We start from the raw sequence: 57,020 nt of genomic DNA, 5'->3' as shown, positions 1-57,020 counted from the left end.
ATTAAATGAAGATACAGTTTAATAAATTAATTACCAACTAATCAAGTGTCTGTACAATACATAAATGATTTTGTTTATTTTTTTAAAATAAAATTATAAATTAATATAATATTATATATAGAACTATTATAATTGATAATAATTTTTTTAATTAGGAATAGGAATCCTAATAAATTTCAAAATTACCTAGAAGTATATTTAATATAAATAAAAAATTAATTTAATTAATTAAAGAAATTAATTAGATTTGTAATAGACCACCAAGAAATTGAAGAGCTTAAATGATCTTGTGTCTTTTATTTCTTTTGATTGATTTAACGTGTATTATTGAGTTATCAGAAAAATGGATCTTATGGCAATCAACTTCATAAATTCATGTTTTATAAAAAAAATAAAAAAAAACATGAATTCATGATAAAATAAGAGTTTGTGTTGTACAAGGAAGAACTTCACTGTTCCAGTTCACAAGCCTCTCGATCATTTAACTATTGACTCTGATGTGACACTTATGATCATACACAATTATCTAGTTTTGGTGTTGTTGGTTGATCACAAACAGAGGTCTTGAGTGAGAAGTGAAACTAGAACCTGAAACCACATCCCCACATTTGCTGCATGGAAGGATCTTGGCATGTTGATATTTTCTTTGTCAATTCAAGGTCTCTATCCACAATAATCCCCACAGAGCATCAGTAAGTGACAAATTTGATTTGAAAGCAATAATTTTGAACTTTTTACGAGGATTTCCCGCACAAGTTATGAAAAATGAAGAAATATGAACATGTTGCTTGTTAAATTTCTGTAATGGTTGCATTCCCACTCAAACTCCAGCCAAATGTTGGAGATTGCAAAAGGGTTTTGTATGTTTATGAATTTCTCTTCCTCTTTCTATCTGTTTGAGAAATTTCACCAACTAGGAAAGAGAGAGAGAGAGAGAGAGAGAGAGAGAAGTACGAGAGTGGGATTAAACGAAGCAAAAATGGAGCAATTAAAATAAAAGAACATAGATTTTACATTTGGCAATGTATTTACGTCCATGGAGCCGCTGCAGTATTCTTACTATGAGAAAAAAAAAAATCTGCAATTCATCATTTTAGCATTTCCTGTATATAGCAGAATACAATAATGAGTGTTGCCCCCGCACCTTAACTATCCCAACTGTCTATTGATGGTACAACGATGTGGTTCTGCTCCACACCGCTTCACCCGCCTCTCTGCGCATAATATCCTTCCATTTGTTTTTAAATATCCAATAATAATCTTAATATGAGACACTCTAATTCAACATGTTCAAACATTAATCTATGGCATTCTTTAATTCTTTCTTTCAAATTATAATCCTTTTCCAGTCTCTTGGATTCCTTAATATCCGCAAATAAAAGTGGCTAATTCCTCTTAAATTGTTACAGAATTAAAGTGGTCCCCCATTTTCTAGATTTTATAAGTAGCCTACCACCCACCCCTCCATATGCACACACAAGACACAGACAGGATGAGCGGAGAAGGCAAGGTGGTATGTGTAACAGGGGGGTCAGGTTACATAGCTTCATGGCTAGTTAATTTCTTGCTGCAAAAGGGTTATACAGTCAGAGCCACCGTTCGCGACCCAAGTCAGTATCTCTCTTTCTTTGTCTGTTTTTCCTCTCTTTTTAACCTTAATTTGATTATTCAGTTGTTATCAGGAAGTTGTTTTGGATATTTTTCTTCTTCTTATAATTCTTGATTCTGTTGCATTTCTGTAACATTATGTGTAGTGTGAATACCAACCATGTAGGAACTACTTTTTTTTTTTTAATCAGGAAACTTTTCAAACATTTATTGTTTGTTGTATGCACAAGAATCATGAAATTCAATTAATGTTGTTTGATTAACCTAATTCTTGCTAATTCTTTGCCAAATTAGATAAAGTTCAATGAAAAATCTCATTCATGTCAATTGTTCTATTCATATATGAAACAGGTGATCCAAAGAAAACAGATCACTTGCTTGCTCTTGATGGAGCTAAGGAAAGACTTCATTTATTCAAAGCTGATTTACTGGAAGAAGGGTCTTTTGATTCTGCAATTGATGGGTGTGAAGGTGTTTTCCATGCAGCATCCCCTGTATTAATTTCAGCAACTGATCCACAGGTTTCTTTCCCATACCTTTTGATTATATTCCTATATCTTCATGATGGATTAGGATTGGTCCAATTAGCCATTTTTTTTCCAAAAATCTAGACTCGATGACAATGGGGTTGCAAACCTTACCCCTATAAAAGAAATTTTGTCAGTTCTACTCAAATCAGTAACAACATATAGATGCATCAGTTTTGAATTATAAACATTAGCCATTTTAGTTGGTTGCAGGAGGTTATCAGCTCTAGCTTTGTTATTGTATGGCCATTTTAATTCTTTTTCTGCTTAAATTTCTATCCCGGTGTCATTTATGCTTATAATTTTGAGGTATTATCTGGTTTGTCCACTGTTCATAAACCGTGTATTCACAAAAACTTCCATTTTGTTTTGCTGTATTTCAGGCAGAACTAATTGATCCTGCAGTGAAAGGAACACTTAACGTACTTAAATCATGTACAAAAGTTCAGTCTATCAAGAGAGTGGTTATAACATCTTCTATTGCAACAGTTATGTTTGACAGAAAACCTCAGACCCCTGATGTGGTGGTAGATGAGACTTGGCATTCGGATCCAGCAGTTTGTAAGGAAATGAAGGTGTTCTTTTGTGCTAATTTCTTAGTACTTTATAAACTTATTTATTTTGGTTTATAAAATCTTATCTTCAATCTTTTTAAAGTATTACTTATTTCCAGAGATATAAAAGCAACATAAAAGAACCATCTTTGTTCTTTTCTCTGTTGTTCTCTACATCTAATTATATGCTGATGCCACTTAATTTAGTTTCTTTTCAGCTTTCGTATATGCTTGCAAAAACCTTGGCGGAAAAGGCTGCTTGGAATTTTGCAAAAGAGAATGCAATTGACTTGGTTACAATACATCCAGCATATGTGATTGGCCCTCTCTTACAGCCAACTCTTAATGCCAGTGTGGCGATGATTTTTAATCTTGTAAATGGTAGCATTCAGCAACCGTTTAATTATATAAGAATTATAAATGGTAATCTTCCAAACAAAAAGGATTGCTAGAAGATGATATATATGTAAATACGTGGTTATTTTATATAACTCAACTAAACTTAGCCCACTTTCAATCCAGTTATAGATTTTTTTTTTCCTTCATTCTGTTTGTTTTGGAACTAACCAAGAAATTTCAAATTTGTCCCCACTGATCGAACCAGTCTGCCTTGCAACAAGATTATTCTTTATTTTCTTTGATAGAACGTCTTAGTTTTCTTGGTGCAGGAGCTCAGACATATCCCAACGAATATTACGGGTCAACTGATGTTAGGGACGTTGCAGAAGCTCATATTCAAGCTTTTGAGATTCCTTCAGCTTATGGCAGATATTGTTTAGTTGCAAATGTGTCGCACTATTCTGAACTTGTGAAGATTGTCCATGAACATTTTCCCTCCTTGCAACTTCCTGCAAAGTAAGTGATTGTTTTCTGCAATTCGAATGACACTCATTTTATGTTGGCATCTTCTTTTGGATAACATTTCTGGGGTTACATGGGCAATTCAAGTAAGCTGTTAGGATCAGTTGTGAGAGAGTTTGTTGAGAAACATTCTGAAGATTAATTCTATGGTTTTAAAAAGTAAAATTGTGCACAAAAACTTTATCACCAATATCCTAAATAACTTGTTACTTTTTTTTTTTGTCTTTTTGAGCTTTCTTGTTCTCTAACTGCAATTTCTCCCACATTGAAATCCATGTGTTGTTTAAATATTGCAGATGTGATGATAAACCTCAATTCATGCCACATGTCAAGGTATCCAAAGAGAAAGCAAAAACTTTGGGTATCAACTTCATTCCTCTGGAAGCTACTCTCAAGGACACTATTGAGAGCCTGAAGGAGAAGGGCTTCCTCAGCATCTAATTAGATCGTATGTGATAGTGAGGTGATGCAAAAACGAGCCAGAAAATTTAGAACGAACATTGTGCTTTTCCCTAAAAACCTTCAGGGTTCAAATACTTGTATATATCGTTTTGAATTTCTCCAATTGTTATTGAAGATTGTATGTGAAAGACATGCTCACTTGCTCACCATCTTCCTGAATAGTAAATTAATGTCGTCACAGAAGATTGTGGTCAATCCTTGTACGCATGGGTTGTGCTTAGCTGCATGTATCTGGGATTTATTACATTACCATGTGGATGATCACAATTGTAGGAAATGTTTTGTATGATTTTCTTGCATAGCAGATGTCAAGATGACAAGCTTTATGCAGATAAAATCAAATAAATTCCCTCTGCAATTTCTGCCTCGATCGTTCTCTTTATTTTCACTTTGAAACAAGTCCAAATAGTTGAAATACATGGATTAGAGGTATTTTGTATGGATAGTGGCTTGTAAAATTTTGTATGTTTTACTACAGTATTCATCCAAATCCAGTGACGGAGTTGCATAATACAACTAGGAATTTCTCCATCCTAGACACATTTGAAAAATATTTTCCAATAATAGATTTTTTTTTTTTACTCTTATTTCATGCTTGATGACAAATTAACAGTGGAAATGAAAGGAACAGAAAATTTAATTTGCAAGTTGAAATTTTGACATTAAAAATAGCTAGTTGAGGTGGGTATCAATCGATCCAATCATCAAAAAAAGAATAAAATAAAGAAAAAAAAAAAAAGAAAAATACAACTATCAAATAGTATTCTAATATATGCACTTCATCTCTTCATCAATTCCATTATAAAGAAACATACAGAGAAGCAATATACGGTGAAAACAGCAACCATTCATTTTTATTGCTTTTCTTTACTAGAGAGAACTACAGGGAGGATGTGTGGAGAAGGGAAGGTGGTGTGTGTAACAGGAGGGTCAGGCTACATAGCTTCATGGCTGATTAAGAGATTACTCCAAAGGGGTTATATCGTTAAAGCCACTGTTCGTGACACAGGTCTCAACTTCTCCTTCAAAGTACTGTTTTTTGGCTTTTTTTTTTTTAACCAAATTTAGCCATATATTGGCTGAGTGGTTTTGCACAGGAATCTTCTTCTTTTGGAAAGTTCTAGGAAATTAAACCTACAATCTTGCTGATAATTATCTTGTATGTGCATTAATTAAGCCAACCGTGCTTTGTTTTTCTTTCATTCTGGTTTTTTCCCCCTTTCTCGTTACATTTGTTTTGAACTGTGAATTACAATTATATTGGAAACTTTCAGTCAGAAAAATTTCAAGAATTTGTGGTTAGAGCATTTATATAAAGGTGACTAGTGCATGAAGCATCCCATACTTTTCGGCTTTAGGTAAGGTTGATGTACATCCATAACTTCCAAGTCATAAATGGTGTAACTTTATCATCACAACAAAGCCACCCTCTAAATATACAGGAAAAAATCATTCAGACTGAGAATTGAATCCACGGACTGAGAAATATAACTAATGCTGAACTTTGCGCACTAATTTAGCTAATTCTATTTAAATGTGACACAGGTGATCCAAAGAAAACAGATCACTTACTTGCACTTGATGGAGCTAAGGAAAGGCTTCATTTGTTCAAAGCAAATTTACTGGAAGAAGGGTCTTTTGATGCTGCAGTTGATGGATGCGAAGGAGTTTTCCATACTGCATCCCCTGTACTATTTGCAGTCACTGATCCACAGGTTCCTCTCTCATACCTTTCAAATACCTTCCATCTTCTTGATAGGTTAACAAATTCATTAAACTTTGTGTAAAGGGTTATATATAGCAGATAATTAGCTGATCAGCGCCCTTATGCTTATAATTTTGAGGCCTAATACATTTTCTTCATTGCCTCACACGACCTGCAAGAAATATTCCCATTTTATTTTCTGGGTTTCAGGCAGAACTAATTGATCCAGCAGTGAAAGGAACACTTAATGTTCTTAAATCATGCACAAAAGTTCAATCTATCAAGAGAGTGATTATAACATCTTCTATGGCGACAGTTATGTTTGACAGAAAACCTCAGACCCCTGATGTGGTGGTAGATGAGACTTGGCATTCGGATCCAGCAGTTTGTAAGGAAATGAAGGTGTTCTTTTGTGCTAATTTCTTAGTACTTTATAAACTTATTTATTTTGGTTTACAAAATCTTATCTTCAATCTTTTTAAAGTATTAGTTATTTCCAGAGATATAAAAGCAACATAAAAGAACCATCTCTGTTCTTTTCTCTGTTGTTCTCTACATCTTATTATATGCTGATGCCACTTAATTTAGTTTCTTTTCAGCTTTCGTATATGCTTGCAAAAACCTTGGCGGAAAAGGCTGCTTGGAATTTTGCAAAAGAGAATGCAATTGACTTGGTTACAATACATCCAGCATATGTGATTGGCCCTCTCTTACAGCCAACTCTTAATGCCAGTGTGGCGATGATTTTTAATCTTGTAAATGGTAGTATACAGCAATCGTTTAATTATATAAGAATTATAAATGGTAATCTTCCAAACAAAAAGGATTGCTAGAAGATGATATATATGTAAATACGTGGTTATTTTATATAACTCAACTAAACTTAGCCCACTTTCAATCCAGTTATAGATTTTTTTTTCCCTTCATTCTGGTTGTTTTGGAACTAACCAAGAAATTTCAAATTTATCCCCACTGATTGAACCAGTCTGCCTTGCAACAAGATTATTCTTTATTTTCTTTGATAGAACGTCTTAGTTTTCTTGGTGCAGGAGCTCAGACATACCCCAACGAATATTACGGATCAACTGATGTTAGGGACGTTGCAGAAGCTCATATTCAAGCTTTTGAGATTCCTTCAGCTTATGGCAGATATTGTTTAGTTGCAAATGTGTCGCACTATTCTGAACTTGTGAAGATTGTCCATGAGCATTTTCCCTCCTTGCAACTTCCTGCAAAGTAAGTGATTGTTTTCTGCAATTCGAATGACACTCATTTTATGTTGGCCATCTTCTTTTGGATAACATTTCTGGGGTTACATGAGCAATTCAAGTAAGCTGTTAGGATCAGTTGTGAGAGAGTTTGTTGAGAAACATTCTGAAGATTAATTCTATGGTTTTAAAAAGTAAAATTGTGCACAAAAACTTTCATTTATCACCAATGTCCTAAATAACTTGTTACTTTTTTTTTTTTGTCTTTTTGAGCTTTCTTGTTCTCTAACTGCAATTTCTCCCACATTGAAATCCATGTGTTGTTTAAACATTGCAGATGTGATGATAAACCTCAATTCATGCCACATGTCAAGGTATCCAAAGAGAAAGCAAAAACTTTGGGTATCAACTTCATTCCTCTGGAAGCTACTCTCAAGGACACTATTGAGAACCTGAAGGAAAAGGGCTTCCTCAGCATCTAATTAGATCGTATGTGATAGTGAGGTGATGCAAAAACGAGCCAGAAAATTTAGAACGAACAATGTGCTTTTCCCTAAAAACCTTCAGGGTTCAAATACTTGTACGCATGGGTTGTGCTTAGCTGCATGTATCTGGGATTTATTACATTACCATGTGGATGATCACAATTGTAGGAAATGTTTTGTATGATTTTCTTGCATAGCAGATGTCAAGATGACAAGCCTTATGCAGATAAAATCAAATAAATTCCCTCTGCAATTTCTGCCTCGATCGTTCTCTTTATTTTCACTTTGCACAAGTCCAAAGAGTTGAAATACATGGATTAGAGGTATTTTGTATGGATAGTGGCTTGTAAAATTTTGTATGTTTTACTAGAGTATACATCCAAATCCGGTGACAGAGTTGCTGATGCGTCCCAACCGCAAGTGCACGGGTCGTACAAGTAATATAGAAAAGATATCGTTCCCACGAGGAGTTGTGTTAATGATTGAATTTTTGATATAAAAAATGCTAACTAATTTGGACTATTTTTGAAATTAAAGTAATAAATTGATGGGTATTGGAGTATGAAATCTATATATGCAAAATTAATAATCTATTCAACTATGTAATGATTTAACTAAATTTGCATCAAATTAAAATAAAGCAAATTCAAATATGGCAATATTCAAAATGGCAAGTAATTAAATTCGATTAGAAATTAACAATGATAAAAGGCGATTCGAGTTCGATTTCATATTCAAGCTATTTTGGGATTTTCCTAGCTAGCCCAATCCATGAAATTTATGGGTTTAAAGGAGATTAATTCTAAAATCCTTTGAAAACTCTTTCGAGTGAGACAAAGAGTGCCTTAATTAACTTAATCCTACTTTCGTGGAGTTAAAATTAACCAAGACCCATTAGGTTCTTTAATCAATCTATTAAAACCCTCTTAACCCTTAGTCTATTTCTAGATCTAAGTTAATTAAGTCCAATTTCTTGATTAACTATCACTTGGTTTTCTCCTTTCGGTGCTTCAACCAAGGATTAAGAACATAACTTAATGGGGCCCTTCATTAAGCATGTGAATAAGCACACAAGAAATGGATTAAACCTCATAAATTCATTAAATTGGGACTAACCCAGTTCAAATCCACAAAAATAACTAAAATATTACATCCCTTACTCCAGAATCAAAATGAAACTACTCACTACCCATAATGTCTACAAGATATTCTGAATTTAAATGGAAATAAAGCTCTAATCTAAGCTAAGAAGTAAGAAATTAAACACTAGAAATGTAGAAAAATGTAAAGGAAGGAAGAAATCTGCAAATCTTGGTTAAAAATGGTGTGGAAGGTGAAAATGACTCCTCAAATTCTGCCTCTCTTCTCCTCTTCTTCTTTTCTCCTTGCCTCCTCTCTAAAATGAGAAAATGGGACTATTTATAGCATTTTTCTGACATGGAGCCCTAAAATAGTATGTTCTAGGAGGAATTGATTGAGGGAATCTTCACACTCATTAATGAACTCTTTATGGATCGCATAAGTGGATCGCATAAGTTATGCAGTCCCTTATGCGCTACTGCTGATGAGTCACTTATGCGAATCGCATGACTTGGTGCATAGGTTATGCACAATTCGTGAAGGTGCATAAGGGAGGCGAGAATGTGCATAAGCTATCTTTGTCTCCTTATGCACATTTCACCGGTTCTGGAATGATGATCTTTCTCCTTATGCAGATCTGCATAGCTTATGCGGCAAGTTATGCACAATTTGGTCAATGCATATTTCAGCTTGAAAACTTGTTTTTGACATCTTTGGCTGTAGAAGACACTCCTCAATGGCAAAATTCTCTTCAGTCCTTCAAAAACACCATTTTTCCTACAAAACAAAGTAAAAATTACAAATTAATGCAAAATTGACAACTATGAAAAACTAACTAATTAACTAATGAAATTAGCTAAAAATGGCTAATAATCAAATAAAAATGGTTATAAAATTAGACCTAAATGACTATGCAAAATGCATGCATCAAATACCCCCAAACTCAAGCTTTTGCTTGTCCTCAAGCAAACTTAAAAATGTAATGCAAAATTTTTAGGGGTGCCTTATCCAAAGAGCTATGAAAATTACCTATTAAAGTAACTAAACACACCTTTAGCCATACCAACAATCCATATACCCATCCTTCAAAATGCAAAGAATCTAATGCTTATCCAAGCTTTCACCGCTTAGCCATCTAGTCAATTATCATTCAAAATCCCCAAACCAACCAATCAAAAGAGAGAGTTATGCTCAAAAGGAATTCTAGAACAATCAATAGTCAAAGTGTCTCTATATAGAATGATGGAATTAAATGAATGAATGGATGATTTTCCAATCCCATAGGCAAATTCCCTACTCCTATCTCCACTAATGTAGCAAGTACTATCAAGAGATCAAAGGTCTTTTTAGGGATGTAATGGGGCCATGGGGTTCAAAATGAGGCTAAAAAGAAAGATGGGTAAAAAGTATTCAAAGCATGAGAATATTTTCAATTTTTAAACATAAGGTACACTTCTTATTTTATTATAATTTTTTTTTCTTTTTCTTCTTTTTTTTTTTTTTTATATATATGGAGGAGAGAAGTACACAATGAGAATTGTCAAGTGCTAGCATAGTTTACAAAACACATAAAAATGGAGGGACATTTTGATACTTTAGACTTGTATTTTGCATTTTCTTTTGATGATTGTCCCTAAAAATGCCACCCCCAAACTCATTTCTTTTAATACTTTGGGTGGATTTCTTTCATTTTGAATGGCAATAGTGAAAAGCACATATACTAGCACTTTTACAAGATGACAAGCACTTCTTCTCCCTTTTTTTGTATATTTTTTTCTTTTTATTTATTTATTTTTTTTTTTTGAAAGTGTACCTAATATTCAATATTATTCTCATGAAAAGGGTTGGAGTGTTTGGTTCATTGGCTAGGTAGCAATAAGGATTTCAAGAAAAATTAGGGATAAAAAGGCTCAAAGGGGTTTTCAAAGGTCAATTTTAATTAGGAAAAAGGGTCAAAGGTTTAAAATGAGAAGGTTTAAATCAAAGAATGCCTAATCATCTCTCTTTTCAAGTATAAGCTGATATTTCGCCTTGAAAGGTTTAGAAAATTTGTTCTAGGATTGGTGAGACATCATTTGACTACCTTATATCCAATAACTCCCTCTAAACACTCCAATCTCTAAAGGACTAGTTGGGTGACTTTTTGGCTAAGAAGATATAGGCAAGGGATAGACACTTCAAAACTTTGCACCTCTTAGGAAACTTTCAATCCACAAACCCAACTAAAGGTAAGTCAAATCACTCTCATAGGCAACTTTTCAATACTCAAGGGATTTGGCAAAAGATTTTAATGCATGATGCATGATTCCTAAAAATGAGCAATGCATTAACTAAATGGAAGAAGTCTATTTGTGTGCAAAGTGTATAATTTCTAAGTGATGTATAATGTGTGTGTAAATGTGTTATGTATATGTATGTATGGATGTATATGTAAAATATTTACAATATATGTAAATGAAATGGGATGAGATGTTCCTATACTCAAAATGTGAAAAAAATGAAGCAAAAATCAAAATGAATGTGCATCCCCAAACTCAAAATTAGACATTGTCCTCAATGTCTCAAGTAGTGCATTATCAAAATTCAAAGTAAAGAGAAAGTACCAGGAATTGTGAAATTTAAGAGCAAAAGGAAAGAGTTACAGTATAGAGCAGATGAGAATTCAAGGAATAATGGTGATGCATAAGAGGTCAGAGTTATGCAGAGTAACGTTCTGTCCAAAACATGTGCATAAGTAGGGTGCATAAGCCGTGCGGTTCTGCATGAGTGGCAATAAGGGTTGCATAGGCTATGTAAAATATTTGCAAATTTTTTTTTTTTTTTTTTTGGTCATGCGGAAGTGCATAAGTTATGCACTCTCCTTATGCAAGTCTCAGCAGGTTTTAACTTTTCCAGAACATGTGCATAAGTAGGGTGCATAAGCCGTGCGGTTCTGCATGAGTGGCAATAAGGGTTGCATAGGCTATGTAAAATATTTGCAAAATTTTTTTTTTTTTTTTTTTTTTTTTTGGTCATGCGGAAGTGCATAAGTTATGCACTCTCCTTATGCAAGTTTCGGTGACCCTTGAAATTTTGAGGAGCGAAGTCATGCGGGAGTGCATAAGTTATGCACTCCCCTTATGCATCTCTCGGCAAAAGTGGTTGTTCAGAAAATCGGGTCATGCAGAAGTGCATAGGTTATGCACTCTGCTCATGCACTGTTTGGAAATTTTTGGAATTTTGGTTGGTGGTCATGCAGATGTGCATAAGCTATGCACTCTGCTTATGCACTCTGCTTATGCACTCTGCGGTGGGTTTTGAAATTCAGAATCTTTGGTTATGCAGAAGTGCATAGGCTATGCACATTGCTTATGCAGGTCTCGGCAACTTTGGTTTTTCTGTGTTCTTTGGTCATGCGTAGTGCATAGGTTATGCACTCTGCTTATGCACCCCTCGGCAAGTTTGAATTTTTTGGAGTTTCTGGTCATGCGGAAGTGCATAACTTATGCACCTTCCTTATGCACCCTTCGGCAGGTTTGATTTTTCTGGGTTTCTGGTCATGCAGAAGTGCATAGGTTATGCACTCTGCTTATGCACCCTTCGGCAAGTTTTGGAGTTTTGGATTTTTGGTTATGCAGAGGTGCATAAGTCATGCACTCTCCTTATGCAAACTTCGGCAGAGAGAGAAAATGAAGGATTTGAAGTTATGCAAATGTGCATAAGTCATGCACTCACCTTATGCAAGGTTTGACAGATATGAAATTTGACAAAATGAGGTTATGCAGAGTTGCATAAGCTATGCACTCTCCTTATGCACTTGCAATAAAGGTGAAAAATGGCAAGAATTGTGGTTATGCAGGATTGCATAAGCTATGCAGTTGCTTATGCACAATTCAACAAAATTAAGATTGCAAAGGAACATGATTTGCAAGTGTGAAAAATACCCTAAAATGAAGAAATATAATTCCATGAAGCATAAACCATGAGAAGTTTCACCAAAAACACATCAATATATACAAAGTATATCAAAAAGGCATCACACAAGCATGTAAAAATGGATCCTACATAAAAGACCTTTGAGAACTATGCCATTTTAAGACAAATTCTGCAAATCAACATTTAGCACATAAAACTCCATAAAATTTGCATGAAGTTGCATCTAACCACAAATGATGAAATGAAGTCTCCAAGTTTTGCCAAGAAAATGCAGCATTTTTACCTTGAATCCTACAACCCAAAGAAGCTCAAGACTGCAAAAATGACTCACTTACCACCATATTAAGATTAAAATCACACATACTTAAAAGTCTCACACCCAACCTCACCAAAAACACAAGCCATCTGCTGCAAACACCCTCTTTGCTGCAGAATTTCTTCTTCCTCTCTGCATAAACCAGATTGCAGCTCAAGGACAGAATCTATCTGCTGCAGACTTTTCCTTTTCTGCAGATTGCATTTTTTTCTCTGCAATAACCAGTTGCGGCTCCCAATAGTTCACCTTTCTTCATTGATATACATCTACAAGGGACAAGATTTAATAATGTCAAAAATTGAATTTGAGGAAATTTAAGATAAAAACAAAATTAATGAAAATGAAAGTAAATCAACAAAAGCAAAATAAAAGGACTTGGAATGCCTCCCAAGAGCGCTAATTTATAGTCCTTAGCTAGACTCTTTTCATGTTTCATGGTGGCTAAAATTGGAATTTGTTGCCTCTGTTTCCAATAGGTGCTTCAATGAATCTATACTTCATTTTCTTTCCATCACATGAGAAGATCCTTGTTGCTTTGTCTAAAAATCCGACCATTTCTTTCTTGACAACCTTTGGTGCATCTTTTTCTTTGAGAGATGGTTGCTTTACTTCACTTTTCTTCACTTGCTCAACTTGAAAGATTGGTGCCATAGGACAAGGTGGATTACTATTCAAATCTTGTGCAAATGCAGCCTCTTTTGGATTTTCATCATTGATACTCCCTTCATGGATAAGACAACTTTCAAGAGAAGCCTTCGGATAGCTCTTTCTAAAGTGCTCTTTTACTAACTCATCAACTATATCAATTCTCAAACAAGAGTCTACATCTTCATGTTGCTTCTTCTTATCATTGCCAATATTGAAGACTAACTGATCCTCTCCGATTCTAAGAGTAAGCTTTTCACCTTTCACGTCAATCAAAGCACCAGCTGTAGCTAGGAAAGGCCTCCCCAAAATGATTGGGATATTAGAATCCTCTTCCATGTCCAAGATGACAAAGTCAACAGGTATATAGAATTTCCCAACCTTCAGAGGCACATTCTCCAAAATCCCTTCAGGATACTTAATTGATCTGTCAGCTAACTGAAGAGAAATGTGGGTTGGCTTAAGATCTCCCATATTGAGCTTCTCATAAATGGAGAGGGGCATAAGGCTAACACTAGCCCCTAAATCACATAAAGCTTTTACAGAACATGATTCCCCAATGTGGCATGGAATTGAAAAACTCCCTGGATCCTTGAGCTTTGGAGGAAGTTTCCTTTGGAGGATAGCACTGCATTCCTCAGTTAAGGCTACAGTCTCATAATCTTCAAGTCTTCTTTTGTTTGAGAGAATTTCTTTCAAAAACTTAGCATAAGAAGGCATTTGGGAAAGAGCATCGATAAAGGGCACATTTATATATAGCTTCTTCAAAACCTCTAAGAACTTCCCAAATTGCTTATCAAGCTTGGCTTTTTGAAATCTCTGTGGAAAGGGAAGTCAGGCTTGTAAGGCTCTGGAGGTATATATTTCTCTTCTTTCTCTCCAACCTCCTCTTTACCTTTTCTTGCACTCCCTTTTTCACTCTTTTGTTTTTCATCTCCCTCAAAATCTTCCTCATTTTCTCTCTTTTCAACTTTTTCACTCTTCTCATTATGCACTATTTTACCACTCCTCAGTGTGATGGCATGACATTGCTCCCTTGGATTTTCTGTTTGACTAGGAAGTTTCCCCATAGAATTGGTACTTGATAAGCATGCTTATTGTGCAATCTGATTTTCCAAAGATCCTATTGTGTGTTTGCATTTGTTCGAGCCTTGCTTTCATCTCTCTCAACTCTTCATCACGCTTAATTTGATTAGCAAGAATTTGTTGTAATAAAGCCTCTGTGGTGGAACTTTGTTCTTGCTGTCTTGGTAAAGGTGCAGATTTGCATTCTTTTCTTTGAAAACTAGGTGGTGGTTGCCTAGGTTGTTGGTATTGATGCTCTTGTTGTTGTGATGGAAAGTTACGAGTTGAAGCTTGATTTTTGATTCTCCCATGAAAAATTGGGATGATTCCTCCAAGCATATGAAGGATAATCTACTCCACGACTCATTGTTCATACGCATAAGTAACTTGTTGAGAACTTCCAGAGCATGATGATGAACCGACTAGCATACTTAAATCCTCCATTTTCTTAGCAAGGACATTAGTGAGTGCATCAAATTTGGCATTGATCATGTTGAATGGATCAAGCTCATACATTCCAAAGAACTTGCCTTTGTTAGTTGGAGTTGACCCTCTTGGACTACTCCATAGATGACTGTTCTTTGCTATTTTCTCTAATAACTCATAAGCTTCATCTTCATGCTTAATGATGAATTCCCCTCCAGTTTGAGCATCAATGATTCCTCTGATAGCAGGAGTGACATTTGTGTAAAAATTCTGGTTTATCATCCATTTAGGAATGGCATGATGTGGACATTGTCTCTCCAACTCCTTCCATCTCATCCATGACTCATAAAGAGTCTCATCTTCTCTTGGTCTAAAAGCAATCATTTGATTCCTCAACTCTTGAGTTTTTCCAGGTGGAAAGTATTGGGCAAGAAATACATCGTTGAGTGCTCCTAATTTGTAATTGAGTTGTGAGGTAAAGAATCAAGCCAATCCAATGCTCTATCTTTCAAAGAGAATGGAAACAATTTTAGCCTTGCTGCATCATCAGATACTCCAGGTTGTTTTTGCATGTCACAAATCATAGCAAACTTCTTCAGATGTGTGTGTGGATTTTCAGAAGGATGACCCCTAAATTGAGAATTCTGAATCATTTGAAGAACTCCAAAATCCATCTTGTAACTATTTGCATCAATCCTTGGTCTTGCTATGCTCTCTCTCAAGTCATCAAAACGAGGAAAAGCATGATCCATCATACTTCCCCTAGGCAGATTAGCATTTACTACCTCTTCACCATGGGCTGCATTTTCATTATTTTGACCATTTCCAGCATTACCAACACCAATTCTAATTCTTTCATCAGCCATGTCTGCTTCTAATTCAGTTTCTATCAAGGCTTCTTTTCTTTTCTTGGTTTCTTTCTTGTTGGCCTTACAAAATTTCTCAATTTCAGGGTTGAATAATAAGGATGTATCACTTGTGCTTCTAGCTCTTCTCATAAAAGATTAAGAGTACGAAAAGAACAAACAAACACAAAATGAAAAGATAACAGAGATAAAACTAAAAACAACTAAAATAATCAAGAATTCAATCTTAAACAAACAACTCCCAAGACGGCGCCAAAAACTTGATGCGTCCCAACCGCAAGTGCACAGGTCGTACAAGTAATATAGAAAAGATATCGTTCCCACGAGGAGTTGTGTTAATGATTGAATTTTTGATATAAAAAATGCTAACTAATTTGGACTATTTTTGAAATTAAAGTAATAAATTGATGGGTATTGGAGTATGAAATCTATATATGCAAAATTAATAATCTATTCAACTATGTAATGATTTAACTAAATTTGCATCAAATTAAAATAAAGCAAATTCAAATATGGCAATATTCAAAATGGCAAGTAATTAAATTCGATTAGAAATTAACAATGATAAAAAGCGATTAGGAGTTCGGATTTCATATTCAAGCTATTTTGGGATTTTCCCTAGCTAGCCCAATCCATGAAATTTATGGGTTTAAAGGAGATTAATTCTAAAATCCTTTGAAAACTCTTTCGAGTGAGACAAAGAGTGCCTTAATTAACTTAATCCTACTTTCGTGGAGTTAAAATTAACCAAGACCCATTAGGTTCTTTAATCAATCTATTAAAACCCTCTTAACCCTTAGTCTATTTCTAGATCTAAGTTAATTAAGTCCAATTTCTTGATTAACTATCACTTGGTTTTCTCCTTTCGGTGCTTCAACCAAGGATTAAGAACATAACTTAATGGGGCCCTTCATTAAGCATGTGAATAAGCACACAAGAAATGGATTAAACCTCATAAATTCATTAAATTGGGACTAACCCAGTTCAAATCCACAAAAATAACTAAAATATTACATCCCTTACTCCAGAATCAAAATGAAACTACTCACTACCCATAATGTCTACAAGATATTCTGAATTTAAATGGAAATAAAGCTCTAATCTAAGCTAAGAAGTAAGAAATTAAACACTAGAAATGTAGAAAAATGTAAAGGAAGGAAGAAATGCAAATCTTGGTTAAAAATGGTGTGGAAGGTGAAAATGACTCCTCAAATTCTGCCTCTCTTCTCCTCTTCTTCTTTTCTCCTTGCCTCCTCTCTAAAATGAGAAAATGGGACTATTTATAGCATTTTTCTGACATGGAGCCCTAAAATAGTATGTTCTAGGAGGAATTGATTGAGGGAATCTTCTGCCAGCTCATTAATGAACTCTTTATGGGATCATAAGTGGATCGCATAAGTTATGCGATCCCTTATGCGATTTTCGGATTCGAGTCACTTATGCGAAATCGCATGACTTGGTGCATAGGTTATGCACAATTCCGTGAAGGTGCATAAGGGAGGCGAGAATGTGCATAAGCTATCTGTCTCCTTATGCACATTTCAATTTGGTTCTGAACGATGATCTTTCTCCTTATGCAGATCTGCATAGCTTATGCGGCAAGTTATGCACAATTTGGTCAATACATATTTCAGCTTGAAAACTTGTTTTTGACATCTTTGGCTGTAGAAGACACTCCTCAATGGCAAAATTCTCTTCAGTCCTTCAAAAACACTATTTTTCCTACAAAACAAAGTAAAAATTACAAATTAATGCAAAATTGACAACTATGAAAAACTAACTAATTAACTAATGAAATTAGCTAAAAATGGCTAATAATCAAATAAAAATGGTTATAAAATTAGACCTAAATGACTATGCAAAATGCATGCATCAGTTGCATAATACAAGTAGGAATTTCTCCATCCTAGACACATTTGAAAAATATTTTCCAATAATAGATTTTTTTTTTTTTTACTCTTATTTCATGCTTGATGACAAATTAACAGTGAAAATGAAAGGAACAGAAAATTTAATTTGCAAGTTGAAATTTTGACATTAAAAATAGCTAGTTGAGGTGGGTATCAATCGATCCAATCATCAAAAAAAGAATAAAATAAAGAAAAAAAAAAAAAGAAAAATACAACTATCAAATAGTATTCTAATATATGCACTTCATCTCTTCATCAATTCCATTATAAAGAAACATACAGAGAAGCAATATACGGTGAAAACAGCAACCATTCATTTTTATTGCTTTTCTTTACTAGAGAGAACTACAGGGAGGATGTGTGGAGAAGGGAAGGTGGTGTGTGTAACAGGAGGGTCAGGCTACATAGCTTCATGGCTGATTAAGAGATTACTCCAAAGGGGTTATATCGTTAAAGCCACTGTTCGTGACACAGGTCTCAACTTCTCCTTCAAAGTACTGTTTTTTGGCTTTTTTTTTTTAACCAAATTTAGCCATATATTGGCTGAGTGGTTTTGCACAGGAATCTTCTTCTTTTGGAAAGTTCTAGGAAATTAAACCTACAATCTTGCTGATAATTATCTTGTATGTGCATTAATTAAGCCAACCGTGCTTTGTTTTTCTTTCATTCTGGTTTTTTCCCCCTTTCTCGCTACATTTGTTTTGAACTGTGAATTACAATTATATTGGAAACTTTTAGTCAGAAAAATTTCAAGAATTTGTGGTTAGAGCATTTATATAAAGGTGACTAGTGCATGAAGCATCCCATACTTTTCGGCTTTAGGTAAGGTTGATGTACATCCATAACCTCCAAGTCATAAATGGTGTAACTTTATCATCACAGCAAAGCCACCCTCTAAATATACAGGAAAAAATCATTCAGACTGAGAATTGAATCCACGGACTGAGAAATATAACTAATGCTGAACTTTGCGCACTAATTTAGCTAATTCTATTTAAATGTGACACAGGTGATCCAAAGAAAACAGATCGCTTACCTGCACTTGATGGAGCTAAGGAAAGGCTTCATTTGTTCAAAGCAAATTTACTGGAAGAAGGGTCTTTTGATGCTGCAGTTGATGGATGCGAAGGAGTTTTCCATACTGCATCCCCTGTACTATTTGCAGTCACTGATCCACAGGTTCCTCTCTCATACCTTTCAAATACCTTCCATCTTCTTGATAGGTTAACAAATTCATTAAACTTTGTGTAAAGGGTTATATATAGCAGATAATTAGCTGATCAGCGCCCTTATGCTTATAATTTTGAGGCCTAATACATTTTCTTCATTGCCTCACACGACCTGCAAGAAATATTCCCATTTTATTTTCTGGGTTTCAGGCAGAACTAATTGATCCAGCAGTGAAAGGAACACTTAATGTTCTTAAATCATGCACAAAAGTTCAATCTATCAAGAGAGTGATTATAACATCTTCTATGGCGACAGTTATATTTGACAGAAAACCTCAGACCCCTGATGTGGTGGTAGATGAGACTTGGCATTCGGATCCAGCAGTTTGTAAGGAAATGAAGGTGTTCTTTTGTGCTAATTTCTTAGTACTTTGTAAACTTATTTATTTTGGTTTATAAAATCTTATCTTCAATCTTTTTAAAGTATTAGTTATTTCCAGAGATATAAAAGCAACATAAAAGAACCATCTTTGTTCTTTTCTCTGTTGTTCTCTACATCTTATTATATGCTGATGCCACTTAATTTAGTTTCTTTTCAGCTTTCGTATATGCTTGCAAAAACCTTGGCGGAAAAGGCTGCTTGGAATTTTGTAAAAGAGAATGCAATTGACTTGGTTACAATACATCCAGCATATGTGATTGGCCCTCTCTTACAGCCAACTCTTAATGCCAGTGTGGCGATGATTTTTAATCTTGTAAATGGTAGTATACAGCAACCGTTTAATTATATAAGAATTATAAATGATAATCTTCCAAACAAAAAGGATTGCTAGAAGATGATATATATGTAAATACGTGGTTATTTTATATAACTCAACTAAACTTAGCCCACTTTCAATCCAGTTATTTTTTTTTCCCCTTCATTCTGGTTGTTTTGGAACTAACCAAGAAATTTCAAATTTATCCCCACTGATTGAACCAGTCTGCCTTGCAACAAGATTATTCTTTATTTTCTTTGATAGAACGTCTTAGTTTTCTTGGTGCAGGAGCTCAGACATATCCCAACGAATATTACGGGTCAACTGATGTTAGGGACGTTGCAGAAGCTCATAATCAAGCTTTTGAGATTCCTTCAGCTTATGGCAGATATTGTTTAGTTGCAAATGTGTCGCACTATTCTGAACTTGTGAAGATTGTCCATGAACATTTTCCCTCCTTGCAACTTCCTGCAAAGTAAGTGATTGTTTTCTGCAATTCAAATGACACTCATTTTATGTTGGCCATCTTCTTTTGGATAACATTTCTGGGGTTACATGGGCAATTCAAGTAAGCTGTTAGGATCAGTTGTGAGAGAGTTTGTTGAGAAACATTCTGAAGATTAATTCTATGGCTTTAAAAAGTAAAATTGTGCACAAAAACTTTCATTTATCACCAATATCCTAAATAACTTGTTACTTTTTTTTTGTCTTTTTGAGCTTTCTTGTTTTCTAACTGCAATTTCTCCCACATTGAAATCCATGTGTTGTTTAAACATTGCAGATGTGATGATAAACCTCAATTCATGCCACATGCCAAGGTATCCAAAGAGAAAGCAAAAACTTTGGGTATCAACTTCATTCCTCTGGAAGCTACTCTCAAGGACACTATTGAGAGCCTGAAGGAGAAGGGCTTCCTCAGCATCTAATTAGATCGTATGTGATAGTGAGGTGATGCAAAAACGAGCCAGAAAATTTAGAACGAACAATGTGCTTTTCCCTAAAAACCTTCAGGGTTCAAATACTTGTATATATCGTTTTGAATTTCTCCAATTGTTATTGAAGATTGTATGTGAAAGACATGATCACTTGCTCACCATCTTCCTAAATAGTAAATTAATGTCATCACAGAAGATTGTGGTCAATCCTTGTACGCATGGGTTGTGCTTAGCTGCATGTATCTGGGATTTATTAAATTACCATGTGGATGATCACAATTGTAGGAAATGTTTGGTATGATTTTCTTGCATAGCAGATGTCAAGATGACAAGCTTTATGCAGATAAATCAAATAAATTCCCTCTGCAATTTCTGCCTCGATCGTTCTCTTTATTTTCACTTTGACACAAGTCCAAATAGTTGAAATACATGGATTAGAGGTATTTTGTATGGATAGTGGCTTGTAAAATTTTGTATGTTTTACTACAGTATACATCCAAATCCGGTGACGGAGTTGCATAATACAAGTAGGAATTTCTCCATCCTAGACACATTTGAACAATATTTTCCAATAATAGATTTTTTTTTTTTACTCTTATTTCATGCTTGATGACAAATTAACAGTGAAAATGAAAGGAACAGAAAATTTAATTAGCAAGTTGAGATTTTGGCATTAAGGCTCTGTTTGGATGAGGGTGAGGGAAGGGTAAATAAAGGCAAGGAGGAGTTGGAAAGGGGTGAGCAAATGAAGGGTAAGGGTAAGTAAGGGTAAGGCTTACCCTCCCTTACCCCTCAAATCCCAATTTTTCTCACACCTCAAATTGGGGTGTAAGTAGGGGGAGGTGAAAGATGAAAATTATTTTATTTTTAATTTTCCTATTGTGTCTTTATTTTTTGTTAAAAATCCAATTATATCTATTAAAAATAAACCTAGTTTACCAATAAAAACAAATGTTTTCTCTCTCAAGTGGCTGTATCTAATCTCTTCGCTTTCGTGAATTTTGAATTCTTGCAGAAAAAATATTAGTTTTATCTTCCTATTTAATTTCAGTTATTAAATTATTCGTTCTTTCAATAGTTTACTGCAATTATTATGCTCCATTTGTCACTTTTTTTTTTACTAAATAATTCATTCTTTATTCAATCCTTTTTTATATTACTTTATAGATATCTAAGTTGAATGTTGAAATAGTACATGTCATGGTCTGACATAAAAAGACAATTGAAAATATAAATTATAAGTCACTAAACTAAAAATAAAAGGCCTTAATTTTTTAAATAATTTATTCTTTATTCAATCCTTGTTTGTATTATTTTATAGATATCTAAGTTAAATATTGAAATAGTACATGCCATGGTCTGACATAAAAAGATAATAAAAAATACAAATTATAGGTCACTAAACTAAAAATAAAAGGCCTTAATTTACATATTAAAAAAATAAAGAAAAAATTTTATCTAATAGAAAAAGACGTTTTTATAATTTTAATAATTATTTACTCTTCTTTCATCTCTTTCCAAACATAAAAAATATACATTACCTCTCCTTATCTTTTCATTAATTCAGAATTTTTTTATTGTAGCCCATTCTTACCCTTCTCTCTTCTTACGCTCCCTTGCCTTCCCATTAATTACCCTTCCCTCACCCCATCCAAACAGAGCCTAAAAATAGCCATTGTGGTAGGTATCAATCGATCTCATCAAATAAAGAATAAAATAAAGAAAAAAAAAAGAAAAAGACAACTATCAAATATTATTCTAATATATGCACTTCATCTCTTCATCAATTCCATTGTAAAGAAACATACAGAGAAGTAATATACGGTGAAAACAGCAACCATTCATTTTTATTGCTTTTCTTTACTAGAGAGAACTACAGGGAGGATGTGTGGAGAAGGGAAGGTGGTGTGTGTAACAGGAGGGTCAGGCTACATAGCTTCATGGCTGATTAAGAGATTACTCCAAAGGGGTTATATCGTTAAAGCCACTGTTCGTGACACAGGTCTGAACTTCTCCTTCAAAATACTGTTTTTTGGCTTTTTTTTTAAACCAAATTTAGCCATATATTAGCTGAGTGGTTTTGCACAGGAATCTTCTTCTTTTGGAAAGTTCTAGGAAATTAAACCTACAATCTTGCTGATAATTATCTTGTATGTGCATTAATTAAGCCAACCGTGCTTTGTTTTTCTTTCATTCTGGTTTTTTTCCCCTTTCTTGTTACATTTGTTTTGAACTGTGAATTACAATTATATTGGAAACTTTCAGTCAGAAAAATTTCAAGAATTTGTGGTTAGAGCATTTATATAAAGGTGACTAGTGCATGAAGCATCCCATACTTTTCGGCTTTAGGTAAGGTTGATGTACATCCATAACCTCCAAGTCATAAATGGTGTAACTTTATCATCACAACAAAGCCACCCTCTAAATATACAGGAAAAAATCATTCAGACTGAGAATTGAATCCAGGGACTGAGAAATATAACTAATGCTGAACTTTGCACACTAATTTAGCTAATTCTATTTAAATGTGACACAGGTGATCCAAAGAAAACAGATCACTTACTTGCACTTGATGGAGCTAAGGAAAGGCTTCATTTGTTCAAAGCAAATTTACTGGAAGAAGGGTCTTTTGATGCTGCAGTTGATGGATGCGAAGGAGTTTTCCATACTGCATCCCCTGTACTATTTGCAGTCACTGATCCACAGGTTCCTCTCTCATACCTTTCAAATACCTTCCATCTTCTTGATAGGTTAACAAATTCATTAAACTTTGTGTAAAGGGTTATCTATAGCAGATAATTAGCTGATCAGCGCCCTTATGCTTATAATTTTGAGGCCTAATACATTTTCTTCATTGCCTCACACGACCTGCAAGAAATATTCCCATTTTATTTTCTGTGTTTCAGGCAGAACTAATTGATCCAGCAGTGAAAGGAACACTTAATGTTCTTAAATCATGCACAAAAGTTCAATCTATCAAGAGAGTGATTATAACATCTTCTATGGTGACAATTCCTTATAACGGAAAACCTTTGAGTCTTGATGTGGTGGTTGATGAGACTTGGTTTTCAGACCCAACACTTTGCAAGGAAATGAAGGTGTTTTTATGTGCTAATTTTCTTACTACTTATTTAATGTCCTTCATTTCTTGTATGCTGATGATGCAACTAAACTTAATTAGTTGTTTTCCAGTTATGGTATGTGCTTTCAAAAACCTTAGCAGAAGAGGCTGCTTGGAAATTTGCAAAAGAAAATTCAATTGACTTGGTTACATTAAGTCCAGGAATTGTGATTGGTCCTCTGTTGCAGCCAACTCTTAATGAGACTGTGGAGATGATTCTTAAACTTGTAAATGGTATTTTTTGTTTTTCCTGAACCATTTTAGGATTATTCTTCCATATATTTTAAAGTGTTTGATGCTTGCTTCATATAAACTTTTATAAAGATGATTATCTGGGTAATGATCTGGTGGAAGATGATTTACTTGTAGCAATAACTCAAAATCAGTCTCAATCCAAATCTTTACATCTCATACTGCCTATGCGAGCTCGATTTGAGTAGGAAATTTCTTGTGCTATTTGATTGACAATGAAGATGATTCTGTATGGTTTCTTCTGATAAAATCTGCCAATCTTTTGATTGCAGGAGCACAAACATACCCTGATGCACATTATAGATCAGTTGATGTTCGGGATGTTGCCGATGCACATATTCGTGCCTTTGAGATTCCTTCAGCTAATGGAAGATATTGTCTAGTAACAAATGCTCTCCACTTTTCTGAAGTTTTAAAGATTGTTCATCAACATTACCCTACTTTGAACCTTCCTAAAAAGTGAGTGTTTGCTGCAGCTTGGATGACATTTACAAATTATATGCTATATATCCATGTAGATAAAAAAAAAATAATAATAATGAATCCTATTTCTAGATAACTGTACTATAACTATAGGCGAGTGTCTCAAGAATAGTTTTATATCTCTAACAGAACATACTGTAATCCTTTCATTATTTCTTCTACATGGCTTGTTTCCTAATTGTAATTTCTCTGAGAATCTGATAACTAATGGTTCATATATGTGGTTTTCAACCATTGCAGATGTGTTACCAATGACCTCAACAACTTGTCCATGTCAACGTACATGGTATCAATGGAGAAGGCAAAAACATTGGGAATCAGCTTCATTCCTTTGGAAGTGACTCTTAGAGACACTATTGAAAGCTTGAAGGAGAAGGGCTTCCTCAGCATCTGATTTAGACTGTATCTGCTACTGAAATAATGCAAAAACAAGTGGTAAAATGAAAGAGAAAATATGAAATTCTCCATATATGACAGCAGAAACACAGATTTTCCAAATTTGGTAGAAATAAAAGATGAACTTCTGTTTATTATTTGTTGAATCACTTTGATATGGTTTATGGCCCTGGTTCACAGTAAAAATATGATTCCTTTCATGCCAAATTGAACTCTCAATTTTGAATTTTATGCGAATTGAAATGAATTACATATCACTTTAAATTGGACAGATTCAGGTTGAATTGATATATCATGTCACACCGTACCCCTCTGTAAGGTATAATATGATCCCGTAGTATACCTAATGAATTACCAAACTTCACACTACAAGAGATTTTAAAACAATTTTCTTACTTTTTTAAGGTAGTGAGCATTTCTAGCAGGTATTAAAAACGTTTAATCGAAGTTTAAGAGTTAGGTAAAATTTTTGACCATTTTTATTTTTGTGCAAATTTTGTAAAATTTTGTAATTGAGAAAAACTAAAATTTTTGACCTGTAGAAAAGCACTTCCTATAATTCATTTCATCAAAATCAACTACCATCACGACTCAAATTAACACAATTTTTCTAAAACTCCACATTTCAAGTTAATTCTCAACTCAATTATGTTCAAAACTAATACTAAAGAATTTCATTCACATTCCATTAAAGAAAGATTGATTTACATTCATCGGTCTAAATTTACATTAGGAAATTCAAAATAAAATTAATACAAGTTCTGTACAATTGCTCAAGATCAATTTACAACATGTACATACAGTCATATATATCAAAATAAATATGAATAATAAGGGTATAATGTAATACCCGACAAAAGATCCAAAGGTAGTACTATGATCCTCAGCAGCTCACTCGGCTACTTTACTAGTCTCTCTACCTGCAACAGCAATGAAAAGTCATCGCTGAGTACAATGACTCAGTGGTGCACAACATACTAAAAATACTAATTTATGCATAATTTAAATCACAATTATTCCAATATGGTCTGAAAATGGTACTCAGATACAAAACACAATTTAAAATTTTAATCAAATAATTTTTCACTTCAGAAGTCACAAAACATATTTTATAAAAACACAGTCATATCATGCAATTAATATATTGTTCATCTCAATAGCCATAGGCTTATGAGGAATACTAAGCACTACAAGAAAAAAGAAAATTAGTAACCAAAAATTCGATTTCAAAACATTGAAAATCGATTTTTAATTTCAGTTAGAAATCGATTTGAAATCGAAATAGTCGGTTTACAATTCGTAGGTTTATAAATAAATTAAAAACGGAATATGACGTCCGTTTCTAATTCTGAAACCAATTTGAAATTGATATTTTCGTTCCAAAATTAGATACTGAACAACTTCGGTTTCTAAATCTGTTTCAAGTTAGTAACCAAAATATATCAGTTTCTAATAATCTGAAACGGGTTCCCGTTTCAAATCAGTTTATAATCGGAACAAAAATAAAACACTTTTTAAAATCAAAATATATTCGGTTTTTAAATAGAAACAGAATTTCTTTTTTAAATCCGTTTTTAAGCATAATAAAATAAAATAAAATCATTTTATTTTGTAACCAAATACTTTTTTGTTTCAAATTAAAAATGAAATTCAATTTCTAATCCGTTTTAAATTACTGTAAAAATTTTTATTTTTATTTATTTAATGCATTATTTTTTATAGTGAAGCATATAATATATTATCAAATCTCAATAATACAAGAAAATTAAAAATTCTATCATAGATAAAATAAATAAAACATTGGAGAAAAGGATATCTTTATTAAATTATGAAGTTCATAAATTTAATATATGCAAAGAAAAGTATACACTTGCAATGCAATTGAAACCCTAAGAAATCCAATATAGACTCCAACCTACAAACTTCAGTATTGGGCGATAAATAGATTACAATATCACAAAAGTGAACCAAGTCATGTCTGGCCATATTTTCTCGGTAAATACCCATGCTAGCAAGAAGATCTGGACCATTCCACTCCATATTTATTCATGAATATTCTGGTCCCATAATAATATCTCTTCAAACATTAATTATGCCCCATAGTCAAATCAAGGATAAAGCCATAATTTGCATCAAGGAAAAGCACCTCAATGAGTAAAAGTGAATGCAAAATTACTCTTTAAGCAAATAGAAAGCAGGACAATTCCCTTTCCATTAGTTCAATATGAAGGACTTAAATATGAAAATTCAATTTTCAACATTCTATACCAAGTAAAATCTAACTAGGCATAGAATGTTGAAACTTGAATTTTACTTAGATCTCCAACAAGGTAAAATTTGAAACTTTAAAAATAGATTTCAAAATAGTCAAGCAACCTTCCAAACCTCTGTACCCCCTCCACAAAGAAGATAATATGCTAGAATATATTGTTAAGGGAAGCTCATTCAAATTAGCACTAATGAATGCCCAATACTGTTACATCAAGGCAGCTATTATTCAATACACGCGCGCTCGCGTGCGCGCACACGCACACACACACACACACACATACACACACACATGGAGAGAGGAGTAACTCATGTTACACTTCAAAATCTATTAAAGATGCAGTAAAAAGTTATGGTAATGATATTGCTAAGGTAGCTATGATAACAAACAGATAAACAGACGCAAGAATGGATGAATGAAGAAAGACATATTAAAATCCAAGGAAAACTAAGCACAAGGAAAACTAAGCACAAGCAAAATTCCCATAACAATGCAGCTCTCAGAATTTACACTCATTTAAGTGCTGTGAACACAAACTCACCATGGCAAATTCAACAAAAGCTATACGACTTGAATGGACATGATCCCCCAAAAGCCTCAAGCGGATAACCTATGATTCTATGAATGAAAAAATATACAAGAAAAAAAAGGGCAGTCAAACATTGGGATGCTCCTTACAGCCAACTCTTTTTGGGGAGGGAAGGGGATATCTTTTATTTCTGTCCTCACCTCACCACAGGTTGATTCAAAGAAATTTTTTACTTCAGCCTGAGAAGCCTGCAGATTTAATGGAATTATTAACTGGAAAATTAAATAAGTCTGAAGAAACAAGCTGCAATCAGTAAGCCTTATAGCAAAATGGCAAAGCCATCTGTGTCATGCAACCTTAAGTACATGCTAAGACAGTACAAAAAAACATAAGCTAACACAACCAAAAAGGGCCAGAGTTATTCATACCCTAGGCAGAAATGTAGGATTCACTAGAAGGATGGCAGTTTTTGAAGGTAACACTCTAACAGGATAGTAACCTAGCATCGTTCCACCAAGGTTTAAAGCTGCTCTAGCAACTTCTATTTATAAGGTTCCAATATCACACATAAGGTATGAATAATCACACTTAAGAGAGAGAGAGAGACATTCACCATCGGAAGGATTCGCCACAGCAGACACATTGCAAGGGCCATCAACCACCCAGTCATACGATTTAATGTGCATCTTCCCAAATATCAGCTTGCAAAAAACAGTCATTCCAGGATGATTATGAAGGGGTATCACACCTGATGGCGGGAAGCAGAAGATACCCATCTGTAACAATAGAAAAATTAGAGAACCCAAATTAAAACATACTTCCCCAAGTCTCAAATTTACTATAAATGCACCTCAAAGCCCTACGCACCGAGAAATTGTCAGATATATGGATACAAAGGTATTTTATTTTAGGGGTTCTCCCAGCAGCAAGTGCACGAAAATATGGCATCTCCGGACTCAGACCAAAATCCTCTGGTTTGATGTCATCTAGAGACAAGGAAGCAGCCATTAAAAAATCAACTACAAAGTAAATGAGAAAACAATAAAGTTAATTTTGCAGAATCAGAGCCAAAGATCTGTGCTCTATTCTCAATTCTGCAAATTTTATAGACAAATGGCTAAAAAAGAAACTTCAAACAGACCAAATAATTAATTTCAAATATATCTAACATCCATAAAAACATATATAATGGCAATTGCTATTAAAATAAAATTGAAAAGTGGCAGAATAAACGAAAGGCAGAAACATTAAGGAAATAACAACACTTTGATCCAAGGGGAATACACAAAAAGAAGGTAAGTGAAAGAGCTAGCATAGCAAACATATGGTACAAATAAACACCCTTTTTAATTCAATAACTTCAGTTCCACAACAAGATTTTTTTTAAAAAAAATACACAAATATACCATTAAAGGGACAACATAGGAAGATATCAATGTCCCATTCCTAAAAAAAAAATACACAACTGTACAATTAAAGGGACAAAATAGGAAGATATCAATGTCCACTCCCCATAGAAAAACATGGTCAAAATAAACCATGATTAAAATAAAACAACTGGCAGCTGACCACACCAAACCAGAATTAATAAGTTTCATAAAGCATGATTGTACAAGAAGATGAAAACGCTACAAAGTCAACAATATGGCAACAAGAAACCATTGCCATGGAAGAGGTAATGTAAGTCCTAATGGCAATCTTTGGATGTAAAATTTAAGTCTCCATCAAGAGCAATTATGCCAATGTTGACATACTAATAGATAAGTACATGATACACAAATAACAACTAACAAAGAACCATTTTCATTTTATGGTATGAATAAATTGCCTAATCAGAATTGCCAAAATTAACCCCATAAACCAATACTAAAATGCAGCTAATGCCACCAGATCATTAAATTTTAATGGCTGCCCCTTCTAAAAAATTATAATTTTCAATACTTGAATCAAATTGATTAAAAACCTCTCACCAACCTTACCACACGCTAAGGAGAAAAGGACAAAAGAAATCACATACCGAAAACCGCCCTCAGCTTTTCGATTTTATCAGGAGGGGGAACAATTCCAGGGCCACCAACGGAAAATACTTCCTCGCAGGTGTCATACAGTTTTTCAATCGGCGATACCACCACCGCCTTCTTGTGGTGCCGTCGCTGGCTCTTCTTCCCTTTGGTATTCGTATTGGTTTCTGGATTTGGATACGGGTCCAGAATTGGATTCTTTTCTTTCTCCAATTCATAAGAGTTCTTTTCCTTCTTGTTAGCCTTACTTGTCTCAATCCCCATTCAACCTGACAATTCCTCAAATGAGAACCCTCAAAAAATTCCCCCGTCAACCAAAAACAAAAAATTGCTATATGGGTATCAAACTGGCAATAGGAGAAGATCAAACTGGCATTGGAGAACACGAACTCGCTCCTCTGGGTGGAGCACAAGAAAACCCAGAAGCCAGTTGCATTTGCTAGAGCCACAGGGGACAATGTTTTCAATGCCATCATCTGGGACATGGTGGTGGATCCTTCGTATCAGGGGATTGGATTAGGGAAGGCTGTGATGGAGAGACTTGTACAGGAGTTGTTAGAAAAGGGGATTGTGAACATTGCTTTGTATTCAAAACCCTGAGTTCTTGGCTTTTGTAGACCCCCGGGTTTTGTGGTTGATCCGGATGGGATTCGAGGGATGGTGTACTCCAGAAAACAGAAAAAAAAAAAAAAAAGTAACATATGATTCTTGAGGTTTTTTTCTCTAGTTAGGAAAGGGGAGAGCACATGGCACACACAAGGCAGCACAACACTACAGTAGAAAAAGTGTTAGGGTTTGCTATAAAGAATAAGGTCAATTTATAGTAGAGATTAGAGGGTGATCTGGTTTGGATAACCGATATAAATCTGGTCAAGATTAATTTTGAAACCTATATAAATTGGGTTCTAAATATAAATAGAAAATAATTTCATTTTAAAATCGAAAGTAATCAATTTCTAAATTATGAAAAAGAAATTAAAAATCGACTAGAATCGATTTCTAAGTGTAAATATAGAAATTAGAAACCGACAGCTATCGGTTTCTATTTTTTATTTTAAAATTTAATAAATAAAATAGAAATTATATTAATCTTGAAATCGATATAAATCGATTTCTAAATATAAACAGAAAATAATTTCATTTTGAAACCGAAAGCAATCAGTTTCTAAATTAAGCAAAAAGGAATTAGAAACCGACTAGCATCGATTGAAACCGACTAGCATCGATTTCAAAATGTAAATATAGAAATTAGAAACCGACAACTATCGGTTTCTATTTTTTACTTTAAAATTTAATAAATAAAATAGAAATTATATTAATTTTGAAACTGATGTAATCGGTTTCTAAATATAAATAGAAAACAACTTCATTTTGAAACTGAAAAGCAATCGGTTTCTAAATTAAACAAAGAAAAATTAGAAACCAACTAGAATCGGTTTCTAAATTGACTTTTAAATTTATTTTGAAACCGAAAACTATCGGTTTCTAAGTGTAAATATAAAATTAGAAACCAATAGGTATCGGTTTCTATTTTGACTTTAAAATTTAATAAATAAAATAAAAATTACATAAATTTTGAATCCGATATAAATCAGTTTCTAAATATAAATGGAAAACACCTTTATTTTGAAACCAAAATCTTGGTTTCTAAATTGAACTAAAAGAAATTAGAAATCGATTTCTAAATTGACTTTAAAATTTATGAAATAAAACATAAAATAGATAAATTTTGAAACCGAACGATATCGGTTTCTAAGTGTAAACATACAAAGTAGAAATCGATAGATGTCGGTTTCTATTTTGACTTTAAAATTTAATAAATAAAATAAAAATTACATTAATTTTGAAATATATATAAATCAGTTTCTAACTATAAATAGGAATTAGAAACCGATATTAGAAACCGACTATAATCGGTTTCTAATATGACTTAAATATAATTGACTAGTTTTGAATCTTTAAATTAAAAACGGAGTATAATTCAGTTTCAAATGTCGGTTTCTAATCGGTTTCTAAATCGTTGTTAAATTTGCTGCTAAATTTTGACACAAAATTTAGAAACCGATTATGTTCCATTTCAAATTTCGGTTTCAAATCTGTTGCTAATCGGTTTATGACATAATTAACCCGTTCTATTCAATTTCTATTTGAAAAGCCATTTTAAATCACAAACCGATATAGTTCCATTTCTAAATTTGGTTTCTATTTCGATATTTTCTTGTAGTGAAGGCTAGCTAACTCAAACTATGGGTACCCAATCCAAATTTCTTCCTCTACTGGCACACACCTCAACATTTCAGTCAAAGAGGGAATTCAAAACTATTTCCTCCCACTAGTCATGCTAGTGAGACATTCAGATAAATAGTCATGACACTGTGGTTTCAAAACTATCTTAACAATTTTCTAAACATTTATTTATAATTCATCACATACCAATAAATTTTCTAACAATTTAGGTCAAAAGCATATTGTTCCATTAAATCAAAATTTTCAATACAAACAAGTCACAATTTATTCATTCAAAACAATTTGCCAAAGAAAATTTACAAAAAATTTTTATGCTGTGCACAAATCTCGTGGGAGTTGCCTCTAGGCCTTGACTCGATGTTTCCTTTCCTTTCTCCGTATTATTCTCAACTGAAACACACAATTTGCAGTGTTTCAGTATCACAACTTATAATAAATCTAATAAAAAAATTTATGTTTACTTAATTCTAATCTTAATATGCTTAAAATCATGTTCTTAAAAATTTACATTTTGGGGTTACTATTCGTGGCACTATTCAAGTTAAAATGTTAACTTTCTCATGCTTAATAAGTATGTGAATTCAAATTACACCCACATACCACATTTTGGGTGCCTAATTTGTTGGTTTTGATTGCCCCTTCAATTTTTAAGTCTCCTAATGACAATTTCAAATTTTCAGTTTTTGTACCATGTTTTGCACTATTCCATTAGCCTGGTTACTGTGAGAATTTGGCTAAGTGTCCTTCACAAAAGTTATTCCTCATTGTCTTATCTTTAATTCTCTTTTTGAATAACTTCATTTGGAGTTTTGTAACCCAAGATATGGCCATTTGAATAAGGCTGGCAGGATTGGTTTTTAACCCAAAATTCTGAGCTTGTTTAGGTTCTGGCAATTTTGGACCACTAACTTTGGGTAGCAAAATGACCTAGTTATGGGCAGCATTTGGGTTGGTGTTCTTCATAAAAGTTGTAGTTCTATGTCATGCCTTTCCAATGCCACAAAAATCAGGTCATTTAGACCTGTCTAGCCCAAGTTATGGCCAAATGAACAAATTGGTCATTTTGGTACAGTGGAGTGCAATTGTTCATTTGGTCATTTTGGTACAGTGGCAGTGCACATTACCCGAATTTGACCTAATTGTTCACTATGTTAATGTCATTTTCTGAGCATGGTTTCTATATGAAAAATGTGTCATTATGTGTTTATTTTCACTCTCAATTGGCCTTATACCAATTGGGTTTGTAAAATTTCAGTTTTGGTCCCTCAAAGGGACATAGGTCAAACTATCAGATTGGGACCCCTAATCAATTCGAATTGCTTTTCAATTCTACTAATTCCAACACATCACAAATGGTCCCAATTGACCATTTCTAACCTCAATTAAGGTCATTTGCATCATTTGACCATTTCCTCCAATTTTTCTCCCAATTTCAACACTTAAGAACCCTAATTCTAATTTTTATTCACTTTAATGAAATCAAAGTGTAGATCCTTAATCTACATACTTCATTCAACCTAATCAACACTTCAATTTCATCAAATCATGAAATTTCTCACCCCCCCCCCCCCTTATTGCTGGCCGAATTTCACTATAAGTCCTCCCACTTGATTTATTTCATTTCTGCCATCAATTCTAAGTTACTTTAACTAGAAACACATAAATTAAACTAGAGATCACAAGTTTAGCTCACTAACCTTTGTTTAATTTTCCAATTCCTCAATTCTTCCCTTTTCTCCTTTCTTTTTCTTCTTCAATCTCCTTCTCAAGTGAAGATAGCAAGGATTTATGTAGTAATTTTGGGTAATTTAGGGCTAATTTATGGGATTAAAAGCTTGCATCAAGCTTTAATGGAGGATGGAAATGGAGGTGGGAGTGAGGGAGGAGTTGGATGAAACTCTTGGGGGAAGACAAGTGATTTTTCCTTTAATTTTTATGTATTTTATGTCTAATTTAAGTTAATTTTGACTTGGTCAAAAATTTCAATAATTAAAATTTCATTTTGACATCATACATGATATCACCTAAATGATGTAATAAAACCAATTTTCATTGTTTTTCTTTTTCCTTTAATTTTTCTATTGTTCTTTAATTTAATTTTAGATTCTGAAATTTTCGTTTCTCCAATTTTATTGGACAGTTAGGTCAAGAGTCACCTCTATGAGTAAATTGACCAAATTGCCCCTCGCCGGTCTGATCCGGTTTGGAAATAATTTGATATTTTTTTTTCGAATCCCTGACCTAATTATTTGACATACTTATCAGCTCTTTTCTGTTAGTTTCTCTTTTCCACTAGGTTCACAATAATCTTTAGGACAGCGGCATCACATTTTCCGGTTCAAAAGTAGGGTTAGGACTGACCTCGCAGTCATTTCCCAAGAAGGTCACCCATCGCTGTGACTCCCGGCTCATTTAATCTTTTATGTTCTGTTTTTCTTATTTATTTTTAACTATCTGACAATCACTAATTATTTGTATTCAGTGCTTATCTAGGTGTCTTAGATGTGGTTCTAATTCCCTTAATTGTCCGGACCGATACCGGTAATCGGAACAGTGAAATATACCAAGCTATGCATGTAGAGGTGTTACAGATCAAGTCAAAATTTGTCATCTCTCTATGTCTATTTAGAGGAATGAGAAATCTGACAGTATTTGCTGCACAATCCATGCTTGTTCAAGTATCTTCTTATCTTCCAACATTGAATGAAATTTTACAATAATAGGAGAATTTTTCCATAATTTTTTCCCAAGCAAAGTATGGTTTGGCCAACAAATAGGGATTTATCATCAATCAAGAAAAGTTCAGATCAAGCTTATCAAATATTTCCTTTAGCATGTATTCTGCACATTATAAAGATAATAAATTTTTTTTCTCTAGACATGAAATAAAAGATAAACTTAAGGTCTCATTTTAACATGTATATGATTCCATAAATTAAGAATTTAATAAAAAATTTGACAGAAATTCTTAATTTCTAATGGCTTATTAGCTTTGATTGTACTAGTATATAAATTCTGGAGCATCCTCTATGGTGAATGGCTTGAACTAGCATACATAAGCGCTAATCACAAACTTGAAATTCCAAAACAAAGTCTACCTATTTTTTAACATTTTATTCCAATTTGCAATTACAACATGTTCAAATACTAACCTTTATTTTTCTGTAAGTTTCAAGTGAAACAAGAAGCTCCTGGCCTGATATGTAGAAAGAATATGGCAAATTCTCACTGTCTTTGGTTTTCTTCTCTTCCATTTAACAGTAATGCATTGTTTATGTTATAACAAGCACGTAAATCTAAAACACATACAAATCGCACAATCACACAGTATTGAAAAAAGAAGAAGAATAACACAGGATTTAATGTGGTTCAACTTAAGGTCTACGTCAACGGACAAGATAAGAGAAAGAGTTCAACTATGATAAAAATAGTAAGATACAATATTTATACTGGTCCATACCGCAGGACATCGAGCCGTGCCCTCTGCTACCAACACTGATCTCACTTTTTATCCCAATTGGGTCGCAGCACAAAACTTTCGGATCGGATCATAATTTGAGTCTATTAAAAAATATATTCAAATTTCAAGCCATAAAAATAACAATTTAATTACTTAATCACAGAGCACACACATTTTTAAGTAGTTCATATACCCATCAAGACTTTAACCTTTTGGTTGGTGAGCAAGAAAATAAAGGAGAAAGGAAGAGAAAAGAAAAAAAAATTAAATTTCTTTTCTATTATTCGGATATTTTATTAAAATAGAGGAGAAATAAAATTTATCTTCTAATAAAATTATTTAATTATTATAAATTTATAATTTTATTATTATACAATATTAAACGTGTAGAAATAATTTTAATATAAATAATACTTAATCCTCTTCATTTTTCTCTATTTCATTTCAAAATATTTTGAATCTATGAAAGAAAATTAAAAAATATAATTTTCCCTCATTTTTCTTCATTTTTTCTCGTTCTTTCCTCTATTTGCTATCTTGTGATAAATTATAATTTTTTTTCTTTTTTCTTCTCTTCTGGCCATTTCTCTGGATCCAAACAAAGGGTAACTTTACTTTTCCAACAAAAAACCAATTAGTTATTCATTCCACTGTTAACAGATATTAAAAAACCAATGATTATATTACTTTTCCTACCAATTTCTCAGCAATCGAAAGGACCCAGTATCACACTGACGCACAGAACAACAGGAATTTATAAAATTAGATTGTTGAGAAGCTTATTGACTATTTGTTGAGGCTGTTGTGGACACGCGTTCAGAGGAAGATACAAGGGAGCTCCAAGAGCCTTCTCTTCCCGGTCTGTGAATTGGCACATCACGTTATTTACAGTTTCCACCTCCATGTTCTAATTGCTCTAAAATTGAAGGCTTATAACCGTGTTTCTATATATGTATTGTATAAATAGGAAAGCTTCAATTTTGGTATTGGTCCTACTGGAGTAAGTTTTTGGCTCTGATACTTGAAGGAGGAGGAAGAGCTAGGGTTTTCCGAGGGTTTAAAAAGCTTGTGCTTTGAAGGGAGTAGTTTGGGTGCTTACGTGGCGTTCTGTGTGCCGTTGGATTGACAAGATTCGTCGCTTAAAGATTCATCTTTTTTTCCTGCTCTTTGACCCGTTAAAAGTTTTTGGCTCTGGTATAAAACGACATCGTTTATGCAACACGAATCCGATAGGCAAGTCGTTGCCCATGTTTATACCCTCAATCATGTCTGAAAAGTCTTTGACTTCAATTTTTTGTTGGTTCATCCAAATCATGTCAGTGTTTCCATTTTTTTTTCCTGAAATGTAAATGACTCTTCAAAACTGAGCCTTTGATCGCTACATCTGTTCATCATCTACTTTCCTCTGCCCAGAATAAGCAACCATGTCTCATCTACCTTCTTTGCCTCTTTCCATTTCTAAATTAACTGCTATACTAATGCTACTACTGTTACCAGTAGCCTTGTCAAGTTTAACAAACGAAGTTATAGATGTTGTGGTTAATCGTTTGGATTCTAAACGGTCCTCCCCATTAGTTCAAGAATCAGCAGCTAAAGGTGTTTTACAAAGATTGCTTCCTTCCCACTTACACAGCTTTGAATTCAAGATTGTCTCCAAGGTGCATAACCCGCTTTAGGATTAATGATTTTTTTTTTCTTAGTTCTGTGGTTCGACTCTTTATATTGCTTTACATCAGCTGGGGTATGCTTTATTTTTATTCATTTATTTTTTTTTTTTTCTCTTTCAGTACTCTGTTTACTTGTTTGATAACAATTGAAATAACTCCACTTTAGCAAACTGGAATTTTTCTGTCTCCCTTATTTTTTTCCTCTCAATAATTTCGCTATTTATATAGGGCACTTTTGCTCGATGCTTTGCTTAGTTATAGTGTAGAGTGTTTGCACTATTTTAATTTATATTAGTTTTTATGGGTGGTTTAAGTTCTAAAAGTTGGTAACTTAGGTATTGTGGTTCCAAGGGTCTATGTGCTATTGTGTTTTTGCATTATAATCACTGTTGCTAATTGATTTCACTTTCAACTATCAGGATGTTTGTGGTGGTCGCAGTTGCTTTCTGATAAACAATTACAACCAATTGAGCCACAGTGGGCCTGAGATTATGTATGTATGTTTGATTTTTGCTGACAAATAGAAGTGCATTGCTTTTCACACATTTGATTTTGTTGCAATACTTGTTGAACATGATTACAAAGTCTCTCTGTAATGTTGGGTAACTGCCTTAAGTCAATTTAATATGTGGATTTCTTTTCTGGAATTTATTGCCCTCTCCTGCAGATTAAATGTGTATTAGTGTAGTCTCTTATTGGATTTGTTATTTTATTTATCGATTTTGCCATTATGTCAGTGATGGTTTCAACTTCCGGTTACAACTAAAACAATTGTCATGAAACACCTATATATAATTTGATCTTTTGCCTTTCAATTCTCAAAAAGAAAAGGATGTAAGATTTAGGTAATTGAACGACATAGTCCTAAAATTTTGTCTTTCATCATATTGTGGATGATAAACTTATATTTAAGGGAACATATGGTGGAAACTGAAACACGGTAATTGTAAGATTTATAATGGATACATTTGTAATTCCTGATTATGAGGCAATACAGGGATTTTAAATTTCTGGACATGTATTTTTCCCTTGTGTAGTTGTGTATAATTCCCTGTACTTCAAAACAAAATTATGGTATATTTTTGGTGTCTTTGAGATATACTTGGTTTTTATATCTGTCTCTTTCAGAATTAAAGGCACCACTGCTGTAGAACTTGCATCTGGGCTTCATTGGTACATAAAGTATTGGTGTGGTGGTCATATTTCATGGGATAAGACTGGTGGCATTCAGATAAATACAATTCCAAACCCAGGATCACTGCCTCTTGTAAAGGATGACGGTGTAATGATTCAGCGGCCAGTCCCATGGAACTATTACCAAAATGTCGTTACATCCAGTTGTAAGTATTAAATCTTTCATCTTGTTTTCACCTCTAGGACCCTTTAATTGTTATTTTACTCAGATGATATATGGTGAGATATGGCTGCCAGTGCAGAGATCATGGACTTGATTGTGTGTGTGAAAAATGAAATGGTCAATAGCATAAGTTGTTATTATGATGCTGAAACAAATGCAGCCATTTTAATGTGGATACTATGTGTTCCATTATCACTACCTAACTCATCTGATAACATGAATTTTCAAACATCTTGATTCTTGAAATGCTTTGCTACAATCATATTTTATCTACCCTTACCATTTTTAGGTCTAAGTGTCCAAAGTCCCATTCAGCAGTATAAACTGTTACCATAAGCAATCAATTTGCAGCTGCTTTAACTTATTCACTTCATGTTGCAAGAGTGAGTTCCCTGTGATAGCTTGGTTTTTCTATACAATGTGATCATTTCACCATATCGAATGCCTCTCTTTTAAAATAAAGATAAGATAAGATGATTATTACTTGTATGAATTACATTTGCTAGCATCAGTAACATCTGATGCAACATTATTTTTTACAGATTCATATGTTTGGTGGAATTGGGAAAGATGGGAGAAAGAGATAGATTGGATGGCTCTTCAAGGAATTAATTTGCCTTTGGCATTCACAGGACAGGAAGCCATTTGGCAAAAAGTTTTCCTGGTGAGCAATTATCAAATTTGTTGTTATCTTGATGTCCTCTTATTCTTGGATTCTCTATGTTTCTAATCTAAATAAGCTATCAATTGCCAGTTGCTGCATGAATCAACCTTACTTCTTCTCTTTCTTTTTCTTCACCACTTCGACGAACACTATCCTCCAGAATTGATAATCTCGTAGAAATATCCACTTTACCTGAAGATGCTCAGGTTGGAGAATCCCTCCTTCCTCTTCTCAGTCCATACAACATCTATAGACGATCTGGATCTTTAACCAGATCTATCAGATCTCTCATTTCATCTCGAAGATCTTTGTCAAAAGAATATGTTCAGGCCTCCAGAATGGACCAATGCTCTCTCCAGAGTTCATCTGCTGAACAATATGTGACGTTAGAAATCCCTCCTCAGCTCATCCCCAGATGGAGACAAGAAGGGTTTTCTCATCTTCACTTTGGAGCTGTACGACTTATCCTCAGTCTACATGGGAGACGAGGTCTTCGATCATGACTAGAGTATCTCTCCTTGATACACGATTCTTGCAAGATGAACATGCGGTTATAGGAACCGCCTCACCACTTTGCATCTTTGGGAGCGTGGTGTTGACATTCTTCCCAAACTATAATCTCTCTCTAAGAGATCCACATCTTAGCACCGCTCTTAAAGTCCGTGTTCAACTCACTTGTGTCGGGGCCAGTGACCTCTTCGATGATGGCCACCTTACACCATCAAATTATCTACGATTGCAAGATCATGTCAGATCTTTCACACCGTCTGTCTCCAATGATGCTCGCTTGTATTGGGCGTGAAACCACCCCAACAATTGTTCAGATACCTAGGCAATTGCCTAGAAATGAGCTCGAACAGCTCATTCCAAAGGATTGGTTAACCAATTACGAAAGGCTTCATTCAACCTCTCAGCCAATCCAGATCACTGAGTCTTCTTTCAGGAGAAACCCTGATGGAACGGTGCAGACCACGTTTCAACCTCCTCGGCATTCTACAGGCTCTTTGCCTGTATTCCAGACCATGATGGTCCAGCCATTAGAAAAGGAGCAAGACTACTATCCCATTGGAGCAGTAACACCAGACAATCATTATATCTATCCTCAGAAAATAGATGGTCACTGCCCCTGGGATCTCCCAGGTTCTGGAGCATGCGATGAAGATTGTGATTGTCAAGACAATTACTGGGAAAATGAATATGACCATCCTCTGTCTGACAAAAATTGGAGGAAGCTCACCAAACAAACAAGAAGAGCCTGGTTATGATTGTATTATACATACTTCATTGGTAAGTAGGGGAGAAATCTTCAAACTCTTGTATTTCTCTTAATCAGACACTTACGCCATCTTCTCTTACCTTGGTATATCGGCTGGAAACCAGTAACTGCTTAACTCCTTCTTAGAAGGTAGAGCGATCTCTGGCCACAACGCCACGTACCAAACATGGCTTGTCAAACACCTAACCCTGTTTCTGAAACTCATCTCCAAACCTCTTCTCCCTCAGAGAATATAACCTTGGGACAGAAGTAAATGGCTGAAAGCTCCTCTTATACTTCAATCCTGTGGGGAGGATCTTCAAATGCTTCGCCTGTTGGTACAAGTCAAAGCCTATCAATTGATCCTTCGTAGGTCCTCCATTCGTATTCAGTATTCTGGGTCCAGAGGAGTCCATCGGGCCTTCTAGAGAAAGGCCTGTGAAAAATGAACAAGGTCCTGATGTTGGGCTGAGTAGCGATGGGCCTGTCTTCTATTGGTGAGTGCTATAGTCTAGTGCAGTGGTCATTGGCTTGGTTGCTGGTCTCAGGACTTAGGACTGAATATGTACGTGCCTAATGAAAACTGAAAAGTAAAACAGAGTCCAGAGTTCTCTTTGTAGGAGCCTATTTCTATGGGATTCAGCTAGGAGAGTGGTACAACATGACCTAGAAGTATTACACATTTTCGAGAATTTAACCCAAAATCGTTTACAGTGGAGAAAGAGAATCCATATAGCCGACCCCAATAAATTTTTGGGATAAAGGCTTAGTTTAGTTGAGTTGAGTTGAGTATATAACTTTGTTCACTGTTAATTTTATGTACTTAAAACCAATTGAATTTTCTGCTAAGATATTAATCTTTGAAAATTCTGGCCTTCTGCATGTTCTCGTCTTATGTTTTGGACTTTTAAATAAGCAGAGGTGAATTTTCAATCAATCAGCTCAAGTATTGAGATTAGATTCTTTAGTTTTACTTTTAACCGAATGTAAATGAACTTTTATTTTTTTGTTTCATTCTATTTTGATCAATACATGTTAATTATGTACTTGGTTTAGTTTGTTTTCTTGATTGAAATCATATGATAAATATCCTTTGATTGCAGAATTTTAATGTCAGTTCAGAAGATTTGAATGATTTCTTTGGTGGACCTGCTTTCCTTGCTTGGGCTCGTATGGGGAATTTGCATGCGTACGTAAATCATGAAGCTGCTCCATTGCTTCTCTTTCCATCCACAATAAAAGCGATAATAAACAAGCACACCCAGAGAGTAGTGTCTAACTGTCTATACATATATATGATATTTCTGTATGTTGGATTAGCCACAGTGCAAGATAATGTTATACAGGGCAGGTTATGCATGTTGTTGATACTTGCTAGCTTTCATCATGTGCTTTCAGTTCCTAAACCTAGCATTTATCTGTTCACAGATGGGGTGGGCCTTTGTCACAAAATTGGTTGGATCAACAATTAAGTTTGCAAAAACAGATACTCTCTCGGATGCTGGAGTTAGGCATGACTCCAGGTATACTAAAGTTTCCTAATAGAAATTGTTGTTGCTTGCTTGTTTACAATCTTCATGTAAATATATGAACAGAAAACACATCCAGAGAGATACTCCTTGCATGTCTTCTACACAGGAGTGCTAGATTTATTAAAAAACAAATAAATAAATGATGGAAATTTCTGTTGTATGTCTTTTGAAACTTTGACAATGTAGCTGATTAAATGTATTCTTTTCTTTGCTTCAGTGCTACCATCATTCTCTGGGAACGTTCCAGCAGCTTTGAAGAAAGTCTTCCCTTCGGCAAATATAACTAGACTTGGGGACTGGTACTTCTGTATTCTTGATTATAAATATCCATAGGTTATGGAACCATCCATGCCATATGAGATTCACAATGCATTTCTTCCAGTGAATTTGAAAGGCCTACAAGTTCCTATTACTTAATTACCTTACGTCTTGTTTCATGCAACAAATACAATAGTTGTTTTTCATTTATCTCTCTTTAACTTGGAATTTCATCTTGATGTGTAGAACTTCTTTTTTCACACATAAGATTTTTATTTCCTATTCTCAACAGGAACACTGTAAATAAAGATCCTCGTTGGTGCTGTACTTACCTTCTTGATCCTTCTGATCCCTTGTTTGTTGAAATTGGGGAGGCATTTATAAGGCAACAAATTAAAGGTGTGCTTTATGATTGTTTGATGTGACATGGATTCTTTTGAATTATTATATCAAGAAAATTCATTACAGCTCTAGGTTATCAAATAGTTGAGCAAAATAATTAGTCTTGCATTAACAAACTGGTAAATTTTAGTTAAAAGTAAAGTAACACAGAAGACTGGAAACGTATGCATTAACTACCAATGTATCATGTGATTTGCCAAAAAAAAAAAAAAAAACTGGCTTGAAGATTTGGAATAGAACTTTTGAACTTTGGCATCATACTAGGAATCTAACCAACAGAATCTTGGAGGTATGTATATGGATTCTGTACATTAATACAAGCATGTATTAACATGCATAGATGTAGAATTCGTCTAGTTCATCCTATTAGTTTAGCTCAGCTTGTTCAAATGAAACATCTTCAAAATTAAGTGGTGTGGTAGGACAGCCAGGAGCAGTTGAATAATCTCCTGGAATTGATATAGGATATAATAAGAAAGGCATCTTTGTTTTAAATATGCAAATTAATGGCGTAAAGGATTAGAAATTTGATGGCGTGGTCAGGGTTTGGTAAACAGTTGATTTGGAATGATATTAAAACTTGGAAACAAGGTCATGGGTCTTGGAGCCTGCTTCTGAGTCTATGAACACCTTTATTAGTACCCACAAACAGTAATCAGGATTCAGGAGGTAATTTATACTTCATTTGTGGCTAGTATATTGCCGATATGGTTCAAGCTTGTAAAACACTGGAAGTGAGTTTTTTCTAGTTAGAAACTTTAAAATCAGACTTGACGTTCAATGTTGTTTGAAATCACTTTAAGAAATCAAAGAAAAGGTAAAAGATTCTAAGTTTCATACCTAGAATTTCATATGCATCACAAATGATTCCCTTCAATATCATTCAAAAATAGAAGTTCAGACAGTTCCATGGCTAGTTACCTATTCATTTTTTGATAAAGGCAGGCAGTGAATTTTTAAATTTGACAAAATGAAGCTCTGCATTTGATAGAGTGATTAAATTTCAATGATGGACTTTTCTCAGTGTTCTTGGAGTTTTTGGTTCGCTTCTGTGTTAAAGCTATGCAAGAAAGATGTGTTTCATTTAGTTTACATGCATATTAATATTTCTATTTTTTATTCATTAATCTATTTATTGCCTTTTTCTTATTTTAATTTTGTGGTATTTCAGAATATGGAGATGTGACAGACATCTACAACTGGTAATTTCATATATATATATATCTATATATATATTAATAATTCATGGCTTGAGTAAATAAAGTTGTTCTGAAAATTTTTTCACATCTAATGTTACTCTGATACTTTCATATGGTATTTATCTTTCTTCCATGAGTGCAGAACTAGGGCCCTAAAATTTGATTATCACATCTAAGATAATAAAGTGAAGTATATGGGCATGGTGTTAAGTCAGTTTCACTTTGCCAATGATCTGGATTCCAAAACTGATATGCACTACATCAGCGCCCCTGCTGATAGAGGACATGTTAAAATAGATTAATTTCTTCTGGACGATCATCAAATCATTTGGAAGCATGTGAAATATGATTAATGTGGTTGTTTGAACATGAGCAGGAAAGAATACATTATCAAGTAACCCTTTCGCATCAAAGAAAATTGGGTAAATTTCAATAACTATCTCTGAATTTATATGGTTATAACACTACAGTCCTTAAACTTTAAAACGTAACAAAAAACCCCCTAACTTTCAAATTTTGCACAATAAAATCCCTCTAACTTTCAATTACTGATTTTTCAGTTGAAAACTAATGTGAACAGCTCTCGCATGGCTTTTAGTCAACATTTTTCTCTCCTCTCTTATTTAAATTGTAAAATTATTCTCTCTGTATCTGAAAAATCATTCTATTTACAGTGAGAAAAATGATTCAATTTACACATAACTTGAGAGAGAAAAGAGAAATATTGACTAAGCTCCGCGCTAGAACTGTTCAGGTCAGTGTCTAACTGAAAAACCGACAATTAGAGGTTAGAGGGATTTTACTGTGCAAAATTTGAAAGTTGAAAGGGTTTTATGTTACATTTTTAAGTTGAGGGACTATAATGTTATACTAGATAAGTTCAGGGACGATTGTCAAAATTTATCCAAGAAAATTTCTTATTTGTAATACTTCATCATTAGATGGATAGCTCCAATTGAACTTATCACAGACTACAAGAGTTATAGAACCTTTTCTATTTTAGTCTTCATGTTATGCTTGCTAACATAAATTTATTACGTGGTAACATGTTTAATGTAGTGATACATTCAATGAGAATATCCCACCTACAAATGATTCAGAATACATCTCCTCACTTGGTGAAGCAGTATATAAAGCAATGTCCAAAGGTGATGAAGATGCTGTGTGGCTAATGCAAGTATGCTGCTCACTTTTTCCACACCCCTTCCTTGCTAGTCCTCCTCAATTTATTAATATAAATTTATTTATGCACGAGGCTATATGGTAACATTCATTTCTCTCACTACAGAAGACTAATTCTGTTAAACTGGAAGTTTTCTGCATATAACGTGTGCTGTCCCCATCTTTTCTCTTTTGTTAGTCTGAAATAAATGAATTCTAGTTGACTGTTCTTCCAATGTGCAGGGTTGGCTCTTCGTTTCTGACTCTTCTTTCTGGAAGCCACCTCAAATGAAGGTATGCATTTGTATGAGGCATTGATGAAATTTAATTAGCGTAGGATCCTCTTAATGGTGACAGGCATGACTCAAGCTCTATCAATTTTATACATAACATTTCAAACACAAAAGGAATTGGGGCTCACTTTGTCTTAAAAGAAACTGCTCATCTATTTGTTTCCATTTGGCTATTGACTGGTGCTTTTTGTTTTCATGCTAATGCCAGTTATGTTTGGAAATTTTTATTTTTTAATCTTAAACTAGGTGGTATTTGCAGGCACTTCTACACTCTGTTCCGTTTGGGAAAATGATAGTTCTAGATCTGTTTGCTGATGTCAAGCCGATATGGGGAAAGTCCTCCCAGTTTTATGGAACTCCTTATGTCTGGTAGTTAGCTATTTCTTACACCATTAGCAAGATGCTTAATCCTCAAGATATCTACCTTAAGTAGTCATATTTTGTCTCATTTACTCTTAATTTTTCTAAACTTGGTTTTCAAATTCAGTGGTAAAGGTATTCACTATTGGTTAACTTTGACATAAATCAGGTGTATGTTGCATAATTTTGGTGGAAATATTGAAATGTACGGCATATTGGATGCAATATCTTCAGGTCCAATTGATGCTGGTGTCAGTGAAAATTCAACTATGGTATGCTCAGGGTCATGATACTTGAAGCATTTAAAATGAAATCCTTTACTTGCTCTGCAGTTCATCCATATAAAGATGTTATTTTCTAGTACCTTTACATTATTCTTCTGGTGCAGTATTTCCTGTCCTTTTGCTGACTCTAGAGTAGTTCCACTCGTGTGAATTATAACTAATGTTGTATGTAGGTTGGTGTTGGCTTGTGCATGGAAGGAATAGAGCATAATCCTGTTGTTTATGAGCTAATGTCTGAAATGGCATTTCGAAGTGAAAAAGTTCAAGTTCTGGTAATCTTAGTTCTCAAATTGCTAATGCTTAAATTTGATTTTATTAATATTAAATAACATGTTTCCTCTATATCTCTCTCTCTCTCTCCACTTGCTTAAGTGATGTGAATGAAAACTTAAGATTGATTGTTGATATTGGTCTAATTCCAATTATATGATTGATATTGCTGTATGTTCATGGTTTAATTTTATGCTTTTGTAGGAATGGCTGAAGACCTATTCTCGTAGACGATATGGTAAAGCAGTTAACCAGGTTGAGGCAGCTTGGGAGATCCTTTACCACACAATTTACAATTGTACAGATGGAATCGCTGTATGTTTTAGATTATCCCAGAATTGCATTTTTTTTTCCCTTTTGGTGGTTTAATTTTCCTCGTTTCCCACCTATTCTTGTGCCTGATCATTTCAGGCTTTTCAGCACATTTTATACAACTTGAGACTTTTCATTTGCTGCAGGACCATAACACAGATTTCATAGTTAAATTTCCAGACTGGGATCCATCTCTTAACTCTGGATCTGACAGAATGAAAGAAGACAAGATGCACATCTTTCTCTCCATACCCAGAAAGGAAAGATTCTTATTTCAACAGCCAAGTTCCAAGTTGCCCCAGGCACATATATGGTATTCTACTCAGGAGGTGGTCAATGCATTGCAATTATTCCTTCATGCTGGAAATGATCTTAACGGAAGCCTCACTTACAGGTCAAATAGTTAACCGTAAAACCTAGTCGCACATCCTTTTTTATGTCATTTATACATATCTATTACATTCGTGGTTGGTGTCTAAATAGCGTTACATACAGAGAGAGGACATTCATAATTATATTTCCTTGGGCTATCTCATTGCAACAGATATGACGTGGTTGACCTAACACGGCAAGTTCTGTCAAAGCTAGCAAATCAAGTATACATTGATGCTATAATTGCTTTTCAGAAGAAAGATGCTGATGCATTGAAGCTTCAGAGCCAGAAATTTTTACAACTCATCGATGACATTGATGTACTTCTTGCTTCCGATGATAATTTTCTACTTGGAACATGGCTCAAAAGTGCAAAAGAGCTGGGAGTAAATCCTATTGAGATGAGGCAGGTGAGAACAGATACTTCCCCAGTTCTGGAAATAATATTGTATTATTATTTCGATTGGAAACATGCATGATTTACCATTGCTTTGATAATGCAACACCACCACTCAACCAAACTTCATCTCAAGATTAGCTAATACATCAAGAATTCAACCACTTATGCATTTAACTATAATGCATAGCAATGAATTACGATCAACTTAAGAATTGTCTTGTAAAGTGAGCAATTAGCCAAAAAAGTAATGCATTAATTTTTTTTTTTCCTCTAGTATGAATGGAATGCAAGAACACAAGTGACAATGTGGTTTGACACGACAAAAACCAATCAGAGCCAGCTCCATGATTATGGTAGTGTTACTGTTTACTTTCACTTCTCGTATGTTATTTTTCGAACTCATAGGTTTTGGCAATTACTTTGTTTCCTAATCTTGATCAGCTAACAAATTTTGGAGTGGGCTACTAAAAGACTATTATCTTCCTCGAGCTTCAACCTATTTTGATCATCTGTTAAAGAGCTTGAAAGAAAATGAAAACTTCAAGATTGTGGAATGGAGGGAAGAATGGATTGCATTCTCAAACAGATGGCAAGCAAGCACAGAGCTTTATCCAGTGACGGCCAGAGGAGATGCTCTTGCTATTTCTAAAGCATTGTATAAAAGATATTTTGGTTAACAATATGACTGGTTCATATATTTATGACAATAATAAGGTGGGTTCATGCTAAATGTTTTTGAAGGTGTAATTATCACTGAGCGGGTGCCAGAGTTCATATCTCACAGATTAAAATCCTTCTCCATTTTAACACGTTTTCCATTTGTATTTTTATTTTTTAATGATTATAAAAACCCTTAAAATTCTGGGATTTGCAAATCTAATACTAGTTTGGTGGAGCAATGAAACGGAGGAGTTTCCTCTGTAGCATTGATTTGTTTAGGATATTCCAACTAAAAGGCTTAATTATCTGTCAGTTTTAAATTAGCTCCACCCAATATTGTCTTCCTGGGTGGCAACTACAGTCATTTCTTTACTCACAAATCTGATCTCTATGACTAATAGTAATGAGGAGAAGACGATAGAATTGGAATGATGCATTTCTTCTTCCAATGGAATACCACTAGTTGATTGCTAAACTAAACCCTAATTCATACATTGGAACGATGATGGTGAATCAAACAACAGAAATAATTAGATAAACCAGATTAGTTTGGAAGAAGGGTTTTTTTTTTTTTTTCTCTTTTTATTATAAACAAGTAAAAAGTACAATTAAATTCAAAGTATACCTCCTCGTATCTCATTTCTCCCTCCAATGAATCACGCCATTACATATCCCTAAATCAATTCCCTCCAAAATTCATAGCCTGGCAGGACAAATCTTTAAGGCTTAGTAGCATCACCGTGAGGACAAATCCATTTCCTCCCACTGCATGCCTTTGCCCATTTTCTTGCTTCTTGTTCTTCTATCTTCATCCTACTCTCTGAATGGCATTTAGTGTCTGAACTGAATTCGAGTCCAAGCCCATCTGGCCATCTATCTGGTTGTTCTCAGTTTCATCATCATCATCATCATCATCAAAGTGGGAATCTTTCAGTGGTCCATATAGTCATAATATAGCTTCCGGAATGCCTAGCTTGCCACTAAGATAAAATTGTGTGGGAATATCACATTTGTGTAGATTTGAAACTGTTTCTGTTTGTGTCAGAGTTAATGATCCTGTCAATGCTAGCAGTGGCTCTAGCAAAAACGTCTGACTCTCGCTTTTTCTTTCCTTTTCTTCTCTCATTTCTTCCAACAGAGATTTACTCGTGTCTATACCTATTAAGTTGATTTAAAAAACATAAGCTCAGTAAGAAACAGAAACCAAAATAACCATTAGTGTTCGTATATGTATCTCAAGAACTTTTGTACTCACCAGAAAGGTATCCACCGTGGACGTAACCATTAAATCTTTCACTAGTATGTTCACCGGTAAAGAAAATGCGCCCTACTGGGGCCTGAACAAAACATGAAACAAGCAGTTCTGACGTTAGAAGATAATCAGAAATAACTAGTAAACCTAATAAGATTCCCTTTTAAGTGGGATATATATTCAGGTATGTCTTCCTGTGCCCAAAAGCAATGGTTAAAGCTTTAAAATTTTAACGTGCAGGTTCCACGATCAATTCTAATTGGGTGAGGCGTGAACCAGTTACCCAGATATGAATTTAAATAATAAGAATAAAAAACTACCTTTTCCCCAGTTTTTACTATTATGGGTTCTGAAATTCATAAAAAATAAAATTAAAAAAAAAATCCTCTTTTTCTAGGTATAATCCTAACCACAGCAACTAACAGACACACACAGACAATGCAATTACTCGAGAATACATGACACAGACAGTTAGAGTGGACTTTAAATAAATTGCACAAAATAAGTGAAATAGGTTACCTTAATATCATGAACAACTTGGTTATTTGAAATGATGGGGTAATTGCTGTAGCTGCCACGCTGGAATCTGTTGTTCCACCAGCGGGGCACAAGAATATCAGTAGCGTTAGGTATGTTGGGCCCAAACATGTCTCTAAGCACTTCCATGGCTTCTTTCAACGTCTCCTCGTCAGATTGAGCCTCGACACGTTTTGATTCCCCATTGGTCAACGTTACAACCAGGATATTTGAACCAGGGTATGCATTCTCCATGTGCTGATGATAAGGCAACAGATCATAAGTCAGATTGGATAAAATAAGGCAGGTTAATTAACAATGACTTGGCACTTGCATTTTATTTGCAACAGATTAAGTTAAAAATCACATCAAAAACATTTAAGAAAAATGTAAAAGATAGTAAGTTTCCAATTGCCTCAACAGGAAACTACATGCTATCATTAAAAATTTTGGATCCTTTCCCAATCAAGCAGAGGGAATTAAATATTTTAGATGTGTTATTTTCTATAAGAGTAAATAATGGCTGAGAAAGCAAGTGATCCCTTAAGTGCAAGTAATGTTGCCAGCTCTAGGACAATGACAGAAGCATCAGGTACACATCAGAAAGAAGCAACCATCCAAAACAAATAATGCAAGAGATTCTAGTATACCATCCCAGCAAGAAAGGTAATCAATATTTTTATAATTTTGCAATCATGTCGCCATATCATATAAAGAGGCAGTTGCAGCAAATATGTAAAGAAAAAAACAAAAGCAACAATAATAAAAAGGTCAACCCCGCAGAAAATGAGCATTAATTGGTGTTCCAAACAAAACGAGAAGTTGTTTTAATCAATTATAGTGTTCCAATTAAGCATTTTGTGATAATAAGATTGTTCTAATGACGAATTTGCATACTTATAAAAAAAAAATTATCGCATCTATATCGGGATACATCTGTCAAAGCAAATATGATTCTTAAAACACAGCTAAAGCACCTCTCCTATTTTGAGATGCTACTGCAGGGTTAACATCAGCCACCTAATCACAAATTGACTTTTGCTAGTAACAAGTCATGGTTGTGCTTGTAGTTCCTATTATGATAAGATTTACACAACTGTATGGTACTTCGAACAGGAAATCTTCGCACTGACAGAATAATGCAACTTTAAAAGATCAACAGAAGCAGCTGAAACAGGATGGGAAATTAGGCTTAAAAAAAAATAGCAAGGACCAACCTGCCAAAATGTGTAGTATCCTCTCCGCTCGTGGGCGTAGATAAAGAATTCTTTTTCAGGACCACAAGGCCAAAATTTATATGGAAACTTGAGGAAAATCTTCGTATAAACCATCACATCACATTTCTCAATGGCCTCTGTTTTCCACCTCTGCATCATTAGTTTCTTTGTGTTGTCAATAAGTTAGCCAACAAAGTATTATAATCATATGATCTTAGAGAACTTCAAACCAGCCAAGTCTTCTTATTCCAGGAACCACAAATTAAAAATGAAAAATTGTGTATCGATAGGTCCTTCTAATTTTATAATAATAAAGTTCATATTCTTCTGTGTCATTCCCAAGAAGATCTGCCATAGCACATTATACAGGTCACGTGATTAGATTAACATTCAACAGCTAAGGATTTGGTGATCCTAACTTATAATAGGACAATCTCCACCATTTATTAATAAACTTCACACCTGAAGGAGTCATGTATCTTACAACCAGGAACCATATACCAGAACACAAATATTAGCCCATCACTGAAGGAGTCTCAAAGCAAACTTAAGACATTTGAGAAACAAATTATCCTGCCTCAATATACAAGTTTAAAACGATCAAAAACAATATTTCTAAATATTTGTGTTGTAAGTTTTTGTCATTTTACTCTTCAAAGGAGTCTTCTTATTAAAGCAGGGGAAGAAAAGCAAGATTTGAACCTTAATTATAAGGTTGATAAAATAAATTTTTTATAAAAAAAGGAACCTTCATTAGAAGACCAAAAAAATCAACTACAAGATTTATGGAAATTTTGCATAGACTACTTCAGCTGTCGGTTTTTCCCACTTCTACCAATTTGGCATTTGCCCATTTCTTGAACCACATCAATCTTGTAGGGACCTTACTAACTTCTTGACACTTTTTTTTTTTATTTATGTTGAACTATTTAACTGGACGCTATTATGCTTTTTTTTTTTAAAAAAAAAAAAAAACAGACACTATTTTGCTCACGAGAAAGTGGAAATTAGATTAATATTTTAAAGAGGCAGTCGTCTACATTGCTTATTACCAATCAACATAGGTAAATTGTACTCTTAGAAATTGACTGGCAGCAACTTGTCTCACTATAGGGTACACGTGGTGAACCACATCAAAGAGGGCAACCACCAGTGAGCCTATGGGTTACCAATCCGTGGATTGCCATGCAACCCATGGTATTTCTTTATATAAAGACAAGAAGACACCTCGAAAATCTACCTCTGGCGTCATCAAACCAGCTAAAGCCTATTTAATAAAAGTCCTAGCTGCCATAAATTCCTGACTCCTTAAACTTAATGATATCTTATATCCTGGGCCACACCCACGCCCTAAAATATCAAGTGAAAAATCTGGCAATCCTATTCCTATCCTCTAGGGACCCATTTCCCAGTGCCTAGGGTCTTATCTCTACAGATTCCTCTCTGGTATTGAACTAAAGCTAGTCAAAGTTTGCACTACATCGGACCCAAATTAAACAATGCTAGTCACATTGAATGGTGAATATATAAAGAATGCAGATAAGATTAACATTTGGAAAAATAAAGGAAAATCCTAACGCTACAATCCTAAGTCATAAGGATTATCATGGAATACATTTATTTTCTTTGGTAGGAACATGGTTTGCACTAGACTTTTCATTTTGGATTGTTTAAACGTTTGTTAGGTTAGGTCACAATTATAGATTACAAAAAAGAATCTAGTTAGTGGATGAATTCTGTGCCTTCAATAGTAACACATACATGTTCAATCTTAAACTCATTTCATTTCATTTCATGTTTAACTCACTAAAGTTATTAACGATTTTTTATAACGCTAATCAATAAAGCAGTGTCAAAATCATAAAATGAGTGTACTTTTTATGAATGTTTTGGATGGCGTTTTAACGGTGTTTTGCATGGTGGTTAAAATATTAACAGAAAAAGGAATAAATAAAACAAGAGAAGACGTACGGGCAAGGGAGGCCTAAAAGAAATGAGGTCGCTCTGGAGAACACCAATGCTAGCTGACAAAACCACATAATTGGCTTCGTAGACGCAACCATCCTCCGTTTTCACAATAACACCGTTTCTCGAGTGCTGTATTTCCCTAACAACCTGTCCCAATTCCAGGTGAAAAATCCCCACCCATTGAAAAAAAAAAAATGGAGTTAACACTTTTAAAAGAGTAAAAATAGTAGCAAAGTCCAAAGACAACAACTACCCAAATAAGATTCTTTAAAGTCAAACCAAGAAAATATGTGCAATGCAGTATTCTGGCATAGAAATGGTAGAGATTAAATGAAGAAGAATCTGTGCATAGTGGAGGTACAAATAACCAATTGGCTATCTATGGGATGTTTCCCAAAAACCACAGTGCATTATAGCAATTGTAGGGAAAGAGGTTCATTGATTTTCTGATTTTGAGAGCAATTGGAGTAAGTGAAGACAAAAACAGAACATTAAATGAAGAAATGGACAAGTCTAGCTATTTTCATGTTCTTATATTGAATTGATATGACATCTCAACTTCTGGGTAGTGGTCTTTGGCCTTGGGTCATTGAGACCATTGTGCAGGTTAGTGCAAAATGGTGAGCTAAGGGGGCCGACAAGCTTATGAAGGAGTAAAAGGCAAAAGGATGGTGAATATTAATCCAATTCATGACTATATGATTGAAATCTGAGATGTTGGTGGGTCAAATTTATGGCTTTTTGCAGAGTCCTCTAATTAAAAAGTTCTTATCATGATTAAAAATAAGCGGAGATGGTCAAAGTGCCATCCTTCTTTTTATGTTTTGACTGGGTAATTTCTTAATTAATATTCAAATAATATAAAATTATTACAATTATTAAGCTTGCCAACAAAGTTAACACAAGTCTCATGATGACCAATACTATAAACAATTACATTGGTTTCTCATCTAAATTTTCTAACATATCACGTTATTCGTGCCAACTTCTATTTTTTACGTTTTTCTTTCTAGGTTCCATGATGACTTGCAGAATATATTAGTCTGAGGAGGACAATTATCAAACAGGCAACACCAACCCAAAAATTTTCTAATCCTTGGTTATGTAGATTAATACCCCACAAATGTCGAGTAAAATACAATTTCCACTTGATTAATCTCAGTTATTGACACCTTGAAAGAATTTTTTTTTTTAAGAAAAGAAATATATCTCGCTAGATTATTAGAAAGAAAATAAAAGAAAGCCCCCAACTTCAAGTCATTTGAAAAAAAAAAAAAAAGTTATCCCTGAGGAGATGATTAATGAAAAATTAAGAAAAAACAAACAGCTTTCGTAAAATGTCATTATCTGCTAAGTGCTAACGTAAAAAAAGTGGGTCAATCAATCTCAACAGCAAAAAGATTGAAGTGCATGCATACAAAAAATAATTTCCCATACTTTTCACTGTTCTTTAAAAAAAAAAAAAATCTCTTTCAACTTAATAATAGCTTATCTTCTTAAGTTAATAATAACCCTACGCCATCAATAAAATTTAAAACTCTGTCCCTTCGTTTCCATCTAAATCTAATGATTGAATAAGCCATTTTGAAAAAAAGAAATCAGAAACCAACAAAATACAAGAGAAAAAGAAATCAAAAAGAATTTTCCCTTACCTTGTTGAGTTTCAGACGAGTATCCAAGACTTTACCCTCAGAGGTAAAAAGAAAATCCTCAGCCATTTTGTATAGCAAATACTCATACCCTCTTTCATCTGCTACTAGAAATTCTCTTTCTCCAAAATCAACATATGTGGATATTGGCTCAACCTCTGTGCCAAAAAAAAATCTCAGTTTAGAGTTTACTGTTAATAGTAACCCAAATAAGGGCAATATACCCAGTAATGAAAAAGATTATTTAGAACAAATTTAGTTGCTTTTACAAGGTAAACCGACAAAAAGACGAAAACGAAATTTTAAAATTTCTTTTCCTATCTATTTCAGGGAAATAATCGGTAAATTGAGCAGCGAAACAGACCTGCCATCTCAAAGTCATGGAGAATGAAGTCAATAGCGAGCTCTATTGGCGTCTTGGGTAAGCTAAACAAAAACAAAAGATAGAAGAAATTAAATAAATATTTGATTTAAGAAACACCAATAAGTAATTATGTACATTCATTACAAGCTGATTTCTACTCCACTTTCTAATAACAAAGCCAAAAATGACTTTATATAGGCAATTAAAATAATAATTACCATGGCGGTTCAATAACTTCACCAACATGGTTTGCCTCTAGGCTTCTCAGCTTCATAATAGCTGAATCCACCGCCTTCTTGTAAGAATCAGCCGCCACCCCACTTGGAAATATCTTTCCACTGAAACCCAAAAGAAAAAGGAAAATTTTCTTAGCAAAATACAATGGATGGCAGCAAAATGTGCACTGCTAAATGCACATCACTTGTCTGTTTCCCGTTCCTGAAAATTATTCCATACATAAAAACAAGAAATTTTGTGTCCAGATTGAAACCAGTTTCAAATCATGATTACAGTAATTGTATACACCAAACCAATTCCATCTGAAACGAATAATTTTCCAGACAAAATTCCCAAAAACAACAATGATTTGAAAAATTATACTCAAGAAATTATATTTCAAAAATAAATTCTAAAAAACATTCTCCTGCTTCAAAAGCAACAAAAAAAGCAAAAATATGACACTATTCCACATGTAAATAGAGAACAGCAAACTAAACCGCCATTTTCAAAAGCAAAAAAGGTGTGTCAAAAAAATCCAAATTAAAAGAGACGATTCAAATACCAAAACGGAAACAAATATACCTGCGATCGTATATATTATAACGAGCATTGCTATAATCAGAGAAGCAAGTACGGAGACCAGATTGATTTGCAAGCTCCCAAACAGGATTGGACTCTTTACCACCAACACCGGCGATCCAACCAGCACCAAGCTCCACCGATACGCCAACGAAATTTTCCTTACGGATCCTACCACCAATACGATCCGACGCCTCCAAAATCACCACATCCTCTATTCCATTCTCAGCCAGCACCTTCGCCGCAGATAAACCTTAACCAGAGAAAAAAAAAAAAAAAAACACAAGAACACAAAAGCAAGAAAATGAAAACAGTTTCAAGTTAATGGCTAATTAAATAACGTAAGAGGAGGAGGAGGAGGAGGAGGAGGTGTGTGCAGAGGCCACAAAGAGAGAAAGAGAGAGAATGGCCGGAGAAGTTAACCGGAGATTCCAGCGCCAATTATGATGACGGAGGAACTAGAGGGGGAATCCATTGTCTAGAGGGAGAAGAAAATGAAGGAAGGGAAGAAGAAAGAGTGTTGTTTTTCTCGTTGGCGAGACAGGAAGAAATAGCGGGAGTCGGTTTATATAGTTGTTTTATTACTTAATTAATTTATTTATTTATTTATTTATTTGAATATTTTTTTAACACGAACAATAAAGTGTGACTTTGGTTCCGTTCTCTCTCTCTCTATCTTTCCAATTTGACGGGGGTTGACTCGCACACGCCGTCACGCGTATTAAGCAATGAGGAGAAGGGTGTATTTGTCATTTACGTAAGGGTATTATTGGTATTTCGTTAAAACAATCACATTTATTTTTTTTTCCTTATTTATTTTCTAGGACTGTAATTATATTTTTTATTTTACTTTATTGTTTTGTGTTATTATTAATTGTCGGTGGAATTAGTAATTTATCATTTTTCCACCTATCTTTCGTAATTTTATTTTTTGAAAACCAATCTAATTATTTTTCATGTCTAATTGTGAATTAAAAAATTATTAGATAACATTAAAAATTATTGCCTCTTTTAAATTTTTTTTAAATATTAGTGAAATTAATAAAATACAATTTTTATACAAAATAAATTTTATTTTATTAATAATTATCATTAGATTAATTAATGAGCCTTTTTTTTGTCCTTGCCTTACAGAAAATCAAGATCAGGGTGGATTTTCATCAAAGGGATTTTCCTTCTTTTTATTTTTTTTATTTTAATTTATCGTTATACAATATAAATCTATTGATTAGAAAAAAATATTATAAATATATAAATTTGAAAAATAATTTTAATAATCTAATTTTTTATTAAATTATATTATTTGGGACAATATAAATTATTTGATTGATTAAATGAGATCTACGTGCCCTCATATAAAAGAGGTTGCATCATACATATCAATTGGATATTTCATGATACAATATATTACTTTGACAAATATTACGTACTCTTAAATAGAAAGATACCATATAAAACGTACCGCTCAGATACTACATAAGGACAATACACATCAAAAATCACTTATCTGCCTAGATTTCTACCACACAACTTCATA

The 57,020-nt window shown here is 34.0% G+C and overlaps 7 protein-coding genes, 1 non-coding gene and 1 pseudogene across 24 annotated transcripts; 7 read left to right on the top strand and 2 right to left on the bottom strand.

Annotated features, from left to right (window-relative positions):
• The first annotated feature begins 448 nt into the window (after positions 1 to 448).
• LOC110659965 (phenylacetaldehyde reductase) lies at positions 449 to 4,384 on the top strand. 3 transcript variants are annotated; one of them, XM_058135746.1, is made up of 7 exons: positions 449 to 692; positions 1,410 to 1,610; positions 1,960 to 2,129; positions 2,519 to 2,710; positions 2,908 to 3,112; positions 3,358 to 3,544; positions 3,847 to 4,384. In XM_058135746.1, the coding sequence occupies exons 2-7, from the start codon at positions 1,469 to 1,471 to the stop codon at positions 3,989 to 3,991; spliced, it is 1,041 nt and encodes a 346-aa protein (XP_057991729.1). In that variant the 5' UTR covers positions 449 to 692; positions 1,410 to 1,468; the 3' UTR covers positions 3,992 to 4,384. The 3 variants fall into 3 exon arrangements, with proteins under 3 accessions (XP_057991729.1, XP_057991728.1, XP_057991730.1); XM_058135745.1 differs by lacking the exon at positions 449 to 692 and having other exon boundaries at positions 952 to 1,610; XM_058135747.1 differs by lacking the exon at positions 449 to 692 and having other exon boundaries at positions 964 to 1,610; positions 2,908 to 3,070.
• A 397-nt stretch (positions 4,385 to 4,781) lies between these two features.
• On the top strand, positions 4,782 to 7,646 carry LOC131173412 (phenylacetaldehyde reductase-like). The gene is made up of 6 exons (XM_058135749.1): positions 4,782 to 5,021; positions 5,558 to 5,727; positions 5,928 to 6,119; positions 6,317 to 6,479; positions 6,767 to 6,953; positions 7,263 to 7,646. The coding sequence occupies exons 1-6, from the start codon at positions 4,904 to 4,906 to the stop codon at positions 7,405 to 7,407; spliced, it is 975 nt and encodes a 324-aa protein (XP_057991732.1). The 5' UTR covers positions 4,782 to 4,903; the 3' UTR covers positions 7,408 to 7,646.
• Positions 7,647 to 15,149: 7,503 nt separating this feature from the next.
• Positions 15,150 to 15,257, top strand: LOC131173635 (small nucleolar RNA R71). The gene has a single exon (XR_009143949.1). It is a non-coding gene; the product is annotated as a small nucleolar RNA R71 (small nucleolar RNA).
• A 2,579-nt stretch (positions 15,258 to 17,836) lies between these two features.
• Positions 17,837 to 20,659, top strand: LOC131173409 (phenylacetaldehyde reductase-like). The gene is made up of 6 exons (XM_058135738.1): positions 17,837 to 18,107; positions 18,643 to 18,812; positions 19,013 to 19,204; positions 19,402 to 19,564; positions 19,849 to 20,035; positions 20,342 to 20,659. The coding sequence occupies exons 1-6, from the start codon at positions 17,990 to 17,992 to the stop codon at positions 20,484 to 20,486; spliced, it is 975 nt and encodes a 324-aa protein (XP_057991721.1). The 5' UTR covers positions 17,837 to 17,989; the 3' UTR covers positions 20,487 to 20,659.
• A 1,587-nt stretch (positions 20,660 to 22,246) lies between these two features.
• LOC110659971 (phenylacetaldehyde reductase) lies at positions 22,247 to 24,745 on the top strand. Its single transcript, XM_021818100.2, has 6 exons — positions 22,247 to 22,497; positions 23,032 to 23,201; positions 23,402 to 23,593; positions 23,688 to 23,850; positions 24,141 to 24,327; positions 24,592 to 24,745. The coding sequence occupies exons 1-6, from the start codon at positions 22,380 to 22,382 to the stop codon at positions 24,743 to 24,745; spliced, it is 984 nt and encodes a 327-aa protein (XP_021673792.2). The 5' UTR covers positions 22,247 to 22,379.
• Positions 24,356 to 30,345, bottom strand: LOC110659981 (plant cysteine oxidase 1-like). 15 transcript variants are annotated; one of them, XR_009143729.1, is made up of 6 exons: positions 29,563 to 30,345; positions 28,413 to 28,531; positions 28,153 to 28,321; positions 27,746 to 27,793; positions 27,558 to 27,626; positions 25,413 to 25,667 (listed from the first exon to the last, which is right to left on the bottom strand). XR_009143729.1 is itself a non-coding variant. In XM_058135741.1 (5 exons), the coding sequence occupies exons 1-4, from the start codon at positions 29,828 to 29,830 to the stop codon at positions 25,639 to 25,641; spliced, it is 579 nt and encodes a 192-aa protein (XP_057991724.1). In that variant the 5' UTR covers positions 29,831 to 30,345; the 3' UTR covers positions 24,356 to 24,763; positions 25,598 to 25,638. The 15 variants fall into 15 exon arrangements, 4 of the variants coding, with proteins under 4 accessions (XP_057991724.1, XP_057991723.1, XP_057991725.1 ...); XR_009143731.1 differs by having other exon boundaries at positions 28,159 to 28,321; positions 29,563 to 30,343; XR_009143730.1 differs by lacking the exon at positions 25,413 to 25,667 and adding an exon at positions 26,548 to 26,824.
• Positions 29,924 to 30,271, top strand: LOC131172547 (GCN5-related N-acetyltransferase 1, chloroplastic-like; annotated as a pseudogene).
• A 5,681-nt stretch (positions 30,346 to 36,026) lies between the features above and the next one.
• Positions 36,027 to 47,926, top strand: LOC110659982 (alpha-N-acetylglucosaminidase). Its single transcript, XM_021818109.2, has 19 exons — positions 36,027 to 36,931; positions 37,360 to 37,433; positions 38,069 to 38,280; positions 38,840 to 38,961; positions 41,320 to 41,405; positions 41,645 to 41,739; positions 41,966 to 42,047; positions 42,299 to 42,405; positions 43,580 to 43,610; positions 44,667 to 44,784; positions 45,012 to 45,062; positions 45,321 to 45,430; positions 45,591 to 45,693; positions 45,879 to 45,977; positions 46,180 to 46,290; positions 46,434 to 46,681; positions 46,832 to 47,069; positions 47,334 to 47,412; positions 47,501 to 47,926. The coding sequence occupies exons 1-19, from the start codon at positions 36,698 to 36,700 to the stop codon at positions 47,734 to 47,736; spliced, it is 2,436 nt and encodes an 811-aa protein (XP_021673801.2). The 5' UTR covers positions 36,027 to 36,697; the 3' UTR covers positions 47,737 to 47,926.
• Positions 47,927 to 48,139: 213 nt separating this feature from the next.
• Positions 48,140 to 56,028, bottom strand: LOC110659983 (polyamine oxidase 1). The gene is made up of 10 exons (XM_021818110.2): positions 55,907 to 56,028; positions 55,487 to 55,736; positions 54,904 to 55,023; positions 54,686 to 54,747; positions 54,325 to 54,479; positions 52,676 to 52,819; positions 50,705 to 50,854; positions 49,491 to 49,745; positions 48,975 to 49,056; positions 48,140 to 48,877 (listed from the first exon to the last, which is right to left on the bottom strand). Exons 1-10 carry the CDS (start codon positions 55,956 to 55,958, stop codon positions 48,666 to 48,668), a joined length of 1,482 nt encoding a protein of 493 aa, XP_021673802.2. The 5' UTR covers positions 55,959 to 56,028; the 3' UTR covers positions 48,140 to 48,665.
• Positions 56,029 to 57,020: the final 992 nt, after the last annotated feature.

The sequence above is a fragment of the Hevea brasiliensis genome, chromosome 14, assembly GCF_030052815.1.
Source record: "Hevea brasiliensis isolate MT/VB/25A 57/8 chromosome 14, ASM3005281v1, whole genome shotgun sequence".
Taxonomy (NCBI): domain Eukaryota; kingdom Viridiplantae; phylum Streptophyta; class Magnoliopsida; order Malpighiales; family Euphorbiaceae; genus Hevea; species Hevea brasiliensis.
This window is presented reverse-complemented; position numbering and strand designations above follow the sequence as displayed.

Coding starts and splice junctions, on each gene's coding strand:
- LOC110659965 (XM_058135746.1), top strand. CDS start 1,469: ATGCACACACAAGACACAGACAGGATGAGCGGAGAAGGCAAGGTGGTA. Junction 3,113..3,357: donor TTATATAAGAATTATAAATG/GTAATCTTCCAA, acceptor TTCTTGGTGCAG/GAGCTCAGACATATCCCAAC. Junction 3,545..3,846: donor TCCTTGCAACTTCCTGCAAA/GTAAGTGATTGT, acceptor TAAATATTGCAG/ATGTGATGATAAACCTCAAT.
- LOC131173412 (XM_058135749.1), top strand. CDS start 4,904: ATGTGTGGAGAAGGGAAGGTGGTGTGTGTAACAGGAGGGTCAGGCTAC. Junction 5,728..5,927: donor TTGCAGTCACTGATCCACAG/GTTCCTCTCTCA, acceptor TCTGGGTTTCAG/GCAGAACTAATTGATCCAGC. Junction 6,954..7,262: donor TCCTTGCAACTTCCTGCAAA/GTAAGTGATTGT, acceptor TAAACATTGCAG/ATGTGATGATAAACCTCAAT.
- LOC131173409 (XM_058135738.1), top strand. CDS start 17,990: ATGTGTGGAGAAGGGAAGGTGGTGTGTGTAACAGGAGGGTCAGGCTAC. Junction 18,813..19,012: donor TTGCAGTCACTGATCCACAG/GTTCCTCTCTCA, acceptor TCTGGGTTTCAG/GCAGAACTAATTGATCCAGC. Junction 19,205..19,401: donor CAGTTTGTAAGGAAATGAAG/GTGTTCTTTTGT, acceptor GTTTCTTTTCAG/CTTTCGTATATGCTTGCAAA.
- LOC110659971 (XM_021818100.2), top strand. CDS start 22,380: ATGTGTGGAGAAGGGAAGGTGGTGTGTGTAACAGGAGGGTCAGGCTAC. Junction 22,498..23,031: donor AGCCACTGTTCGTGACACAG/GTCTGAACTTCT, acceptor AATGTGACACAG/GTGATCCAAAGAAAACAGAT. Junction 23,851..24,140: donor GATTCTTAAACTTGTAAATG/GTATTTTTTGTT, acceptor TTTTGATTGCAG/GAGCACAAACATACCCTGAT.
- LOC110659981 (XM_058135741.1), bottom strand. CDS start 29,830: ATGGGGATTGAGACAAGTAAGGCTAACAAGAAGGAAAAGAACTCTTAT. Junction 28,532..29,562: donor AAAGCTGAGGGCGGTTTTCG/GTATGTGATTTC, acceptor CCTTGTCTCTAG/ATGACATCAAACCAGAGGAT. Junction 25,668..28,158: donor TGTGGCGAATCCTTCCGATG/GTGAATGTCTCT, acceptor TTGCTGTTGCAG/GTAGAGAGACTAGTAAAGTA.
- LOC110659982 (XM_021818109.2), top strand. CDS start 36,698: ATGTCTCATCTACCTTCTTTGCCTCTTTCCATTTCTAAATTAACTGCT. Junction 45,431..45,590: donor TATGGAACTCCTTATGTCTG/GTAGTTAGCTAT, acceptor GACATAAATCAG/GTGTATGTTGCATAATTTTG. Junction 45,694..45,878: donor TCAGTGAAAATTCAACTATG/GTATGCTCAGGG, acceptor TGTTGTATGTAG/GTTGGTGTTGGCTTGTGCAT.
- LOC110659983 (XM_021818110.2), bottom strand. CDS start 55,958: ATGGATTCCCCCTCTAGTTCCTCCGTCATCATAATTGGCGCTGGAATC. Junction 55,024..55,486: donor TATAATATATACGATCGCAG/GTATATTTGTTT, acceptor TTTGGGTTTCAG/TGGAAAGATATTTCCAAGTG. Junction 49,057..49,490: donor AAGTTGTTCATGATATTAAG/GTAACCTATTTC, acceptor TGTTTTGTTCAG/GCCCCAGTAGGGCGCATTTT.